Source organism: Aquarana catesbeiana, linkage group LG05 (genome assembly GCF_042186555.1).
Source record: "Aquarana catesbeiana isolate 2022-GZ linkage group LG05, ASM4218655v1, whole genome shotgun sequence".
Lineage (NCBI taxonomy): Eukaryota > Metazoa > Chordata > Amphibia > Anura > Ranidae > Aquarana > Aquarana catesbeiana.
The window spans coordinates 98,065,710-98,137,798 of NC_133328.1; positions in this window are offsets into that span (position 1 = coordinate 98,065,710).

Sequence of the window (72,089 nt, forward strand, 5' to 3'; positions counted from 1 at the left end):
CAACAGCGTCCCCCTTACATCAGAGTGTCCCCAACAGCGTCCCCCTTACATCAGAGTGTCCCCAACAGCGTCCCCCTTACATCAGAGTGTCCCCAACAGCGTCCCCCTTACATCATCAGAGTGTCCCCAACAGCGTCCCCCTTACATCAGAGTGTCCCCAACAGCATCCATCTTACATCAGAGTGTCCCCAACAGCGTCCCCCTTACATCAGAGTGTCCCCAACAGCGTCCCCCTTACATCAGAGTGTCCCAATCAGCAGCTCCCTTCACATCAGAGTCCCCACCAGCAGCTTCCTTCACATCAGAGTCCCCACCAGCAGCCCACTTCATATCACAGTCCCCACCAGCAGCCCACTTCACATAGCAGTCCCCACCAGCAGCTCACTTCACATCAGAGTCCCCACCAGCAGCCCACTTTACATCACAGTGCCCCCAGCAGCCCACTTTACATCACAGTCACCACCAGCAGCCCACTTTACATCACAGTCCCCACCAGCAGCCCACTTCACATCACAGTCCCCACCAGCAGCCCACTTCACATCACAGTCCCCACCAGCAGCCCACTTCACATCGCAGTCCCCATCAGAGAGCCCCCATCAGCAGCCCTTCACATCAGTGTCCTCCCTCTCCTCCCCCTCCCACATGTACTCACTGTTTTGAAGGCAGCTTCTCGTTCCTCTCTCCAGTCATGTGATAACAAGTGATAGGGGAGAGAGGAAGGAAAGTCTGCCGTTGGTCTATCTCCCCCTGCAGGCTGGAGGAAGCATAACGCCTAATGGAAGGAAGCTTCTCCTCCTGACAGGAGTGAAATTGCGACCACTCACTGTCAGAGAGGAGCGGCTCCAGGACTGCACCTCACTGGCCCACTGAGACATCAGCCCACCGGGAATCTCCCGGTAGTCCCTATGGCCAGTACAGGCCTGCCACTGGGATGATGTTTTCATGTTGGTAAACTGTGCCCTTTTTGCTCCATACATAGTGCTCAGTGTTCTGCCTGAACAATTCAACTTTTGTTGCATCAGTCCACAAAACATTTTCCCAGTACAGTTTTAGTTTGCCAAGGTGCTCTTTGCTTGTTCAGTGTTTTTTTTTTTGGGAAGTTGCGGCTTCCTCTGTGGTGTTCTGCCATGTACACCCTACCTGTTCAAAGACATACACATGGTCTTATAAATAGGGATATTTTAGGTACAAAAACCCCAAGATTTTATTTATAAAAAATAAACTAACATAACAAAAAAATAAATAATAAAAACCGTGAAAGAACAGCTATCATTCAACTGTGCAATCACCACACTAATATCAATAAATATACACCTACTAACAGTGAAGCGCTCATTAATAAAATTATCAATTGTGGACTCAAATAAATCATGTGCAGAGAAAAGTAAAAATCGTGAAAACAATCCCATACAGCATCCAACTAGGTTGTAAGTAGAAAAAAACAAAAAAAAAAAACAAAAACGTGTGAACAGTCCCATGTGTCTTCCAATTTAGATCATCAAATTAGATTGTAAGTATCCAGAAAAAAACACCACCATAGTTCATGTGCCACAAGTAAAGGTGAATCTTCTGCAGTATCAGAGATCTTCCACCATGGACTGCCACCACAGAGTCTCACCCACATGCCCAATCAGATGGCAGATCAAAGTAAAAAATAAAAATTTGGAATTAAAAACATTTTTAAAGGGCAGTAACAATATCCACAATAACAACACTACCCATTTTGATAAATATTACATATACAGTGGGGACGGAAAGTATTCAGACCCCCTTAAATTTTTCACTCTTTGTTATATTGCAGCCATTTGCTAAAATTATTTGAGTTAATTTTTTGTCCTCATTAATGTACACACAGCACCCCATATTGACAGAAAAACACAGAATTGTTGACATTTTTGCAGATTCATTAAAAAAAGAAAAACTGAAATATCACATGGTCCTAAGTATTCAGACCCTTTGCTCAGTATTTAGTAGAAGCACCCTTTTTATCTAATACAGTCATGAGTCTTTTTGGGAAAGATTCAACAAGTTTTTCACACCTCGATTTGCAGATTCTCTCCAGTTCTGTCAGGTTGGATGGTAAACGTTGGTGGACAGCCATTTTTAGGTCTCTCCAGAGATGCTCAATTGGGTTTAAGTCAGGGCTCTGGCTGGGCCATTCAAGAACAGTCACAGAGTTGTTGTGAAGCCACTCCTTTGTTATTTTAGCTGTGTGCTTAGGGTCATTGTCTTGTTGGAAGGTAAACCTTTGGCCCAGTCCGAGGTCCTGAGCCCTCTGGGGGAGGTTTTCGTCCAGAATATCCCTATACTTGGCCACATTCATCTTTCCCTCGATTGCAACCAGTCGTCCTGTCCCTGCAGCTGAAAAACAACCCCACAGCATGATGCTGCTACCACCATGCTTCACTGTTGGGATTGTATTGGACAGGTGATGAGCAGTGCCTGGTTTTCTCCACACATACCGCTTAGAATTAAGGCCAAAATGTTCTATCTTGGTCTAATCAGACCAGAGAATCTTATTTCTCACCATCTTGGAGTCCTTCAGGTGTTTTTTAGCAAACTCCACTTTCATGTGTCTTGCACTGAGGAGATGCTTCCGTCTGGCCACTCTGCCATAAAGCCCCGACTGGTGGAGGGCTGTAGTGATGGTTGACTTTCTACAACTTTCTAACATCTCCCGACTGCATCTCTGGAGCTCAGCCACAGTGATCTTTGGGTTCTTCTTTACCTCTCTCACCAAGACTCTTCTCCCCGATAGCTCAGTTTGGCTGGACGGCCAGCTCTAGGAAGGGTTCTGGTCATCCCAAACGTCTTCCATTTAAGGATTATGGAGGCCACTGTGCTCTTAGGAACCTTAAGTGCAGCAGACATTTTTTTGTAACCTTGGCCAGATCTGTGCCTTGCCATAATTCTGTCTCTGAGCTCTTCAGGCAGTTCCTGATTCTCATTTGCTCTGACATGCACTGTGAGCTGTAAGGTCTTATATAGACAGGTGTGTGGCTTTCCTAATCAAGTCCAATCAGTATAATCAAACACAGTTGGACTCAAATGAAGGTGTAGAACCATCTCAAGGATGATCAGAAGAAATGGACAGCACCTGAGTTAAATATATGGGTGTCACAGCAAAGGGTCTGAATACTTAGGACCATGTGATATTTCAGTTTTTCTGTTTTAATAAATCTGCAAAAATGTCAACACTTCTGTGTTTTTCTGTCAATATGGGGTGCTATGTGTACATTAATGAGGAAAAGAATGAACTTAAATGATTTTAGCAAATGGCTGCAATATAACAATGAGTGAAAAATGTAAGGGGGTCTGAATACTTTCCGTCCCCACTGTATATTTGTGTGTGTTTATCAATATGGGCGGTGTTGTTATTGTGGATATCGCTACTGCCCTTTAAAAATGTTTTTAATTTTAAGTTTTTATTTTTTACTTTGATTTGTGTATTTATGTTTTTATTAAAATTGATATTTTCTGTTTTTGCATGTTAGAGATGTAAATAGGAGATCATTGGGAAGCATAGGTTTTTTTGGTTCCTGCAAAGAGATGGCTGAAATTGTATGTCTTTTAGCTATGGCAAGGCTTCGGCAATGTGGCGCTACTGTTTACAAGTTTCCATGGCGAGCCTTTCCCTGTGCTCTACAAGTGTGATGCTGCTGATCCCATCTGTGCCTTTGAGAAAGCCCAAAGGGGCGATACGCATGAGGAAGGTGGGACCTGTGTAATAAAATCACACTGGGAGGGGCCAGGCGCCCTCTTGCTGAGCTGGCAGATCGATCTACACTGTGTATATGCATGCTCTGAACAGAAACTTGTATGTGTCTCTGCGCATTGTGAGTGTTACTCCTTTTTATTATTTTAATAAACGGGTCATTGGCGATACTACACTACACCACTGTAACTTTGCATATATCTCTTTAAGCCTTTTTATGCAAGAGCTGTAGAATTAGGAAATATGACCTCAGTGCTGCTGACCTGTTGCCTATGGGATTAAAGCGCTTTTGACCACTGATTATTTTAAAGGGTCCATCCAATCAAGTGAGGAGACACACTATTGGGCCCTTTGGTGACTCTCTGTGGTGGCAATCCATGGTGGAAGATCTCTGATACTTGGGAAGATTTACCTTTACTTGTGGCAGTTCAATTATATTGGTGTTTTTTCTGTACAATTACAATCTAATTGGGTGATCTAATCTAATTGGATGATATATGGTACTATTCACATGTGTTTTTTATTGTTTTTTTTTACTTGCAACCTAGTTGGATGCTGTATGGAATTGTTTTCACGATTTTTACTTTTATCTGCACGATTTATGATAATTGTGTAATTGTATGATCTTTGTTGTTTATATGCACATTTGAGTCCACAATTGATATTTTTTTTAAGAAGAGCTTCACTGTTAGTAGGTATACATTTATAAATAGGGATGTTTGCCAGTTCCAGTGATGTCTTCAAGCCTTTAGCTGTTATGCCCCGTACACACGGTCGGACATTGATCGGACATTCCGACAACAAAATCCTAGGGTTTTTTCCGACGGATGTTGGCTAAAACTTGTCTTGCATACACACGGTCACACAAAGTTGTCGGAAAATCCGATCGTTCTGAACGCGGTGACGTAAAACACGTACATCGGGACTCTAAACGGGGCAGTAGCCAATAGCTTTTATCTCTTTATTTATTCTGAGCATGCGTGGCACTTTGTGCGTCGGATTTGTGTACACACGATCGGAAATTCCGACAACGGATTTTGTTGTCGGAAAATTTTATAGCAAGCTCTCAAACTTTGTGTGTCGGAAAATCTGATGGAAAATGTGTGATGGAGCCTACACACGGTCAGAATTTCCGACAACAGGGTCCTATCACACATTTTCTGTCGGAAAACCCGACCGTGTGTACGGGGCATTACTAGTGGGTTCTTCTCTACCTCATTGAGTATTCTGCATTGTGCCTTGGGAGTCATCTTGTCTGGGCACCCACTTCTAAGAAGAGTAGCCACAGTATTAAGCTGTCTCCATTTATAAACAATTTGTCTAACTGTTGACTAGTGGATGTCTAAACACTTTGAGGTTGCTTTGTATCCCTTTTCAGCCTTATGCAGATCAACTACTCTTGATCTAATGTCTTCAGAGAGAGCTCCTTTTTGCACGACATGGTTTAAATCAGCTGATGCTTCGTATGAACAGCACCCTTAAAATGAAAATAAAAAGGAATATAGTCACCACATCTAAGGACTGGTAAATTAAGTAAACCTCTGAGCTGGCTTTAGACACTCAAGTATTTATTATTATTATTATTATTATTATTATTATTATTATACAGTATTTATATAGCGCCAACAGTTTACGTAGCGCTTTACAACTTGAGGGTAGACAGTACAATACAATTTGATACAGTAGGAATCAGAGGGCCCTGCTCCTTAGAGCTTACAATCTAAGAGATCACATATTCTTTACAAGCAGTAAATGAGTTTTAGGACTCATGCACATGGAATTTCAAAGACATTTTAACCCCTTTGCGCTGGCGCCTCTCGGCCATTTAAGGGGTTTCAGATGCTGGGAGGTGGGGCAGAGTTTATGATCATATGACCGGTGTGATTGGCTGTCACGGTGATCACATAATCAGAAAGATCTCGATCGCCAGGGCACATGCTCTCGGGACAGCTGTGTCTATAAATTGGTACGCAAATATACGGCCTCTCGGCCACATATTTGTGTACCATTGGCACCTAGGGGTTAAATGCTGAGTGAAATGTTTTACCTGTGCATGCGTTCTTAAAGTATTTGTCAAATGCAAAACGTTTGCATTCAGGAAATGCGTCATAAACACATTTGCAGGTAAACACCAAAGCAAGGAAACCTTAGCATTTACAAGAGTAAAGCTATGTACAGCCATTCACTTGAATGGCAGACATTGAAAATGCCCATGAGTGTCTATGTGTATGTATCCTTAAAGGAAGCCCTCAACAGTCTCTGTAGCTGCCGGACTGTGAAGCAATTCTTCCTCAAAGTTCAAAGAAGCAGCAAAAGCACTGAAGTTGCTCAACTTAGCAGCTCAGCTCCCCCTGTGCCCCTCCTTGGTACCTGTCCTGTGTTTACATTAGAGATCAGAATGTTTTAAGGCTTTCAAGTCACCGCTGGTAGGGAAGCAGTGTGAGCTAAGCTGGCTTGGACAAAGAATTTAATGCTTTCTCTGTCAATTTGAAGAAAGACATTATTGGTTTTCAGTCAAATTTATTTTATATTTTAGGATATATATATATGGCCATGGTCGACCAAAGAAGTTGAGTGCATGTGCTCAGCGTCATATCCAGAGGATGTCTTTGGGAAATAGACGTATGAGTGCTTCCAGCATTGCTGCAGAGGTTGAAGGGGTGTGGGGGCAGCCTGTCAGTGCTCAGACCATACACCACACACTGCATCAAATTGGTCTGCATGGCTATTGTCCCAGAGGACAATAGCTTGGCAAGTCCATCACCTTTACCCCTTAGCTTCTTTAGCAAGGCAGTGGTCATCTTGGAGGTGTGTTTGGGATCGTTATCATGTTGGAATACTGCCCTGAGGCCCAGTACCTGAAGGGAGGGGATCATGCTCTGCTTCAGTATGTCACAATACATGTTGGCATTCATGGTTCCCTCAATGATCTGTAGCTCCCCAGTGTCGGCTGCACTCATGCAGCCCCAGACCATGACACTCCCACCACCATGCTTGACTGTACGCAGGACACACTAGTCTTTGTACTCTGCACCTGGTTGCGGCCACACGCGTTTGACACCATATGAACCAAATAAGTTTATCTTGGTCTCATCAGACCACAGGACATGGTTCCAGTAATCCATGTCCTTAGTCTGCTTGTCTTCAGCAAACCATTTGCGGGCTTTCTTGTGCATCATCTTTAGAAGAGGCTTCCTTCTGGGACAACAGCCATGCAGACCAATTTGATGCAGTGTGCGGTGCATGGTCTGAGCACTGACAGACTGACCCCCCCACCCCTTCAACCTCTGCAACAATGCTGGAAGCACTTATACATCTATTTCACAAAGACAACCTCTGGATATGACACTGAGCAAGTGCACTCAACTTCTTTGGTTGACCATGGTGAGGCCTGTTCTGAGTGGAACCTGTCCTGGTAAACTGCTGTATGGTCTTGGCCACTGTGCTGGAGCTCAGTTTCAGGGTCTTGGCAATTTTCTTATAGCCTAGGCCATCTTTAAGTAGAGCAACAATTCTTTTTTTCAGATCCTCAGAGAGTTCTTTGCCATGAGGTACCATGTTGAACTTCCAGTGACCAGTATGAGAGAGTGAGAGCGATAACACCACATTTAACACACCTGCTCCCCATTTACACATGAGACCTTGTAACACTAATGAGTCACATGACACCGGGGAGGGAAAATGGCTAATTGGGCCCAATTTGGACATTTTCACTTAGAGGTGTACTCACTTTTGTTGCCAGCGGTTTAGACATTAATGGCTGTGTGCTGAGTTATTTTGAGTGGACAGCACTAGGGATAAGCTTCGAGTTCGAGTCGAACTCATGTTCGACTCGAACATCGGCTGTTTGCCGAACAGCGAACAATTTGGGGTGTTCGCGGCAAATTCGAAAGCCGCGGAACACCCTTTAAAAGTCTATGGGAGAAATCAAAAGTGCTAATTTTAAAGGCTTATATGCATGGTATTGTCATAAAAAGTGTTTGGAGACCTGGGTCCTGCCCCAGGGGACATGGATCAATGCAAAAAAAGTTTTAAAAATGGCAGTTTTTTCGGGAGCAGTGATTTTAATAATGTTTTAAGTGAAACAATAAAAGTGTAATATTCCTTTAAATTTCGTACCTGGGAATGTCTATAGTATGCCTGTAAAGGGGCACATGTTTACTGTGTTTGGAACAGTATGACAGCAAAATGACATTTCAAAGGAAAAAAATTCATTTAAAACTACTTGCGGCTATTAATGAATTGCTGGTCCGACAATACACCTAAAAGTTCATTGATAAAACGGCATGGGAATTCCCCACAGGGGAACCCCGAACCAAAATTTAAAAAAAAAATGGCGTGGGGGGTCCCCCTAAATTCCATACCAGGCCCTTCAGGTCTGGTATTGATATTAAGGGGAACCCCGGCCAAAATTTTTAAAAAAAATGGCGTGGGGTCCCCCTCAAAATCTATACCAGACCCTTTAGGTCTGGTATGGATTTTAAGGGGAACCCCGTGCCAAAATTTTTTTAAAAATGGCGTGGGGTCCCCCCAAAAATCCATACCAGACCCTTATTAAAGCACGCAACCTGGCAGGCCACAGGAAAAGAGGGGGGACGAGAGAGCACCCCCCCTGAACCGTACCAGGCCACATGCCCTCAACATGGGGAGGGTTCTTTGGGGTAGCCCCCCAAAGCACCGAAAGGGGGGACAAGGTGCTTTGGGGGGCTACCCCAAAGCACCCTCCCAATGTTGAGGGCATGTGGCCTGGTATGGTTCAGAAGGGGGGGGGCGCTCTCTCGTCCCCCCTCTTTTCCTGCGGCCTGCCAGGTTGCGTGCTCTGATAAGGGTCTGGTATGGATTTTTGGGGGTACCCCACGCCATTTTTTTAAAATTTTGGCACGGGGTTCCCCTTAAAATCCATATTAGACCTGAAGGGACTGGTATAGATTTTGAGGGGGACACCACGCCATTTTTAAAAAAAAATTTGTCCGGGGTTCCCTTAATATCCATACCAGACCTGAAGGGCCTGGTATGGAATTTAGGGGGACCCCCATGCCATTTTTTTAAAAATTTTGGTTCAGGGTTCCCCTGTGGGGAATTCCCATCCTGTTTTTATCAGTGAACTTTTATGTGTATTGTCAGACCGGCAATTTATTGATAGCCACGAGTAGTTTTAAATGACTTTTTTTCCTTTGAAATGTCATTTTGCTGTCAGACTGTTCTAAACACGGGAAACATGCGCCTCTTTACAGACATACTATAGACACCCCCCAGGTACGAAATTTAAAGGAATATTACACTTTTATTGTTTCACTTTAAGCATTATTAAAATCACTGCTACCGAAAAAGCTGTCGTTTTTAAAACTTATTTTTGCATTGATCCATGTCCCCTGGGGCAGGACCCAGGTCCCCAAACACTTTTTATGACAATAACTTGCATATAAGCCTTTAAAATTAGCACTTTTGATTATTCATGTTCGTGTCCCATAGACGTTAACTGTGTTCACGTGTTCGAACAAATTTTTTGCCTGTTCGCATGTTCCGGTGCAAACCGAACAGGGGGGTGTTCGGCTCATCCCTAGACAGCACATTTACACTGTTATACAAGCTGTACAGTCATTACTTTACATTGTAGCAAAGTGTCATTTCTTCAGTGTTGTCACATGAATAGATATAACAAAATATTTTCAAAAATGTCAGGGGTGTACTCACTTTTGTGAGATACTATATATATATATATATATATATATATATATATATATATATTATATATATATATATATATATATATATATATATATATATATATATATATATATATATATATATATATATATATAATATACATATACACACACACACCTTGTATAGCAAAACAACCAGTGAGGTGCATGTCTCTATCCAAGCTGTCCACATTAAGTCCATGGTACTTAACAGTACAAAATGCACAGCAATTTTCACCTGAGGAAGAGCAGGGAAGCTGAACTTTAGTGTATATGTATGGAAAATAAAGAACATATTGAGTAGGGATGAGCCGAACACCCCCCGGTTCGGTTCGCACCAGAACCCGCGAACGGACCGAAAGTTCGCACGAACGTTAGAACCCCATTGACGTCTATGGGACTCGAACGTTCGAAATCAAAAGTGCTCATTTTAAAGGCTAATTTGCATGGTATTGTCCTAAAAAGGGTTTGGGGACCCGGGTCCTACCCCAGGGGACATGTATCAATGCAAAAAAAACTTTTAAAAACGGCCGTTTTTTCGGGAGCAGTGATTTTAATGATGCTTAAAGTAAAAAAAAAAAAGTGAAATATTCCTTTAAATATCGTACCTGGGGGGTGTCTATAGTATGCCTGTAAAGTGACGCGTGTTTCCCATGTTTAGAACAGTCCCTGCACCAAATGTCATTTTTAAAGGAAAAAATCTCATTTAAAACTGCTTGCGGGTTTAATGTCATGTCGGGTCATGGCAATATGGATGAAAATCAGTGAGACAAACGGCATGGGTACCCCCCAGTCCATTACCAGTCCCTTTGGGTCTTGTATGGATATTAAGGGGAACCCCGCACCCAAATTAAAATAAGGAAAGGTGTGGGGCCACCAGGCCCTATATACTCTGAACAGCAGTATACAGGCGGTGCAAACAAGACAGGGACTGTAGGTTTGTTGTTAAGTAGAATCTGTTTGTAATTTTGAACATTTTTAACGTGTTTAGCTCCAGCCAAAAAATCTTTTCTAAGCTTTTTGGAAAACATAGGGAAGGGTTATCACCCCTGTGACATTTGTTTTGCTGTCTTTCCTCCTCTTCAGAAGATTTCACCTCACTTTTTTGTCCCAATGAAAAATGTTTTTTGAAAATTTGGGTTTTTTTGTGGAACAAGGATTGGAAAGCATCAGTGGAAAGGAGAACTTGTTTTCCCATATTAACTCTTACAGGAGAGAATTTCCCTTCCTAGGGGTAGATTTCATCTCACTTCCTGTTGTCTCCTTCCGTTTGCAAGTAGGAGTCGTTTGTAAGTTAGATGTTTGAAAGTAGGGTCCTGCCCTATATACTCAGCAGAAATTTGGGCCTTAGGTGTTGCTGTGGCCACAACACTGTAAGCCCTCACAGGGCCCTGCTGTGAAATATTAGATCAAGAATTGTAATTACATGCCCCTGTTGAACAGGAGCTGAAAAATTAGGCCTTAGGCACTGGTGCTGGTGCCACAACACTGCAACCCCTCACAGACACTCTAGTTGGAACGCAGGAACGAGCCCTGCTGCAAATTATTGCTTCAAAAATTGTAATTACACGCCCCTGTTAGACAGGGGCAGAAAAATTGGGCCTTAGGCACTGGTGCTGGTGCCACAACACTGCAACCCCTCACAGACACTCTAGTTGGAACGCAGGAACGAGCCCTGCTGCAAATTATTGCTTCAAAAATTGTAATTACACGCCCCTGTTAGACAGGGGCAGAAAAATTGGGCCTTAGGCACTGGTGCTGGTGCCACAACACTGCAACCCCTCACAGACACTCTAGTTGGAACGCAGGAACGAGCCCTGCTGCAAAGTATTGCATCAAAAATTGTAATTACACGCCCCTGTTAGACAGGGGCAGAAAAATTGGGCCTTAGGCACTGGTGCTGGTGCCACAACACTGCAACAAGCTATCAGCGTGATGATTGAGGAGGAAGAGGATAATTACTCAGGGATAGTCACTCAGCATCAGCATAGGCAGTCTTTGAAGGGATCTGAGATTTCAAAAAAAATTATTCGGTTACATCAGCATCAGGTGCTTGGTAGCTGGTGGTGATCCAAGACTCATTCATTTTTATGAAGGTCAGCCGATCGACCGAGTCGGTGGACAGACGCACCCTGTGATCGGTTACCACGCCTCCAGCAGCACTGAATGTGCGTTCCGAAAGAACGCTGGATGCAGGACAGGCCAGTAGCTCAATTGCATACTGTGCAAGCTCTGGCCAGTGATCCATCCTCAAGACCCAGTAACCCAGAGGATTTTCGGTGGGAAAGGTGTCCAAGTCTGATCTTGCCCCTAGGTATTCCTGCACCATGTAAAACAGACGCTGGCGATGGTTGCTGGAACCGATCATACCTTGGGGCTGCGGACCAAAAAATTGTCTGAACGCATCGGTCAGACGGCCACCTTCTCCACCGCTCCTTCTTTGACTGACCGAAGCCTCAGCAACACGTTGTCCAGAAACAGGAGTTTGTAACCTCCCAGTCTCTGGGAACGCGTTGCACAGACCTTTCTGCAAGGCCTCCCGAAGATGTTTCATCCTCTGCTCCCTCTGCGATGGCAAGATAAGGTCCGCAACCTTACCCTTGTAACGTGGATCAAGGAGGGTTGCCAGCCAGTATTGGTCCTTCTCCTTGATACCACGAATACGAGGATCCTTACGCAGGCTTTGCAGGATCAGGGAGGCCATGCAGCGTAGGTTTGCTGAGGCATTCGGTCCGGAGTCCTCTGGGTCACTAAGAACGACATGGTCCGCAGCCACCTCCTCCCAGCCACGTACAAGTCCATGTGTTTCTTGGGACTGATCCCTTAAAGACTGCTGCTGATGCTGAGTGCCAGGCTCCACCTCCATACTGACACAATCTTCCTCCTCCTCCTCTTCCTCCTCGTCCTCTTCCTGTGTGATCGGCGGGCACGCAGGAACACTGTCTGGATAAAGGGGGCCTTGAGAGCTAAGGAAGTCCTCCTCTTCCTGCCTCTGTTCTGCCTCAAGTGCCCTGTCCATTATTCCACGCAGCGTGTGCTCCAACAGGTGGACAAGGGGGACAGTGTCACTGATGCATGCACTGTCACTGCTCACCATCCTCGTGGCCTCCTCGAATGGTGACAGGACAGTGCATGCATCCCTGATCATGGCCCACTGGCGTGGGGAAAAAAAACCAAGCTCCCCTGACCCTGTCCTGGTGCCATAGTCGCACAGGTACTCATTTATGGCCCTCTGCTGCGTGTGCAGCCGCTGCAGCATGGCCAACGTTGAGTTCCACCTGGTGGGCATGTCACAGATTAGGCGGTTCTTGGGCAGGTTAAACTCCTTTTGGAGGTCCGTCAGCCGAGCACTGGCATTATATGACCGGCGGAAATGCACACAGACTTTCCTGGCCTGCCTCAGGACATCCTGTAAGCCCGGGTACCTGCCCAAGAACCGCTGCACCACCAAGTTAAGGACGTGAGCCAAACAGGGCACATGGGTCATTTGTCCCTGTCGGAGGGCAGAGAGGAGGTTGGTGCCATTGTCGCAAACCACCATTCCTGCCTTAAGTTGGCGTGGCGTCAACCACCTCTGAACCTGCCCCTGCAGAGCTGACAGAACCTCTGCCCCAGTGTGGCTCCTGTCCCCCAAGCACACCAGCTCAAGCACCGCATGGCATCTTTTGGCCTGCGTACTTGCGTAGCCCCTTGAACGCCTACGGAGCACCGCTGGTTCCGAGGAAGAGGCCATGGAGGAAGAAGAAGAGGAGGGGGTGGAGGAGAGAGGTGTGTCACAATCAGCATTTTGGAGGCGTGGTGGCGGAACAACCTCCAACACTACTGCACCTTGTCCTGCATCCTTCCCAGCTGCCAGCAGAGTCACCCAATGCGCCGTGAAACTTAGGTAACGTCCCTGTCCATGCCTGCTGGACCATGAGTCAGCGGTAATATGCACCTTACCGCTGACCGCCCTGTCCAGCGAGGCATGGACATTGCCTTCCACATGCCGGTAGAGAGCCGGAATCGCCTTCCGTGAGAAAAAGTGGCGTTTGGGTACCTGCCACTGAGGAACCGCACATTCCACAAACTCACGGAAGGGGGCAGAGTCTACCAACTGAAAAGGCAGCAGTTGAAGTGCTAGCAATTTTGCCAAGCTAGCATTCAACCGCTGGGCATGTGGATGGCTGGGAGCAAACTTCTTTCGGCGGTGCAGCAGCTGGGGCAGGGAAATTTGCCTGGTACAATCTGACGTCGGTGTACCAAAAGCAGATTGCCCACAAGTACTTGGCTGTGACACACCTAATTCTACACCTTCATTCCTCTCACTGCAGGTCTCAGAGAGGAGTGAAGGTCTAGTGGGGTTGGAAATCTCAGCTGATGAGGAGCAAGGAGAGATCCTCTTTGTTCTTTGGTGTGGGTCTTTTAGATACGCTTGCCAACGAACTGCATGGCAGGTCAACATATGTCTGGTCAAGCATGTGGTACCCAAGCGGGAGATATTTTGGCCACGCGAGATACGCTTGAGACATATGTTGCAAATAGCAGCGGTGCGATCTGATGCACTCGTCTCAAAAAAGGCCCACACCAAAGAACTTTTTGAATAACGCGCAGAGACTGCAGCGCCCTGCACATGTGGAGCTTTGGGGTGTGATGCAGTCAATGTGCTGCCCTTAGGCTGGCCCCTGGAGGGCATCCTGCCTCGTTGGTGATGTGCTGCCGCCTCCTCCTCCTCCTCCTCCTCCTCCTCCTCCTCCTCCTCCTCCTCCTCCTCTCTCCTATCAGGCACCCACGTTGAGTCAGTGACCTCATCATCCCCTCCCTCCTCATCACTGGAGCAAACCTGGCAGTATGCTGCAGCAGGGGGAGCATGACTGCCAGATTGCTGTCCTTCTTGGGCACCCCCTCTGTCCGCGCTCATGTTACTGCCTTCATCGAGCTCAGTATCGTCATCAGAGCCTTCCAAACGCTGGGCATCCTCCTGGAGCATGTACCCAACACTGTGGTCAAACAGTTCGAGGGAATCCTCATGAGGACATGGTGGAGCTAGGGAAGGAGTCACTGATGACATTGAGCTGAGGGAAGAGGCCGCTGCTTTGCCAGACAAAGCACCCTGGGCATGGGTGAGAGAGGATGAGGAGGATGAGGACGGCTTGGTCATCCACTCGACCAAGTCTTCCGCATGTTGCGGCTCAACATGGCCAGCTGCCGAAAAAAAGGCCAAGCGTGTCCCATGGCCACGTGCTGATGAGGATGCACCGTCTCCACGACCAGCACTAGACACAGAGCCTGCTTGCCCTCTCTTATTGGCTTGTGACTGTCTGCCTCTCCTTCTTGGCCTTCCAGACATACTAATGGCCTGTAGCTGCACTAAGCTGGGATAGAACACCTGTAATTTTCTTCAAGTAGCTTTATATACTGTAACCAGACAAGCCTGCCTGTCAGTAGGAAGATAAGAGGAACGGATCTAGCTGAACACTGTGAGCAGGACGCACTGTACTAAATGTAAATAGTCTAGCTGCCTGACCGTGGTACTAATAGGATCAAATAGAACACCTGTAATTTTCTTCAGGTAGCTTTATATACTGTAACCAGACAAGCCTGCCTGTCATTAGGAAGATAACAGGAACGGATCTAGCTGTACACTGTGAGCAGGACGCACTGTACTAAATGTAAATAGTCTAGCTGCCTGACCGTGGTACTAATAGGATCAAATAGAACACCTGTAATTTTCTTCAGGTAGCTTTATATACTGTAACCAGACAAGCCTGCCTGTCAGTAGGAAGATAACAGGAACGGATCTAGCTGTACACTGTGAGCAGGACGCACTGTACTAAATGTAAATAGTCTAGCTGCCTGACCGTGGTACTAATAGGATCAAATAGAACACCTGTAATTTTCTTCAGGTAGCTTTATATACTGTAACCAGACAAGCCTGCCTGTCAGTAGGAAGATAACAGGAACGGATCTAGCTGTACACTGTGAGCAGGACGCACTGTACTAAATGTAAATAGTCTAGCTGCCTGACCGTGGTACTAATAGGATCAAATAGAACACCTGTAATTTTCTTCAGGTAGCTTTATATACTGTAACCAGACAAGCCTGCCTGTCAGTAGGAAGATAACAGGAACGGATCTAGCTGAACACTGTGAGCAGGACGCACTGTACTAAATGTAAATAGTCTAGCTGCCTGACCGTGGTACTAATAGGATCAAATAGAACACCTGTAATTTTCTTCAGGTAGCTTTATATACTGTAACCAGACAAGCCTGCCGGTCAGTAGGAATTTAACAGGAACGGATCTAGCTGAACACTGTGAGCAGGACGCACTGCATTAAATGTAAATAGTCTAGATAGAAGATAACAGGAACAGATCTAGCTAAACTGAATACAGTGTATATATATATATGCAACACCTGGGATGCATATATATACACAATACACTGTAAGTGCAGCTAACTGACTGACTGTTCTGCCTAATCTATCTAACTCAAATCAAATGACACTGTCTCTCTCTCTCTCTATCTCTCAGCACACCGGAACACACACTACACAGGGCCGCCGTGCAGGCGGCCTTATATAGTGTGGGGTGTGTACTAAATCCCCTGAGCCATAATTGGCCAAAGCCACCCTGGCTTTGGCCAATTACAGCTCTCTCTACTGACAGCGCTGTGATTGGCCAAGCATGCGGGTCATAGTGCATGCTTGGCCAATCATCAGCCAGCAATGCACTGCGATGCCGCAGTGAATTATGGGCCGTGACGCGCCACACGAATTTAGCGCGAACGGCCCATAACGTTCGCAATTCGGCGAACGATCGAACAGCCGATGTTCGAGTCGAACATGGGTTCGACTCGAACACGAAGCTCATCCCTAATATTGAGCAAAAGACTTTGGGGGTGTGGCAACCATTGTGGATTACTATACACATAACATATGGTATATACAGCATGTATACAGTTCATATATGCTGGAAGATTGACTGTTTGTCAACTATGCATTTTACAAATATCGTCGGAACAGACAATTTCCAATTAACAGAGAGAAAGAAAGAGGCTGAACCAATTTTATCCTTGCCCTCCCCTCCCAATCACATCCTAAAAACCTCCTGTATATCCCAAATAATCCAATTTCACTGATAATGTAGTGCTATTGGAACTAATTTTCAATAAATATTGACTTCTAGATGAGCAACAGCTACATTGCGAATGTCCTAAGCACCCTTACATGGCAATAATATCCCAGGTGCATTAAGTCTCAGGTGTGGTTTACGTCCCAGGGTGTAAAAAGGATGGTGCCATGTGCCACTGACTTTAGTGAACTTAAAACAGGAAGAAGTTTATTACACATAGCAATATGGGAAGGAGGGTGATTCACAATATTGACAAAGCATGAATGGTTTCAAACACCAAACTAGGCTCTGATCCCTTCCTAAAGTAGATGTAAACCCTCACATATACCCAGTGAAGTGAACAGCCTCAGATGATACAAAGAGGTTAAACAAATCTCCCTATATCAGTTTTACATGTACTGTATATCTGCTGTCTTCAGCTTTATATATTCTTTAGAAAGTTCAGATCATGTTAGAAAATTTTCTCTTCCTGTTCAGCACTGAAGTGAAGACTTGGCATACAGCCAAGATAGCTGATTGGAGGACAGGCACACACCCCCTCTCCTCATAGGTAGAGACTTTCAGAGCTGATCGTTGAATAGTTCAGCACTCTGCTAATTTATTTATAGCATCCTCCTCAACACAAAACTCAGGTTGCTTTTATCTCAGTTGACAGAGAATTTGTCAGAAGTTATCAGACTGATAACAGAAGAACGAAGCAGGAGACAGCTAAAGGACATAGTGCTTTGAAGAGAGATAATAAAACACTGCAGATATATGTGCCCAGCTTAAATTTCATGAATCGGGTTTGCATCCACTTTAAATCTCTCTACTCTGAAAACGTCTGTGTACATACTAAACGCAGACTGTGCTGGCTGGATAGCCACAGGATTTTGGCGTTTCTACTATCTCAGACCTGTTTTAGGACAGGAAGTGTCTCAAACATTTAACATTTTTCCTGACATGAATAACTAGGCTCCTCAAGCCTGCTAATTGACAAAACCATCAAACATTCATAACACAGTGTGCAACCTCTCTAGCACAACCTGCAGGAAAATGATCACCCCTGATGAGGAACATATAGGCTGACTGCAGCCTCCTGCTTCATAAAGAATCATAACCCATACAAAATTGGAAATTAGCAAAAATACTACATCCCTACAATGACAAAGGGCAAGCTAGGCCTGAAAAAATGGTGGTTATGACTAAGGCCTTATAGGCTGAAACGCATCAACTGTTCTTATTTGCTTTTGGTCACTGTGGCTTGTCAATAAATATTATACTTCTTAAGAGCAATCACCGGAGTGTGGATCATCTTTTCCTCACAGGCCTGGAAAAATACTCCCTCCGATTAAATGGCACTTAATTCAAATGTTGTAGAGCAACAGGGAATAGAACCTTTTCAGGCAGCAGAAGAGGAGGTCATTTAAATAAGCATATTGAGGGAAACCACAAAACTAAATTATTTTCTTAACAGAAAGCCCCTGGCTCTTCAGACCTGAGGAGGACAGTATATAAGATAAATGAGTTTATATGCAGGCATCTCTGGACATCAACATTAACAATCTGCTGACAGTTCACATTAATGGTAAGAACAAATTGCTTTAAAGGAAACCTGCCATACAAAAACAAAATGGAGGAAGCCATTACTAGCCAATCTTCTAAAAAAGCTGGTTGCTTGGTGTTAAGGCTGACCCTCTGATTTCAATATTTTGAGTTGGTGGCCTGGAACGATTTCCTGACCTCCATAACTGCATGAAAGTACTGAAAACACTTGGTCAGTATAACTGCTAAGAAACAGGCATTTCAGAGGATATCAGCAATGATGGCCTCTATATTTCTCTGCTGACAGGTTTACTTTAAACTTCTGTTGTTTTTTTTTTTCCTCTATCCGTGACCCCATTGGGGAGGTTTGTCCTCATTTTAGGGCCCGGTGATGGCTGTACATGAAATGGGAGATGCAGTTGTCACAGGTACAAGAAGGAGAGGACAGCAATAAAAACATTGTTAGAAGTTCTAACCTCTACTCACTCTAATAAAGATTGATGACATTTTACATCACTGTCACAGGTAGTAATACAAACTTGATAGGTGCTCGAACCCTTCCCCACTCTAGCCAAAACAAAATAAGTTTTTCCTGGAGCTGGACTTTGGGAAAGAGTTTAAGTGCTGGAGCATTATACGGAAAGTCAGGTATTCTCTCCAGAAACTGTATAACAGTTTGAACTGATTTAGTATAACTACATGATATGCTTTGTAATGTTTTTCATGCTTTGGAAAATTGTCACAAATATATAGCATTAAAAAGCCATATAATTACTGTAACCCGAAACTACTTGATACAGTATTCCAAGATCCTTAATTTGCAGTCAGTAATCAACCAAATGCATCAGTTGCTCAATGTTGTTCCTTTGCTATTTGAAGGAGAATGTACATGCTGGCCATGTGAATCAGCATTCATTACCGTGATTTGAAAGTAGAATGAACAACTTAGTGTATTTCAGTGCCACTTTAGGGCATTTAGTTGGTTGCTATTTTATCCATCAACCTATAAGAGTGAGAGGACAACAGTAAACATATCTTGAACCAGGTAAACAGGTTATCTACATATATTTTGAATAAATGGCACTTAATTCAAATGTTGTAGAGCAACAGGGAATAGAACCTTTTCTGGCAGCAGAAGAGGAGGTCATTTAAATAAACATATTGAGGGAAACCACAAAACTAAATTATTTTCTTAACAGAAAGCCCCTGGCTCTTCAGACCTGAGGAGGACAGTATATAAGATAAATGAGTTTATATGCAAGCAACTCTGGACATCAACATTAACAATCTGCTGACAGTTCACATTAATGGTAAGAACAAATTGCTTTAAAGGAAACCTGCCATACAAAAACAAAATGGAGGAAGCCATTACTAGCCAATCTTCTAAAAAAGCTGGTTGCTTGGTGTTAAGGCTGACCCTCTGATTTCAATATTTTGAGTTGGTGGCCTGGAACGATTTCCTGACCTCCATAACTGTATGAAAGTACTGAAAACACTTGGTCAGTATAACTGCTAAGAAACAGGCATTTTCAGAGGATGTCAGCAATGACAGCCTCTATATTTCTCTGCTGACAGGTTTACTTTAAACTTCTGTTGTTTTTTTTTTTCTCTGTCCGTGACCCCATTGGGGAGGTTTGTCCTCATTTTAAGGCCCGGTGATGGCTGTACATGAAATAGGAGATGCAGTTGTCACAGGTACAAGAAGGAGAGGACAGCAATAAAAACATTGTTAGAAGTTCTAACCTTTACTCACTCTAATAAAGATTGATGACATTCTACATCACTGTCACAGGTAGTAATACAAACTTGATAGGTGATCGAACCCTTCCCCACTCTAGCCAAAACAAAATAAGTTTTTCCTGGAGCTGGACTTTAGGAAAGAGTTTAAGTGCTGGAGTATTATAAGGAAAGTCAGGTATTTTCTCCAGAAACTGTATAACAGTTTGAACTGATATAGTATAACTACATGATATGCTTTGTAATGTTTTCCATGCTTTGGAAAATTGTCACAAATATATAGCAATAAAAAGCTATATAATTACTGTAACCCGAAACTACTTGATACAGTATTACATGATATTTAATTTGCAGTCAGTAATCAACCAAATGCATCAGTTGCTAAATGTTGTTCCTTTGCTATTTGAAGGAGAATGTACATGCTGGCCATGTGAATCAGCATTCATTACCGTGATTTGAAAGTAGAATGAACAATTTAGAGTATTTCAGTGCTACTTTAGGACATTTAGTTGGTTGCTATTTTATCCAACAACCTATAAGAGTGAGAGGACAACAGTAAACATATCTTGAACCAGGTAAACAGGTTATCTACGTATATTTTGAATAAATTACACAGTTTCTGTTCTTGGAGGGAAACATCAGATTTACTTATATATAGTTAGGGACTTATATTATGGACTTACTTGAAAATTTGCCCAGTAAATACTTTACTGACATTTGCCCAAATGAGGAATTTGCCTGATATTCCACAATTACATTTACTCTACTTCCAATAGAATCAATGTGCACTGAGTGAATGCAGCAACTGGTAAACAGCCATTTAGTTTGCTCTGTAAAAGGTAATAATAGATTTGACCTTGTTGGTGAATATGCTCTCCATGGTGCTGAAACAATGTTTATACCCAGTTTTAGCACCAAAGAGGTCAACTGTTCTTTTATATTGTAAAACAAATTTTAAAAACTGTATGTCCCCCCAAAATAACAGTGGTAGCACAGCACTATAGACACTGATGTAGGAGCCGACTGGGTCATCTTCATTCTCCTTCCTCTGACTGTTCTCATTATGCTTCCTATCGTAAATACACTCATCAGTCTGTACTTTTTTTTCAGTCACTGAAACCCCTTTTCTTTACACTGGCATGACGCTTATTTTGCTCTTGAAATAAGTTGTCTTAATTACAATTTGTGTTTGCCAATATGCTGGTCATGATTGTGTAAAACTAAGCTTTACTTTGTACCATCAATGTACAACAAAAGTAAAAATATAGATATTCACTTGTTTAACCACATCATTACTGCGCTATACCCGAAAGATGGATACAGCGCTGCTCCCAGACCCACCCCTGGGACAAGCATCTGGCACACTCTGTGTCCTTCAGACACAGCTGATCACAGATCGCAGTAAAGGGCCAATCACAGCAGCCCTTTACCATGTGATCAGCTGTGTCCAATCACAGCTGATCATATGTAAACAAGCTTACTGGTTAACGCGCTGTTACAGAGGGAGGAGAGGAGAGCTGGTAACCGGCAAGTGTGACAGAGAACATTTACACAGATAATCAGGGCCCTGATTATCAGTGCAGCCCCATCGATGCCAATCAGTGCCCATCAGTGCAACCTATCAGTGCCCATCTGTGCTGCCTATCAGTGCCCATCAGTGCCACCTATCAGTGCCTCCTCATCAGTGCTGCCTATCAGTGCATATCAGTACCCATCAGTGCCACTTATCAGCGCCCATTGGTGCCACCTATCAGTGCCGCCTATCAGTGCCGCATATCAGTGCTGCCTCATCGGTGCCCATCAGTGCAACCTATCAGTGCGCATCAGTCCAGTCTCATCAGCGCACATAAGTAAAGAAGAAAAAAATACTTATTTGCAAAACTTTGTAACAGAAACAAATTTTTTTCAAACCTTTTATTTTTTATTTAATTTATTTAGCAAAAAATAAAAAGTAAAACCCAGTGGTGATTAAATACCACCAAAAGAAAGCTATATCAGTCTCAAAAAATGATTAAATAATGAAAAAAATGTCATATGGGTACAGTGTTGAGTGATATTATTTTATATATACTGTGATTCTGTACTTGCCAAATATGCTGCAGAAATCTCCCTCCACTGAGTCTGGCTGCATCCATTTAACTATGGGCAGCAGAAGCTGCTCCCTGTTCACTTCCTGGATTTACACAGAGGCACACCTCCAGCTCTGCAGCCCTGCAGCTCTCATTGACCCTTTTATAACTAACCCCCCTCCCTTCCTGACAAACTCTTACGAGAGTGAGAGAGAGCTGTGCATGATGTCATAAGCCTAGGCTTTTTATCAGACAAGAAACAGAAAGTGGGCTGCATGAGGTATTTACTGTCAGAATTTTTTTTTTTTTACTATCCAACTTTTTTTTTTACTATGCATAGCATACTAGCTCATTACGTAATACTCACCTGAGATTGAAGCCCTCGCTGTGGTGCCCGTACACCGATACGGCAGCTGGTATCACTCCCGGGGGTTACTTCCAGGTATCGTGGCTCAGGTGCTGTGACTGGCCAAAGCCACGATGATGTCACTCCCGCGCATGCGCACGGTAATGGCACACTCACTGAAGCAGCAGTACATACGCGCCATTGCTTCAGTTTGTGCCAGTGCGCATGTGCCGATGACGTCGGCACATGCAAATACAGGGGATAGCTCCTAAACCGTGCAGGTTTAGAAGATATCCTGGATAGCTACAGGTAAGTCTTATTATAGGCTTACCTGTAGCGAAAATTGGTCTGTAGGGGTTTACAACCACTTTAAAACAACAAGGGCAGAAGATTTAATAGATTGAAAGTTGAAAAAATGACTTAAGTTCCACTTTAAATGTAAAATGTTCATATTTTGATGAGAAATAACATTTATACAAATGTATTTTATTAATTTATTTAGTGGGAAGATTTTTCCTAAGGGTTTTCACAGGAAACATGGAACTATTTAATACATCAGCTTTCAGTACTGGGAGAAAGGCTCGAAAGTTTTCTAAAAACAGCTCCTGATAATGCCCTACTCTACGTAACCCTCTCATACTAACCCTCTTTGCACATTAAACACTTTGGGGTCCATTTAAAAAGCAGTGGAATATCCATATTGCAGCCACATTGCTGCATAAAAAAAGATCTGCGCATATACTGTATGAAGCACGATGGTGTTGAGATTTATTAGGGTTGTCAGGTGGCCATCTGATGTTTAAGGTGGCCTTAAGAAGACAGCAGGCTATAAACCTGCCAGATGCTTCTCAGAACTGTAATACTGGTTTTCAGTGTGCTAATCTGCACTCCAGACACAATGAAAAGTTTATTTACATACTATACAGTTATAAGAGCGCATGTATCTGATACATTTGTCTCAGGAAAAGATCATGTGATACAGATACAAGTCTCTTTCTCCTCAGTGTAATGGCTTTATAGACATACCCATTTAAGCCATTAGACCAGTCTGTGCTGCAGGCCTTCTTATAGCTGACAGAGTAGCCCAATTCTTACCTACCAGCAGCATCTGCATAGGCCCAAAGTGGCAGACCAATGTAAGTCCTTCCCACCAGTGGCATCAGCACAGACCCAGCATAAATGGTCAAAACCTCATACCTTGGTATGTACTGAACCAGCCTCTGTAAACATGTGACCATACCTCCCAAGGTTCTGAGGTGAGAAAGAGGGACGCTTGTTAGCAAAAATTATGTAGGCAAAGGACTCGCCCCCTGCAATGCTTCCTGTTCCATAAAAGATAATATATTAATGTGCAAAAAATGGTTGAATGATAAAGCTGACTTCCAAGAATTCAACCATTTTGTAAAAGGGGAATGCTCGCTATAAATTAAGTTCAAGGAGCTCTCTTTTATTCAGATTTGACAGATTACATGCTTTGCCAGAGAGAAACACATAGAGCAGCAGCTATGCCTGCCCCCCCTCTGCTGCCCATTCACAGAAGCCTATGTAATTTATGAACATGTTCATATAATACCAAGGCTTCTGTGATTGGGCAGGAGAAGGGGAAGGGCGGGCATAACAGCTGCAGCGACTCTCCTGTTCAAGACGCAGAGTTATAAGCTGACAGATATAAGTAATAGAGCTAAGCCCAGCCAGTGCTGCATTTTGACCTAGGCCACCCAGGCCCAGGCCTAGGGCAGCACTTTGCGGGGGGTGGCGAACAAGCCCCCCGACCCACCTTCCCTAGTCCCTAGTCCTGGCTCCCACGGCCATCTCCCACACAAATGCTTGCTGTAGCAGTACTTGTAAGTAGTATGGTGTATTGGCGATGGCGCCATAAGCAGCCAGTGACTGGCTGCATGTAACTGGTATGGCGGAGCCTAAAGCTCCACCTACCCCCCTCTGTGCAGCTTTTGTTCACTGCATCGTCTCTCTGGCCCGGGCGGGGTCTATCTGATGACAGGAGGAGGAGGAGAGAGAAACACGAGGGGAACCCCCTGGCTAGGACAGCAGGTAAAATTTAGTAAATTACTATTACTTTTGTAATGTGTGTGTGCCAAGCAGCCAATCTGTGCTCAATATGGAAATGAATATACAGGTCATGATATTGCAATAAAGTGATCCATGCTACAAATTCATTGAACAGTCCACCTACAGTGAAAGTTCATGAACTGCAAACTTTGCAGTACATGAACTTTCACTGAAGGTGGACTGTTTAATGAGTTTGCAGCATGGATCACTTTATTACAATATCATGATCTGTATATTAATGAACTTTCACTGAATGTGGACTGTTTAATGAGTTGGCATTGATTTCAGCATGTGCAAAGTGCTCCATGCACGCTGAAACCAATGCTGCACTGATTGCCACTGATTAGGTGGCACTCTTAAGCTGCACTGATAAGGCAGCACTGATATGCTACACTGATGGGCACTGATGAGGCCACACTGATGGCCACTGATGAGGCCACACTGATGGCCACTGATAAGCTGCACTGATGAGGCTGCATTGATGGGCACCGATGAGGCTGCATTGGTGGGCACTGATGAGGCTGCATTGATGGGCAACGGTAAGGCTGCATTGACGGCCACTGGTGAAACTGCATTGATGGGCACTGGTGAGGCTGTGGTGATGGGTACTGGCGAGACTGCACTGATGGGCACTGGTGAGGCTGCATTGATGGGCACTTGTGAGGCTGCATTGATGGGCACTGGTGAGGCTGCATTGATGGGCACTGGTGAAGCTGCATTCATGGGCACTGGGGAGGCTGCATTGATAGATATTGATGAGGCTGCATTGAAGGGCAGTGATGAGGCTACACTTGGTACCCACTTTTAATGTAGAGAGAGGAAGAGGTGGAGCTCTAAGATGAAAAGGTGGAGCCTAAAAAAGAAAGGGGTGTGGTTTACAGATGACAGGGTGGGTCTTAAACTGAAAGGGGCGTGACCTTGACAAGAAGGGGTGGGTCATGTTTCAATTAGGGGTGCATGAGTTTAGTCAGGCCTAGGGCAGCACAAATTCTAAATACACCGCTGCACCTTGCTGGACTTAAAGTGGAGTTCCACCCAAAAGTGGAACTTCCACTCATCAGATTCCTCCCCCCCTCCGGTGACACAGTTGGCACCTTTAAGGGGGGAGGGGGGTACAGATACCTGTATATTACAGGTATCTGTACCCACTTCCGGCGTAGATAGCCGCAGAATCTGCGGTTATTTACGCCACTTCCTGCTCCCTCCCCGCTGCCTGCTGGGAAACACACGGGTCCCAGAGGCAGCAGGGAGCATTCGTATTGCGCGGCGCGACTCGCGCATGCGCAGTAGGGAACCGGGAAGTGAAGCCGCACGGCTTCACTTCCTGATTCCCTTACCGAAGATGGAGGCGGCAGCACCTGAGGACGGAGAGACGCTTCGGCCTCGGGTGCCGACATCGCGGGCGCCCTGGACAGGTAAGTGTCCATGTTTTAAAAGTCAGCAGCTGCAGTATTTGTAGCTGCTGACTTTTAAAAAAAAATTTTTCGGCGGCGCTCCGCTTTAACTCATAGTGTAATTTATTCTTCAAAGGGTTACTAAACCCTTGTTTTTTGTTTTTTAGAATAATAAACATGTCATACTTAACTCCACTGTGCAGTTGGTTTTGCACAGAGTGGCCCCGATCCTCCTCTTCTGGGGTCCGTCAGTGGCACTGGTGGCTCTTCCTCTTCTTGAGTGCCTGTCAGAGAAGCTTTCTCCTTCGGAACACCCATGCGGGCCCGCTCCCATGTACTGCTTCTGCGTCTATTGACTCAGAAAGCAGGACTCGGCCCCGCCCCCGGCGCCTGCGTCATTGGATTTGATTGACAGCAGCGGGAGCCAATAGCTGCACTGCTATCAATCTATCCAATCAGGACACGAAACACCAGCCATAGTGTGTATGCTCATCCCCGGGGCGAGAAAGACAGGGCTCAGGTATGTAAAACAGGGGGTCTGGCAGGCTGCAGCATGAGTGAAGGTTTTTCACCTTAATGCATAATATGCATTAAGGTGAAAAACCACAAGGGTTTACAATCCCTTTAAAAACGAGCTGAATTCCTGGAATTCAGCTTTAAACCCACCAATATTTTATTTTGTATTTATTTTTTTTATACTACAACCTTTTCTTTATACCGGCTTTTCAAAATACCAAATGCAAGGATTTAGATTTAGAAGAATTGAAGTTAGGTCAAAGTTTTAGTGCATTATAAGAAATTTGGTAGCTAAAAAGTACATGTCTATACATCTATACATTACAGTAGATGAAAGAGAAGGACAACTAAGAAGGAAAAGGGCACAGAGGGATTTCATATCATAAAAGGGACAGTGCCTCCAAGTTAGGGACAGTTGGGAGCTGTGAAGGTGGCTACATTTCCTAAGAGAAATAAAGGTAGTTGGCATTTTTCTAATTTGCTAATATACCATCATTGGGGGTCAGGTTACTGGGGAAACTTTAATGTGAGTCTAGAGTTAAGCTTATGGGACATCTGACATTGTTATCCTGGTAAATGGGTGTTTTCATATTTTGTAATCAGTGAAAGACTTATGCCCTGTACACACGGTCGGACATTGATCAGACATTCCGACAACAAAATCCATGGATTTTTTCCGATGGATGTTGGCTCAAACTTATCTTGCATACACACGGTCACACAAAGTTGTCGGAAAATCCGATCGTTATGAACGCGGTGACGTAAAACACGTACGTCGGGACTATAAACGGGCAGTAGCCAATAGCTTTCGTCTCTTAATTTATTCTGAGCATGCGTGGCATTTTATGTGTCGGATTTGTGTACACACAATCGGAATTTCCGACAATGGATTTTGTTGTCGGAAAATTTTATAGCAAGCTCTCAAACTTTGTGTGTCGGAAATTCTGATGGAAAATGTGTGATGAAGCCCACACTCGGTCGAAATTTCCGACAACAAGGTCCTATCACACATTTTCCATCGGAAAATCCTATCGTGTGTACAGGGCATAAGAATAAAGCTGTATGTAGGTTTCCTTGCACTTGTTTTAGCTCTGCACCCATCATTTGACAAGTACTAATCTTTGGTGACATTCTTTGTGCAAGCTCTAGTTCTATAGTTAGTCTGTGTACTGTTTACAGAGATGCCTTTCCCAACGGTTTGAATAATGTGCTCAGAATTTGCATTGGCTTTTGACCTTTTGGAGATCTTTTTAGAATTCTATCCTAACACATTGGTAATTGCAAAATGTTTTACATTCACGGTGCAGGCTTCCCAGAACTTTCTGCAGAATACCAACATCCATCTATTTACCATGTTTCTATTTCATAAACCTGGATGCATGTTTTTTACCCATTAAATTGAAGGACATTATTGACTTCTTAAAATGGAACTAAACATTAATCTTAGAAAACTGGGAGCAGGCAGCTGTTTATTGCAGAAGAGATACAGTATGCAATGTCTCCTATGTAATAAGATAAACTTACCTGCCTGCTCACATGTGAGAGTGATGTCATCCTGTGCCTGCCATTCAGGATGGTCAAAGACCAGCATCCGGAAGAAGCCAGAGGGAAAATGCTGTTGCCAAGAAGCAATTAGACCGTTGAAGCAAAGGTAAATATTGCTGAGATTAGTTCTGCTTTTAGCAGACTTCTCACACAAAAGTTTTATATAAATATTGTTACCTTGGATATGACCTATAAAATTATACCTATGGCCTATATAATTAGTTTTCCTTCAAATATGCTGCTTCCTAGCAGCCTGTATAACTGCTATGCCAGTTAATAAAAAGCAAACAAACAACAACATACATACTGTGAATATGGTTGCTCATAGAGAAACTGAGGACCTCACCACCATATGAGCAGCTGCTTTCCACAATCTGACTTTTCCTTACTCAATGACATCATAGAAGGCAGGGAAAGAAAACCGATCAATTGACAGTGAAGAATAATGATGTTAGACTAGACAACAAAATAGAGAGGATGTTGGCAGACTAATGCATGCCTTTGCTATTCTCTGGTAAGACCTAATTAACATGTACTGTTAAAGAGTTCTTACCTTTAAGTTGCGCAATTTTTTATGTTCCTAAAAAAGGCCACCCTTCTTCCACTAAAAAAAGATACAAAATTTAGCTTTTTACACAGAAGAGAATATTCACAAAATGTACTTGGAGATACAATGAAAGTCGACCACTGAGTTTTCCCTGTACACTTTTGTGAATCTTGCTCCCTGCCTTGACTTAAAGCGGCTATAAATGTCTCATACAAAACACGTCAACCCACAATAAAACTACAGTAGTCACAATGCTTTTTAAAATGCAAATTAAATTGTTTCACAGCATCACTGTAAAGATTTCATGGCACATAAACTGCGAGTATGGCGATAAATCTCTTGACTGTAGGATAACAGATGTAATTAACATGCCCTTCTGCCACCACTAAAAACCCTTACCCCAATAATTCAGACCACACCGATATTGGAGTATAAAAGGCCGTAGCAGCCTATTTTATTTAAACAAATATACCTTAGAATATCAACACTATGGATATAAAACATATCCAACATAAAACAGCAAAACAACAACATCTGTTAAACAACCTGTCTAATTTCTCAAGCGTTGGTCTGAGCAATATCTTCATAATCATCAGTGTCCAATAACAAAAACTTACCCTGCGGTCCCATCAAATTTGTCACATAGGCCTCAAGCCGACAAGCTGGCTCAGAGACTACCAATGACCGCAGAGCCCCATTATCACTTCCCGGTTAACCTCCATTAACCGGGAACCACCATCATGAGCCATATCAACGCTGGCTCCCAAAAAAACTCTTACTTTTTGCCATCTTTTTTCTCTTGCCCAGACCAACGCCCGCCCCTGCCACGACGTATCTGCGACCATCACCTGTAGAAGAAACAATACAATACCCTACATCCTAACAATACTTTACCAATATAAGGGAGGGTGGGCGGGAACTTTCTTCAGGAAAACTGTTACTCCCCCCAGGGCGGGATGAACTTATAAAGACCCTCCTAGTGCCTCCCCCTCGGTTAACTAATATACACTCCCCCTCTGTGTTAACTCCACTGCTGCCACAGTCATGTACTCCCTCCACCTATGCATTACATGCTGTGTTCCGGTCCTTTCTTGACTGTAGGATAACAGATGTAATTAACATGCCCTTCTGCCACCACTAAAAACCCTTACCCCAATAATTCAGACCACACCGATATTGGAGTATAAAAGGCCGTAGCAGCCTATTTTATTTAAACAAATATACCTTAGAATATCAACACTATGGATATAAAACATATCCAACATAAAACAGCAAAACAACAACATCTGTTAAACAACCTGTCTAATTTCTCAAGCGTTGGTCTGAGCAATATCTTCATAATCATCAGTGTCCAATAACAAAAACTTACCCTGCGGTCCCATCAAATTTGTCACATAGGCCTCAAGCCGACAAGCTGGCTCAGAGACTACCAATGACCGCAGAGCCCCATTATCACTTCCCGGTTAACCTCCATTAACCGGGAACCACCATCATGAGCCATATCAACGCTGGCTCCCAAAAAAACTCTTACTTTTTGCCATCTTTTTTCTTTTGCCCAGACCAACGCCCGCCACAGCACACGAGAATAAAACCTTATTCTTGTGTGCCCCTCCACACCCGAAGTGCTCGCTGTATGCCATCTTGTAAACCTAAAGCCCACAAGTCTATACCCACTTCGTTCAAGTGAACCCCATCAGACCTTAAATACCTCCAGGTTTCAAACTCAAGTTCAAGGTGTCTCACCGTTAAACCACCATTATTAATCACAAACTTGCTCACTTCTCTGTTTATTTTTCTCCGTGCCCTGTTCACACCTTCTACCGACCTAGCCATCCTCCATGATGTCTGCGCCACCATGTCGGACCAGACAATCACCATCTTAGGAAAAGCTTCCTTCAACTGCCAAACGTCCTACTTTATGTCCCGTTTAATGTCTACCATGGCCCTAACGCACAAGTCATTGCCGCCTAAATGAATAACTAATACGTCCGGCGGCCTATCTCGTTGTGCATACCGATAAACCTCAGCAACCAACCTTCCCCACAACATGCCGGGGAACCCCAACCACTTGATACATGCCTCCCGTTTGCTGAAACCCAATTGCCTACCCTCAAAAACGTGCATCACCTCTCCGTGCCCCCCAGGACACGTAAGAATGGCCCATGATCCAGACCATCCTCAGCAACGAATCTGAAACAGAAGAAAAGAAAAACAACCGAACAATAAAAAACTCCTATATTCCACCTTCTTTACCACATCCCCATAACAGTGATCCCATAACCGAGATCCCATAACAGAGATCCCATAACAGAGATCCCATAACAGAGATCCCATAACAGAGATCCCATAACAGTGATCCCATAACAGAGATCCCAAAACAGTGATCCCATAACAGAGATCCCAGAACAGTGATCCCATAACAGAGATCCCATAACAGTGATCCCATAACAGAGATCCCAAAACAGTGATCCCATAACAGAGATCCCAGAACAGTGATCCCATAACAGAGATACCATAACAGAGATACCATAACAGTGATCCCATAACAGAGATCCCATAACGGTGCATGCATACCGTTTTTGACTGCTTCCGTAGCTGCTCCTATCCTAAACGAATAGGACGAGAAATCATTCTCATCCAGGCCCAAACCCCGTATGCATTTTGTAAAAACTGCCGCAAATTGAAATCTAGATAAAAATTCACCACTTAAATGTACCAAAAAAGGGGCCCGGTCGTTCTGAACGAACTTTTAAAAAAATTCCCGAACTGCTTCTACCGGGCATAATTGTGATCCCTTCACTGGGTAAACTTGCACCAGTCTTTAGAGTACGCTGCCCATGTAGACCCACTCACCGACTTCCTTATCCATCCCGCGATGAGGCCAATGTCATCCCCCACAGCCATTCGGGACAAGGTACTCCTTGCTGCTCCGCCTCCGGCGCCAACTCCCGAAACCTGTCCCACTGAAAGTGATACAACGCATCAGCTATCCCATTTTCCACCCCTGGTAAGTGTACCGCATGAATGAAAACATTCAACTGCAGACAGCGCAATACTAAGTGTTGCAATAACCTGATCACTGGCGTGGATGATGCCGTAATCCCATTGATAACTTGCACCACCCCCAAATTGTCCCCATGGAAACGCACCTTCAGATCCCTTAATGATGTTCCCCACAGCTCCACTGCCAGCACTACCGGAAACAACTCCAGCAGCACCAGATTCTTCGTGAATCCTGCCTCCACCCATGCTTGGAGCCATGGTCCTGCACTCCATTGTCCCTGAAAAATGCCCCAAAACCTGTGGAACCTGGGGCATCCGTGAATAGTTCCAGGTCAAAGTTGCTGACTGGACCAGACATCCACAGTGCCCTACCGTTAAAAGCTTCCAAAACATATACCACACTCTCAAATCTGCCCTGTGCGTTTCTCTTAATCGCACGAAATGTCACGGTGATTCTATTCCACTCGTGCTAGACGCAAGCCCGCGACTAAACACCCTCCCCATCGGTAATATGCGGCGTGCAAAATTCAGCTTGCCCAATACTGACTGTAGTGTCCTTAACTGCACTTTCTTTAAACCCAAAAGCCCTGCAATTTCTCTATTCAGATCTTCCCGCTTATCGTCCGGCAGCCTGCATTCCATTGCGTCCGAATCTATGACAATGCCCAAAAAAAAACTGGATGACCGTTCACGGTCCCTCCGTCTTATCAGCAGCCAATGGAATGCCAAATCTATCTGCGATGTGCTCCAGCGTGGCTAACAGCACCACACAAATCCTGGAGGCCGCCGGACCTATACAAAGAAAAATCGTCTGGGTGTTGAATAACAGAATTCACCCCCGACACATCCCGCACAACCCATTCCACGATGGAGCTAAAGTGTTCAAATATTGCGCACGATATTGAGCAGCCCATGGGTAAGCTATTGTCCACGTAGAATTCATTGTTCCAATGACAACCTAGTAGCCTAAAACTATCCTGGTGCACCGGCAGTAGTCTGAAAGCAGATTCCACATCCGCTTTCGCCATCAGGGCCCCCTAACCGTAACGACGGACCCATCCCACTGCCGCGTCGAATGAAGTATAGGTCACGGAGCACGCCCCCTGATCTATAGCATCGATCACTGACCCCCCTTTTTGGGAAAGATAGGTGATGAATTAGCCTAAATTTACCTGGTTCCTTTTTTTTTTTTTTTTTTTTTTTTTTTTTTGTACCACCCCCAGCTGCGAGACCAGCAGATCGTCAAACGGCGCCGCTGGAAATGGGCCACCCATCCGCCCCAATGCAACTTCCTTCCTTAGTTTCTCCAAAAAACATCCGGATGTTGCATTGCTGACCGCAAATTGCGTGGAACCGGTGGAATTACCGTCAACTCGCATGGGATCTTAAAGCCAACCGAAAAAACCTACCTCCAACAATTGAGCTGCTGCCCTGTCCGGATACCTACCTAGAAACGGTCGCATCCTTTCCACCTTCACTGGGGTCCTCCCTTTTGTTTGCAGTCTCTCCTGTACGTGCTTTTTCCTGCTTGGAACCTCTGGACCCGGGGTGAGATCCCCCCGCCCTGAACACTCGTGTTTATCCTTACATGCGACTCCAACCTGCATGTCCCGGTGTTGTATAGCCAACAAACCCCTTTTCTATTTCCGACCGAATGTCCCTGGGACGAAGGTCCACCGCCCCCCCTCTGAAAAAACTGATTGGGGGCCCTCACCGTCGTCATCAATTTCATCCAGAGGCTGATGTCCTTGTGATCCCAACGCAGAGCCGGCCTGACCACCCTCCGTTGTCAGAATTGTTCGTCATACCTCAACCATGCTGTTCCCCCATAAACTCTGTACGCCTCACCAAATAGCATCTTGATAACAAAACAGTGCCGAACAATGCTCGGGTTGTTTTTCCCCTATCACACTTGCCATAATCGCAAACGCTTGCAACCAGTTAGCAAACGTTCTAGGGATCAAACGATATCTCCTCTTCTCCTCATCCTCCTTCTTAGAGCCATGCGGCCTAACTCTATCAAGATTAAATTTTTTCAATGGTAGCACTGAAAAAATTTCCACATACTCACCTTTTCACAGTTTTTCACGCACTACTTGTTTTAAGTGCGACCCTAACGGTCCCTCATAGCAAACATAGACCTCGCATTTTGCCGCGTCAGCCAACCTTGTTATGTCCTGCCTGCCAGCTGCCTCCGCTGATTTTTCCGTCCCTTCCGCGGCCCCACTCCCTGTCACCGCTGGGCTGGGCAATGCGACTGCGGCCTGCACCACCGGCCCTCCACTTTTTTCTGCTCCACCTGCAACCCCCGGCGGAACCCATGCCGCCGCCGGGCCCGTGCGACCCTTTTCTGCCGCTTCAAAACGCTGTAAGAGCTCTTTTATGCCTGCCAAGAAAACCCCCTAAGCCAGAGGCCCCCCGTTTGTATCATTCACTCTGCCAGCTTCACTCACACCTGCAACCCCCAGCCCCCCACTACTCGGCAAACCTGCAACAGAAATCATGACATTAGACTCACCAGGCTGCACAGGCGTAGCCTCATCAGCCGGACTTCCGTTCTCCACCGCTGTTGTCCTCCTGGAGGGGGGGGGGGGGGGGCCGCCTCTTCCTCCGACCCGGACCGCTCATCCTCCCCAATGCACTCTCCTTCTTCCTCCTCAGCCGATGAATGTCCACCCGGCCTGGACACCAAGGTTGCCGTGGAAACCGCGGCCGTACACCCCCGCCTCCACGTATCCCATCTGCCTGTCGTTTTTTGCTGTACCTTGCCCGGACCGGTGTTGGGAACCACAGTCCTGCCGTCAGGTACTATCGCTGCTCTACCCGGCCGTCCTCTCTCGCTTGTACTGCGACCCCCTGCCGTGGAACCAGAAGGCCCAGGGATCTCTCCTCGTGCACCGCTGCGCACATCCGACTCCCTGACTCTGGGGGCGGGGCTAACGCTTCTCTCCACTCTGGCTGTGCTAGGCCGCTGCGCCGCTCCCGCTACATCCCGCTGACCGCCATTCGGTCCACCTTCAGTTCTCTCCCGTCCCTCCCGTTCGCTTGCCACTCTATTTGGCGGTGGGCCCGCTGAGGGACCGGAGTGAGTCCCAGGCTGCCGCTGTTCAGGGGAAAACCTCTCTGGGGGCCGCGACCGCCGAGTCCTAGTGTCGCTCGTTACCCCCCTGCTAGATGCAGGCTCTGTTCCCCTCACTGCTTCCTCTAAGGTGTCCTGGAGCCAGGCTGCCCCTCTCACCATTGCTTCTACTCTCATCTGCTCCATCAGGCGCTCCAGGTCAGCCATGCTGCTCTTCAGTGAACTTTCTTCAGGAAAACTGTTACTCCCCCCAGGGCGGGATGAACTTATAAAGACCCTCCTAGTGCCTCCCCCTCGGTTAACTAATATACACTCCCCCTCTGTGTTAACTCCACTGCTGCCACAGTCATGTACTCCCTCCACCTATGCATTACATGCTGTGTTCCGGTCCTTTCTTACTGCTATTAAAGTCACTCCTCTTGTTCGCAGGATAAATTCTTGACCTACCTGTATAATTAGTGTTGAACACAGCTTGGTGCAATAAATATATTACTACATTCTCTCAAGATCCAACTATAGTAGGGAAACACTGCACACTTCTACACTGCCTAGTCTCGTTGATGTATATTATTCATTATTGGTTATTCATGATATGTATGTCTAAACTAAAAAAAAAAGGATTGCCTTTTAAAATATCACATGATATTTCAATTCTGTTTACACTAACCTTCATCAGAATGATAAACCTTTCCAAAGAGAAATATGGGGACTTCCATCGCTAACCCCTCCATTGAACTGGAGCAAGCACGGAGATCAGCAAAGTAAAACGTAAAGCCAGAAATCCTTATCTGCACATGAGTATAATAGCTAGACATCAAGCACTTTCAGAAAGAGAAGTGAGAAATGGAAGCCTTGTTCTGCATGTGTGCTTTCAGAAAAAAGCACCAAAACAGCAGGATATAATAGAAGTCCATGGCAAAGCACACCTAACCCACACTAAAACTGTAGGTACACTGCACTGAACCCACGTCGCTCTGAAAGCTAAGCAGGGCAGTGTGAAGCCGCATTTACAGTGATTATGTCACTTAAAAAATCTGAAAGCTGCTAGCATGCACAATATAATGTCCACACATGGTTGTGCTGTTCTGCACAGGCAAACCCTTGGCAATGACTCTACTGATGGCATGTGCCTACTTCTTTCTATCTCACACACATTACTATTGATTGATTGGGACAGCCCATCAAAAGTGGTCAATGGGATTGTGAAGAGAAGGGGCAAATATAGGTATCTACTAGCAGCTTCCATAAATAAAAAGACAGTCTCTTTTGTCAATTGGGAATTGTGAGCTTCTCATATTTTTCCAATGCTGAACATAAGAAGCTGCCCTGGTCTTCAAAACACAGCAGTTCACCCTGTCACACTTGGCTTACATTAGTCCATAAATACTGTAAGAAACACACTGGCCCTGAAGCCTCGTATACCTGCTTAGATTTTCGAACAACCAAACCTCTGTTTTTTGTGGCATACTAGTCTCATGTCGAAAGTGAAGAGGTTCATCACAATACGAAAATTTTTGTATGACAGAATACCTTGTCAGAAGTGACGTAATGTGTTGAATAGTTTTGTATGTATTCTTCCATTTCTGAGCAAGCATAGTCAATCAACAAATAACAGTGCAAAATATTAAAAAAAAAAAAATACCAAATATCAATATCTGAAAAAACTCTAAGATGTGTGTCCCAAATATCCAAAACTCCCCTGTGGGTGAACGCTCACCTTAAATCTTGACCCTCATCACAAAGGTCAAACACATATCTTTTGTTATGCCAAAATCCAACCAAAATGCTTTAACCATGGACAAAGAGTTGGCGTTCTTCTACAGACATGCCCCGCTTTTATGTACGCAATGGGGTTTATTTACTAAAGCTTAAAAGTCCAAAATCAGGCTCACTTCTGCATAGAAACCAATGAGCTTCCAGGCTTTATTACCAAAACTTAATTGAACAAGCTGGGGTTAGAAGCTCATTGGTTTCTATGCAGAAGTGAGCCTGATTTTGCATTTTCCAGCTTTAGTAAATAAACCCCATTGTGTACTTAAAAGTGGGGTATGCCTGTAATTGCTCTCAATGCATACACATCATTAGCATGATTCCATTAGGCTCATTTAGGTAAATCCAGCAGTATAATACTCAAAAGAGCAGAGAGGCACAGTTCTCACAGCTTACACTATTTTATTCAAAATATTAAAATAACATTCACGTTTGAGAGAGGAAAAACGCGGCTTTCATAGGTGATCAGTAATGGCAGAAAGATCAGTGCTGCCCCGGGGAAGTGCAAAGTAATTAAGATGCATTGTTTTAATCATGCCACCCACTATCCAGCCTGTTATTTCCAGGATCACATAAGTTCCTCCCAACGCGTTTTGTCAATGTGAGGTCATCAGAGGCAACAAATGTTGCATTGACTTTATGATTTTATGTATTATTTTTCACTGTTATTTGTTGGGTGTGTGTGGATATATAATTAAATACAGCCCTTTCATATGCATTTGATTTATGTGGCAGAAAATGTGGCATGTGGTTTTTAGGTTTTTGGCACTACAGGGGTTTGGGGATCTCACCTTACTCTCTCCTGTACAGTCTGTAATTTAATATTACTGTGATCCCCACTGGATACAACATAGGCTTTCTGGAACTGCATCAACGTGTGAACTGCCTACCCCCTCTTACCAGTTTTCAAACTGGATAGGTTTGCATGGTGGTGAATTGGTATTCCAAGCCCAACATTGACTCTGTAAAGTGGAACTAGACTGCAAACCAAAAACACTATTTATTTAATTGATATTATTAATAGCAAATTCACCCACCCATCCATGCTGCCATGCTTTATTTTGCTAAGAAATCACTTTAATAAACACTCTTTAGCATTTTTGTTCATGGTTATCTTGAGTAAGGGCAGATGACTCAAGTAGCCTTTACTTCCAGGAATTCATTTGCCCTTAGCTCAGACTTGTAGGCAAGAGGGTGTGGTTAGCTGAGACTCTTGGAATGTATGACATCATATGCCTAGTTCTGGAAACCAGGAAGTGAAGGAATGTAAAAAAAAATGTAAAACAAGTAAATATGATATACCTTCCTATCTATTTACTGAGACCAGCAGCATAAGGATTAAAAATAGCCAATGTTGATTGAAAGAGTGAAATTCCACTTTAAAGACTAGACCTTTTTTTGCGAGTTCCAATTTAGGTGAACTATTCTGTTCATAACTGACTTGTTTTAAGGTTTAATAGTTATGGAACCTCTCCCTTTAAAGGAGTGCCAGTTTTAATCTGACCTCCAAACATTACATTTTTTAATGACTTTACCATGAATTTGGAGCCTGTTATAAAGCTGCCAATCTGTAGACTAACAGCAATTGTCTGAAAAACCACAAAACAGCAGAATGCTAGTTCTCTTGAAAACGATTGGCTAGGAGTGTCTGCTGCTATCCACTAACATAATTGTCCCCACCCATCATGGGTTCGCAATCGCTGGATTTCTTGACAAGCACAATGCAAACATTTATGCACCCTCATTCGTGTAATAACAGATGGTCTTTACTGTTTGAAATCATATTTAGAATGCTGTATGAATCCTGTAGAAAAATGTAATCGAATAAATGTAAATATATCTGCTTATCATTCCTACAATGCAGGTCTTCTCCTGTTATTATAAATTGATTTTCTGCTTTAATATTTTACACATTAGGAGCCAAAATCCATATTCATTTGTCCTTATGATGAAATGGCACATAAATAAAATCTGTATACGATTTGACCATTAGGGAAGAAACAAATGAGGTAATACATAATAAAAGGCTCATTTATTTTACTGCCTAATTAGGTTAGACCATGCGCTGAATTTGTAGAGCAGGTAATGCATACTTCTATCTCAATGACTTTGTCCAAATCATCAGGATGTGTAATGTGCTGTTATATAGTTACATGCCCAAAATTACCATGCCATTCTGTAACACTAACTTAAGGACCAATAATTTGTTTCCTGTTTGATCAGTTTATTTACGTCAAAGCAGGCTACAGGGTTTCCCTTTGAAAATGCCAGTTGCTTGGCTGTCATGTTGGTCTTGTGGAAGTGTATAAATTCGAAGTTCTGTGTGGTTGCATGCTCATTCTAGGCCTCTGACTCAAGGTACTGAAAAGTTCAATTGAGCAACAAACACTTTTCGGGTCAATCCATACCTCTGTGTTTACTACAACACGATGAAAAACATGAATGTTACTGTACATTGCACAGCAACACACCTCCTCTATTGCAGTGTGGTGCGCTGCAGCATCATTCATTCTAAAGGCGCCGTAATGCCATATACAATACTGTCAAACAATGAAAAAAACTTGTGAGCTCCTATGACACCTAATTGAATTTAACTTGCAGCTACTGACACCTCCCCACTAGGGATGAGCCAAACACCCCCCCCCCCCCCCCGGTTCAGTTTGCACCAGAACCTGCGAACGGACCGAAAGTTCGTGCAAACTTTAAACTTTAGAACCCCATTAAAGTCTATGGGACTCGAATGTTCAAAATCAAAAGTGCTAATTTTAAAGGCTAATATGCAAGTTATTGTCCTAAAAAGGGTTTGGGGACCCGGGTCCTGCCCCAGGGGACATGTATCAATGCAAAAAAAAGTTTAAAAACGTCCGTTTTGTCGGGAGCAGTGATTTTAATGATGCTTAAAGTGAAAAAAAAAAGCGAAATATTCCTTTAAATATCGTACCTGGGGGGTGCCTATAGTATGCCTGTAAAGTGGCGCGTGTTTCCTGTGCTTAGAACAGTCCCTGCACAAAATTACATTTTTAAAGGAATAAAAGTCATTTAAAACTTTAATGCAATGTCGGGTCCCGGCAATTTGGATGAAAATCAGTGAGACAAACGGCATGGGTACAGTCCAGTCCATTACCAGACCCTTTGGGTCTTGTATGGATATCCAAATTAAAAAAAGGAAAGACGTGGGGCCCCGAGGCCCTATATACTCTGAACAGCAGTATACAGGCGGTGCAAACAAGACAGGGACTGTAGGTTTGTTTTTAAGTAGAATCTGTTTGTAATTTTGAACTGGTACATTTTTAAAGTGTAGCTCCAGCCAAAAAATCTATTTTTAAACTTTTTGGAAAACATAGGGAAGGGTTATCACCCCTGTAACATTTGTTTTGCTGTCTGTGCATCTCTTCAGAAGATTTCACCTCGCTTTCTGTCCCAATGACAAATGTTTTTTGAAAATGTTGGGTTTTTAGTGAAACAAGGATTGATGATAAAGCATCAGTGAAGAGGAGACACGTTTTTCCCATATTAACACTTACAGGAGAGAATTTCCCTTCCTAGGGGTAGATTTCATCTCACTTCCTGTTGTCTCCTTCCGTTTGCAAGTAGGAGTCGTTTGTAAGTTGGATGTTTGAAAGTAGGGGCCTGCCCTATATACTCTGCAAAAATTGGGGCCTTAGGTGTTGGTGTTGCCACAACACTGTAAGACCTCACAGTTACTCTTGGTGGGCGCAAGAACGGGCCCTGCTGTCAAATATTAGATCAAGAATTGTAATTACATGCCATTGTTGAACAGTGGTAGAAAAACTGGGCCTTTGGTGGTGGTGGTGCTGGTGACACAACACTGTAAGTCCTCACAGTTACTCTTGGTGGGCGCTGGAACGGGCCCTGCTGTGAAATATTATATCAAAAATTATAATTACATGCACCTGTTGAACAGGGGCAGAAAAATTGGGCCTTTGGTGGTAGTGGTGGTGGTGGTGGTGTTGCCACAACACTGTAAGCCCTCACAGCTACTCTTGGTGGGTGCAGGAATAGGCCCTACTATGAAATATTAGATCAAGAATTGTAATTACATGTCCCTGTTGAACAGGGGCAGAAAAATTGTGCCTTAGGCACTGGTGCCACAACACTGCAACCCCTCACAGATGCTATAGTTGGAGTGCAGGAATGAGCCCTGCTGCAAAGTATTGCATCAAAAATTGTAATTATACGCCCCTGTTAAACAGGGGCAGAAAAATTGCCATGACACTGCAACCCATCACAGATGCTATAGTTGGAGTGCAGGAATGAGCCCTGCTGCAAAGTATTGCATCAAAAATTGTAATTATATGTCCCTATTGAACAGGGGCTGAAAAATTGCGCCTTGGGCACTGGTGCTGGTACCACAACACTGCAACTCCTCACAGATACTATAGTTGGAGCGCAGGAATGAACCCTGCAGCAAAGTATTGGATCAAAAATTGTAATTATACACCCCTGTTAAACAGGGGCTGAAAAATTGGGCCTTGGGCTATAGTTGGAGCGCAGGAATGAGCCCTGCTGCAAAGTATTGCATCAAAAATTGTAATTACATGGCCAAGGCCCAGAAAAATTGAGCCTTGGCCACTGGTGGCGGTGCCCAGAACCAAAAATGTTCTTACAAGCTATCAGTATGAAAATTGAGGAGGAAGAGGATTGGGACTCAGCATAACAGGATAGTCACTCAGCATCAGCATAAGCAGTCTTGAAGGGATCTCACATTAAAAAAAAAATCAATGGGTTACATCAGCATCAGGTGCTTGGTAGCTGGTGTTCCAAGACTGATTCATTTTTATGAAGGTCAGCCGATCGACCGATTCGGTGGACAGGTGCACCCTGTGATCAGTTACAAAGCCTCCAGCAGCACTGAATGTGCGTTCTGAAAGAACGCTGGATGCAGGACAGGCCAGTAGCTCAATTGCATACTGTGCAAGCTCTGGCCAGTGATCCATCCTCAAGACCCAGTAACCCAGAGGATTTTCGGTGGGAAAGGTGTCCAAGTCTGATCTTGCCCCTAGGTAATCCTGCACCATTTGAATCAAATGCTGGTGATGGTTGCCGAAACCAATCAGACCTTGGGGCTGAGGACTAAAAAATTGTCCGAACGCATCGGTCAGTCGGCCACCTTCTCCACTGCTCCTTCTGTGAATGACTGAAGCCTCAGCAACACGTTTTTCAAGAGGACCAGGAAATTGTAACCTCCCAGGCTCTTGAAACGCTTTGCACAAACCTTTCTGCAAGACCTCCCGAAGATGTTTCATCCTCTGCTCCCTCTGCAGCGGCATAATAAGGTCCGCAACCTTTCCCTTGTAACGTGGATCAAGCAGGGTTGCCAGCCAGTAATCATCCCTCCCCTTGATACCATGAATACGAGGATCCTTTCGCCGGCTTTGCAGGATCAGGGAGGCCATGCAGCATAGGTTTGCTGAGGCATTTGGTCCAGAGTCCTCTGGGTCACTAAGGATGACATGATCCGCAGCCACCTTCTCCCAGCCACGTACAAGTTCATGGGTTTCTTCAGACTGTAAATGATCCCTTGAAGACTGCTGCTGATGCTGAGTGCCAGGCTCCACCTCCATGCTGACACAATCCTCCTCCTCCTCGTCCTCTTCCTGTGTGATCGGCAGGCACACAGGAACACTGTCTGGATAAAGGGGGCCTTGAGAGGTAAGGAAGTCCTCCTCTATTCTGCCTCAAGTGTCCTGTCCATTATTCCACACAGCGTGTGCTCCAACAGGTGGACATAAGGACAGTGTCACTGATGCATGCACTGTCATTGCTCACCATCCTCGTGGCCTCCTCAAATGGTGGCAGGACAGTGCATGCATCCCTGATCATAGCCCACTGGCATGGTGAAAAAAAAAACAAGGTCCCCTGACCCTGTCCTGGTGCCATAGTCGCATAGGTACTCATTGATGGCCCTCTGCTGCGTGTGCAGCCACTGCAGCATGGCCAACGTTGAGTTCCGCCTGGTGGGCATGTCACAGATTAGGCGGTTCTTGGGCAGGTTAAATTCCTTTTGGAGGTCAGCCAGTCGAGCACTGGCATTATATGACCTGCGGAAATGCACACAGACTTTCCTGGCCTGCCTCAGGACATCCTGTAAGCCCGGGTACCTGCCCAAGAACCGCTGCACCACCAAGTTAAGGACATGAGCCAAACAGGGCACATGGGTCAGTTGTGCCTGTCGGAGGGTGGAGAGGAGGTTGGTGCCATTGTCGCAAACCACCATACCTGCCTTAAGCTGGCATGGCGTCGACCACCTCTGAATCTGCTTCTGCAGAGCTGACAGAATCTCTACCCCAGTGTGGCTCCTGTCCCCCAAGCACACCAGCTCAAGCACCGCATGGCATCTTTTTGCCTGCATGCTTGCGTAGCCCCTTGAACACCTACGGAACACGGCTGGTTCCGAGGACAAATCAGAACAGGAAGAGGCCATGGAGGAAGAAGAAGAGGAGGGGGTGGAGGAGAGAGGTGTGGCAGAATCACCACTAGAAGAATTTTGGAGGCATGGTGGTGGAACAACCTCCAACATTACTGCACCCTGTCCTGCATCCTTCCCAGCTGCCAGAAAAGTCACCCAGTGCACAGTGAAAGATAGGTAATGTCCCTGTCCATGCCTGCTGGACCATGAGTCAGCGGTAATATGCACCTTATCGCTGACCGCCCTGTCCAGCGAGGCCAAGACATTGCCTTCCACATGCCGGTAGAGAGCTGGAATCGCCTTCCGTGAGAAAAAGTGGCGTTTGGGAACCTGCCACTGAGGAACTGCACATTCCACAAACTCACGGAAGGGGGCAGAGTCTACCAACTGAAAAGGCAGCAGTTGAAATGCTAGCAATTTAGCCAAGCTAGCATTCAACCGCTGGGCATGTGGATGGCTGGGAGTGAACTTCTTTCGGCGGTGCAGCAGCTGGGGCAGGGAAATTTGCCTGGTGCCAATCTGACGTTGGTGTACCGATAGCAGATTGCCCGCAAATACTTGGCTGTGACACACCTAATTCTACACCTTCATTCCTCTCAGTGCAGGTTTCAGAGAGGACTGAAGGTATAGTGGGGTTGGAGATCCCAGCTGATGAGGAGCAAGGAGAGGTCCACTTTGTTCTTTGGTGTGGGTCTTTTAGGTACGCTTGCCAACGAACTGCATGGCAGGTCGATATATGTCTGGTCAAGCATGTGGTCCCAAGCGGGTGATGTTTTGGGCACACGAGATACGCTTGAGACATGTGTTGCAAATAGCAGCAGTGGGATCTGATGCACTCATCTCAAAAAAAGGCCCACACCAAAGAACTTTTGGAATAACATGCAGAGACAGCAGTGCCCTGCACATGTGGAGCTCTGCGGTGTGATGCAGTCGGTGTGCTGCCCTTAAGCTGGCCCCTGGAGGGCATCCTGCCTCATTGGAGATGTACCTCCTCCTCGCTCCTTTCAGGCACCCACATGAAGTCAGTGACCTCATCATCCCCTCCCTCTCCATCACTGGAGCAAAGCTGGCAGTATGCTGCAGCTGGGGGAACATGACTGCCAGATTGCTGTCCTTCTTGGGCACCCCCTCTCTCTGGGGTCATGTTACTGCTTTCCTCTAGCTGGGTACCATCATCGGAGCCTTCAAAATGCTGGGCATCCTCCTGGGGCATGTACCCAACACTGTGACCAAACAGTTCGGGGGACTCCTTAGGAGGACATGGTGGGGCTAGGGAAGGAGTGACTGATGCCAATGAACTGAGGGAAGAGGCCGCATTGGCACCTGCTTTGCCAGACAAAGTACTCTGAGCCTGGGTGAGAGAGGATTAGGAGGATGAGGACGGCTTGGTCATCCACTCTACCAAGTCTTCTGCATGTTGCGGCTCAACACGGCCATCTGCCGAAAAAAAGGACAAGCGTGTCCCGCGGCCATGTGCTGATGAGAATGCACCGTCTCCATGACCAGCACTGTTGCCTCTAGACACAGAGCCTGCTTGCCCTCTTTTATTGGCTTATGACTGTCTGCCTCTCCTTGTTGGCCTTCCAGACATACTAATGGCCTGCAGTGAGATGTAGCTGCACAAAGCTGGGATGTATATATATACTGATACTGCAGCTAGCAGAATCAACTGCCTGCCTGTAGTATTATTAGTATGAGAACACCAGCAATTGTCTTCAGGTAGCTTTAGGTGCACACTATGCAGAGGACACAGTACACTAACTGTAAATACTGCAGCTGCCTGCCTGTGGTATTAATAGGATCAGAACAACAGCAATTGTCTTCAGGTAGCTTTAGGTGCACACTGTGCAGAGGACGCAGTACACTAACTGTAAATACTGCAGCTGCCTGCCTGTGGTACTAATAGGATCAGAAGAACACCACCAATTTTCTTCAGGTAGCTTTAGGTACACACTGTGCAGAGGACACAGTAAACTAACTGTAAATACTGTAGCTGCCTGCCTGTGGTATTAATAGGATCAGAACAACAGCAATTGTCTTCAGGTAGCTTTAGGTGCACACTGTACAGAGGACACAGTACACTAACTGTAAATACTGCATCTGCCTGCCTGTGGTAGTAGCCTCCCTAACGGTATTCCCGAGTGTGGCTCGGGGTTAAATTTCAGCACCATTAGCGGTAACCCCGAGCCACACTCGGGAATACATCTCAGGATCCTTGTGCAGGTTATTTACCTTGTCCCCAGGATCCTGTGATGTCCCCCCACGGTGTGCCTACGGTACTAATAGGATCAGAAGAACACCATCAATTTTCTTCAGGTAGCTTTAGGTGCACACTGTGCAGAGGACACACTACACTAACTGTTAATACTGCAGCTGCCTGTGGTACTAATAGGATCAGAAGAACACCACCAATTTTCTTCAGGTAGCTTTAGGTGCACACTGTGCAGAGGACACACTACACTAACTGTAAATACTGCAGCTGCCTGTGGTACTAATAGGATTAGAAGAACACCACCAATTTTCTTCAAGTACCTTTAGGTGCACACTGTGCAGAGGACGCACTACACTAACTGTAAATACTGCAGCTGCCTGCGGTACTAATAGGATCAGAAGAACACCAACAATTTTCTTCAGGTAACTTTATATATGTATATATACAACACCTAGGATGCATATATATACACAATACACTGTAAGTGCAGCTAACTGACTCATCTCCCTACTCTATCTAACTTAAATCAAATGACACTGTCTCCCTGTCTATCTCTCCGCCGCCGCCACTGCCGCAACACACTAAACAAGGCCATCGTGCAGGTGGCCTTATATAGTGTGGGGCGTGTACTAAACCCCCTGAGCCATAATTAGGCTTTGGCCAATTACGGCTCTCTGTGCAGACGGCGCTGTGATTGGCCAAGCATGCGGGTCGTAGTGCATGCTTGGCCAATCATCAACCAGCAATGCACTGTGATGCCGCAGTGAATTATGGGCCATAACGCACCATTCGAATTTGGCGCGAACACCCCAAAATATTCGAAATTCGACAAATGGTTGAACATGCGATGTTCGGGTCGAACATGGGTTCAACTCGAATTCGAAGCTCATCCCTACTCCCCACACACCCTCATACAAGCATGATACAAGCAAAATTGATAATAAAATGGTGTAACGCTTATTTTTCTTATAACCATAAAAATATTATGTAAAATATATCAAATGTGAATATATCAAAACTTCATAAAGTGATGCAATAAAAAATATGTTAACAAACCAAACAATAAAGTCTCTTAAACTCAAGCCCTGTGTGATTTCTTTGTCCAAATGTTCTTATTCCATAAAGACTAAAGCCTCGTACACACGGATTTTCATCTGGGAATTCTGTGATGACAGACTGTTTGCCTAAAATCCGACCGTTAGTACATCACTACGTTCGTGTTTGTTGGCCGACAACTGTGTGCAGTTTGTATGCAAGACAAGTTCACGGCACACGCCCTTCAGACAAAAGTCTGGCGCTTTGTCTCTGGAAAATCCGATCGTGTGTACGAGGCTTAAAGCCTCGTACACACGATCGGATTTTCATCCGGGAATTGTGTGATGACAAACTGTTTGCCTAAAATCCGACCATTAGTACGCTCCATCAGACAATTGTTGGACAACTTTCCACCGACAAATGTTGGTTAGCAGGCTAGTAAATTTTTTTACGGTCTGTTGTCAGATTTTCCTATTGTGTGTACACAAGTCCATCACACAAAAGTCCAAAGTACAAACACGCATGCTCGGAAGCAAGGACGAGCCAGAAGCCGTCGGTCTTGTAAACTAGCATTCGTAATGGAGAATTAACATTTGTGATGCGGCAAATTATGAAATCTAGAAATGCAGCGCACAATTCTCTTCTTCTTTAATGTGATAATAATAAAGCTGCTATATATGGTATTAACCTGTGCATTGCAAGCCAACCTTGCTGATCAACCATTGTGTGTTTAGCTTTCATGTGCTACTTGCTGTGTCTACTACGTCTGATTTCAATTAACGATCTTGGCCTGTTCTCGACTATCCCTGTCTGCTTGTGACCCTGACCTTTGGCGCATTCTATGTTTATCCTTGTTTGCTAGTCACCCCGACCTTTGACTTATCCCTTTACTATCCTTGTTGTTCCAGCCTGTTGCTTCCTTCCTTTTTCTCCTGTAAGTTCACTGTGAGCGTGAGCTGTGAGACCCTGAGGCCGCGACCTGGAGCCAGACTGCAGCACAGTCCATCCTCACCACTAGAGGCTCTAGTGAACACCTGCTGGCTCTTAGACTCCACGCCCTGTGGAATCTATGCTTTAGCTCCCAGTGGGATCTGTGTTGGTGCTCCAGTGGACCTGCTTCCTGAACCTCCCAGAGTTCAATCTGCAGTAGTCAGTCCTAGAGTCCACTACCTTAGCAGTACACTCCTGACTCCTAGGGAGTCACCTGGACACAGAGACAGGGCAGCTCCCCGTACAGGTCAATGAACTAGGGCAAAAAATCTGGTGAGGTAAATTTATCCATCATGATATGATGCCTGCAAGACAGAACACAAGACAAAATATCATGTCTGGTTTAACTCATAAGCTGCTGCCAATCTAGGCCAAAAATATAAGCACTATAGGCCACTAACCACCTATGCCCAAATGTCCAATTGTCCCTTAGTTTTCTGGCTCCTTTCGCGTGTTGGCAATAGCGATCATTTGTCCTCCACTCCAAGATCTTTCCTACGGCCATTCAATCGACCATACGTTATGGCTTTATATACACTGCGTGTCACGTACCTGGTGGGAGTCTGACATGACAAGGTCGGCCTCCCTTGTATCTCCGACCCAAGCCCCACTGAAGGTGGAACAGATGGTGGCTAGGGATAGGAGGAACACGAGTGCCTGGAGGTGTTGCTTGCAGAACTTGCGGTTGAGGATGTAGACAAGATGACTCAGGCTGGACAGCAGGCAGATAGCTGAGATGAAGCTCAGTAGGTCAGCTGATGTTAAAGATGTTGAAAAGGCAGAGTCAGGGAAAGCCGGGATCAGCAACGGGTTTGTTTCAGCTTTCGCGTAAAGACGGTGTTTGCGGAGCTGACTCAACACCTTTTTCACATGGGTTTGATGTGTTTCAATGGTTTCAGAAAATATAAGAATGTCATCTAGGTAAACAATGACAAATAGATCCAGAATGTCCCGGAAAACATCATTCACTAGATGCTGAAAAGCGGCTGGGGCATTGCAGAGTCCGAATGGCATGACTAAATATTCAAAATGGCCAAAGCGTGTGCGGAAGGCCATTTTCCATTCATCTCCCTCTCTGATTTGAACCAAATTATATGCTCCTCTTAAGTTGAGCTTGAAAAACATCCGTGCCCCCCTCAATCTTTGGAAGAGCTCCGGAATCCGGGGAAGGGGATACCAGTTCTTCACTGCAACTTTATTAAGGTCCCGATAGTCAACACAGGGTCCCAAGGAGTGGTCTTTTTTCTCCATGAAGAAAATACCGGCACCTGCAGGAGACGTGGAGGGCCGAATGAACTGTTTTTCCAGACTTTCATCAATGTAAGTACATAGAGCTTCTAGTACAGGTTCAGAGAGAGGATAAATTTGCCCAAACAGAATCTCGGCCCCCGGTAAAAGTTCAATAGGACAATCATACGTCATATGCGGTGGAAGAGTGTCTGTACCCTTCTTATGAAACACATCCAGGTATTCATGGTAAGCGGCAGGGATTCATTTTAAAGTCTCTGGGTCAGGCTGTAGACTCAGGAGAGGGGTGGTGTTGGCCGTATTTCCAAGAAAGCAGTGTCTCAAGCAGTAGTCGGAAGAGAAGGAGATGTCTCCTGTAAGCCAGTTTATGTGTGGATTGTGGGCTTTCAACCACGGAATGCCAAGAATGACAGGAAACATAGATGACATTATGGCGTCCGGCCAGAGGAGTTTGACAGAAGATAGGTGCGGTATATTGAGTAACTGGCCCTGATTTAATGCCAGAGCCGTCAGCCAGGTGGACATGAAATCCTTGCTTTTTGGCACACATGGGTAGCTGATGTAGAGAAACAAATGTGGAATCCACAAAACAGCTACAGGACCCAGAGTCTATAATAGCTGGTACTGAAACTGTCCTTCCAGAGTACTGAAGCTCCACTAAGAGGGAGACATGTGACTGACCTTTTCCAGGAAGATATATCATATGAGGCGGATGAGAAGAAGATCTGTTGGGTCTTATCGGGCAAGTCCATATAAAGTGGCCAGCTTCCCCGCAATAGAGGCATAGATTGGTTTGCTGCCGTCAGAGGCACTCAACAGGAGAGAGAGGAGGCCTTCAAAAACTCTTATGGTGAATCTTAAGCAGTTCCTGAGTGCAACAGATGGAGGTGCAGTAACGTTAGACTTAGAAGCCACAGCAGGGGCTCTTTGAAGTTTTTTCAGATTGTCTTTCCAGTAAACGTCGGTCAATCTGGATGGTTGAGTTGATCAGGTCCTCCAGGGATGTTGGCACACCCACTCTGGCGAGCTCGTCCTTTAAGATATCAGAAAGTCCCAAGCGAAACTGGTGACGGAGTGCGGAGTGATTCCATTGGGTATCAGCAATCAGAACATGAAAATCAGTTACATAGTCCTCAATAGGCCTTGGGCCTTGTAGTAATTTGCGAAGCTTGGACTCAGCAGTCTGATGATAGAAGGTATCAGCGTATAACTGGGCCATGGCTGCAAAAAATGAATCAGTGGCTGTCAGAACAGGGTCATGTTGTTCCCAAAGATGGTGGGCCCAGGAAAGCGGTTAGTTAGATAACAGGGTAATGATGAACCCCACCTTGATGTCCTCAGAAGCAAAGGTCCGGGGTAGCAGAGAAAAATACAGTTCGCAGGAATTCCGGAAGGTGCAGAATTTTCCACGGTCTCCAGACTGTAATAGACACTCTGGGTTCCGGAGGGGGAGTGGCCTCAGGGAGTAGCCTGAGCTCAGTTTGAACAGAGGAATGTGTGACTGAAGGAGAATCATAGGCCAGAGCAACATTCGTCTTGTCCGAGAGTCGCTCTTCCATGCGACTTAGATTCTCCTGTAATCCCTGCACTGTATATGTTAGTGCAGAGATAGAACTGAAAATGTCCTCTGGTGGGGAGGCCTCCCTTTCAGACCATCTATCCATCTGTGGCTGACTGGTACTGTCACGTACCTGGTAGGAGTCTGACATGACGAGGTCGGTCTTCCTTGTATCTCTGACACAAGCCCCACTGAAGGTGGAACAGATGATGGCTAGGGATAGGAGGAACACGAGTGCCTGGAAGTGTTGCTTGCAGAACAAGGCATTAGGCAGGAGCAGAGTCAGTTGGAAGCCGGAATCAGGAACCAGTAGTCACAGAGTAACAGAGTCTAAAGGCAGCGTCAGGGAAAGCCGGGATCAGCAATGGGTATCAAGCAGATTCAAACAGGGTACAGAGGATCAGGACACAGCTAAAGACCAGTCAGCACTTGTTTTGAGTTAGAGTACCCTTTAAATAGGTCGTCTTGTGTGAACTGGAATGAGAGGCATGCTCCCGCGTGCGGACGCAGTCCGCTGCATGTGCAAATGCTCCCTAGCTCCTCTGGAAGCCCGCTGTTGTCTGTGTGTGCACACCTGCGCACGAGTGCGGGCCAGGCGCAAACTAACAGTTCTCTTACACTGTGCATGCATTAAACTCTGCTCTCAGTGCGTCATGACGCTGGGGCGTGACCTTCTCTCTTCTGCATGCGACACACATGGCGGAACATTCGGGAGGGACAACAAGGCAGATTTGGCAGGTTTCCAGGCAGCCCCTGGAAACGATGGTGTAGCTCATAGGAGGCACAAAGCAACCCCCATGAGCAAGGATGAGATGGTGAAGATGGTGCGCATCCTCGAGAAGCACTACTAGAACTGCAAGCTGCGCAATTATGAAAGCCCCAACAGCTGAAAGGATGGCATTTTGGAGAAGGTCATCACCATTTTGCAGGGATGCACCAAAAAATGAGGCAACAGTCAAGCCAACAGATGGGGCAAAGGGAGGCTACCCTCGCTCGGACCCCAACAGGGGTGGCAACAAGGCCATCTTCCCACCAAAAACATAAGTGACAACCTCAAACACACTCATTTAGCCATGCCATGTTGGCACTTGTCCAGCGTTTGCCCTCTGTAAAATTACATCACCTTCCCTTTTCTATGCATTTTCACTGCAAAAAAAACAGTGCAGCATGGTGGAGTCTACTAGTCAGGAGCAAACATTGTCATCAGACCAAGTGCAAGGTTGGTCAACTAATGTAGCAAAATGGATGCTAGAAACAGATGGGACTAGGGGTGGATTAATGAATGGTGTGTTGTTTCTTTTTAGAGGAAAGTGAGTGTGGTCATATCAGCCAGGATGTGGGTTTGGAGGCATGGGATCTGACTCCTGGACCCAGCACAGACCTGTCCGCTGTGGACGTCAAATCCCCTGACGCAAGTCGTACTTTGGGCCAAAGCGACCCCGAAGAGGAAGCAAGTATTCAGGAGCCTCTTGTTTTCGCAAGTAAGTATTCTTGGAATCTGGCTTCAAATGTGTCTACATGTCGAGTGTTTAGCTGAACAAACCAAACACCCACTATACACATTAGCAAAGTATGTAGTGCCTTAACATTAGCATGGAGAAGGAAGAGGTGGAAGGAGCTGTCATTTTTTTGTAGGTACCCGAGTCTTGGAGACCCAGGCACCAGGGCCAAGATTACTGAGTGTAGGTGTCAGAAAGGCAAGCAGGTTGCAAGCAACAATAGACTGGGTAGGTAAGTATTTCTTGAATTTGATTAGTAACTTGACTATAACTCACTATATAGGGCCTCAGCCCCTTGACCATGGTTACCTTAATCCTTTTTTGTCTTCTTAATAGGTCATGATCTTTCAAGATGCACAATTGGCCGAATGAGTGCAGATATGGTGCATTGTTTGAAGGAGCTGAAGCAAATATAGGAGGCTGCCACTGCTTTACAGTGAAGAATCAGAGATTTTGTAGACATGCTTGCCAAATTCTAATTTCCTCTTGCCTGTTCGCATCTTGAGGAGGAGAGTTGGTTAACACTGCCCTAACTAATGTGAATTGTAATTTTTCGGTGTTTTGAAGAATATAAAACCCAAAATTTGAAGGTGCTCCCAAATTGTGCCTTAACATTCTTATTTCCCTCATGATCCCATGCCTAAAATGTATTTATTTCCATACATCTAGTTTGACAAAAGCCACAAAACACACAGTGTGTCAACATGTGCTATCTACCATCACTGGGTATCAATGGATGCGTTTTGGGGGTACAACCCCTTCCTCATAACTAAAGAAGCTCAGAGGAAGGTGTTGCACCCATTGATACCCCGTGATGGGAGCTAGCACAAGTTGACACACTGTGTGTTTTGTAGGTTTTGAAAAAAAGTTTCAAAACCTACACACAATTGCAGCATGGGATCATAAGGGTAATTTAATTGTTATTCCTCTATGTGTGCGTGGCTTCAAATTTTGGCTTTTAAAGGGGTGAGATCACCCAATATGAGGAAGGCAACATCCACACAGTATTGGGATACTAATATCTCATTTGGCCTTCACTTTACCAAAATGGAACTTTGTAAGTTCCTGAGTTTGTGATGTGTATCTAATGTTTTTGAACATGCCTGTTTAGCCCCAAAAAAGGGGAAATAATGCAAAACATAAAAGTTATACACCAACATGTTGTTATGTTTTAAAACCTTAAAACACACATGTGAATGTGCTTTGAGTAAATTGGTTTTTATTAAACAATGCGTGGCTTATTATTTCAAAGCTCAATACCAGTGTATTTGTTAAGTAGTTGTAGTTACAGTGAGAATGTGCTCTTAAAATGTGGCCAACTCCTGCAATTTTTAGTCCTCAAAAAAATTATAAGAGTTGAAAAGGCATAATGTTTTTGAACTTCATGCATTAGATCAATTAAGAACAAAACATTGTTTGTGTGTAGCAGACCCACAACACACCATAATAATTAGCTGAAGAAGATATTGTCACCTCATATATGAAATAAGGTATATTTGCATTATTGGAGCAAGTGGCCAAAATACATTTGTGAACATATTAGACAGATAAGAAACACAGACAACAGTATTTCAAATTAAATAGTAGTTTATGAAATATATTATTCATGATCAGCTACAATTTGCTGACAATCTCTTGCATTTTGGGAGGGAAATCCAGCATGGGCATTTTCGAGAGATGTCATCACACCCACAGACGGCCAAGCTGCAGCCTCTTCAGCTGGGCCTGCCACTACAGGGTCTGCATCAGTTGGCACTGTGGCAAGGTAGCTGCTAGCATTCCTCTGTAAAAAATGATGGAGCATACAGCAGCACAATACAACATGGTTGATTTTGTATAGCGCCAGCTTAATTGGGGTTAAAAACAGCCTGAAACAACTGGACAGGATGCCAAAGGCGTTTTCAACCACCCTTCTGGCACGAGAGAGCCTGTAGTTAAATATTCTCTGCTCTGGGGTGAGGTTCCTCATAGGAAATGGCTTTATAAGATGTTCCCCCAGAGCAAAGGCCTCATCTGCAACAAATACAAAATTGAGGCCCTCAACATTCCCCTCAGTAGGTGGCAAGTTTTAGGTGCCATTCTGGAGCCGCTTGTAGAACTCTGTCTGCATAATGACTCCTCGGGTTGCGGCCAGTTGCGGCCATTCTTCCCAACATCCAGATACAGGAACTCATATGCTGTAAAAGCCCTTATAATTAAAATAATATGAGCTTGAGTTGGGCGGTGGGATAATACAGACATGTTTTCCATCAATAGCACCACCACAGTTGGGAAAATCTCAGTGGTGTTGTAACTGGGCTGCAACGTCCTGCCATTGCTGTGATTTCAGGGAAACTATGGATTAAAAAAGAAAATAAAAATTACTACTTCTGCACATAACATTGCAAGCAGATTTAACACAAACATGGTTAGCCAACATAGGGAGAAACCTTAAATAAGTATTTAAAGACAAAAAGGTAAGGTCAACTTATCGGATTCATCTCCCCCTCTGGTGGCACATTATCAAAATTTTCAGGTGGGGGGAGGAAATGGGTAGATGTTTTGGACAGGTAACCCTCTCCACCTCCATGAGATCTGTTTGCATAAATAATCTGGGATACTTTAGCCAGCCCCTCCTTACTTACACTATTGGCAGCCCAGTGGACAGGTAAGAAGTGTCATAATCTAAATATATTGATACACACTGTCCAAATTGCAGCACATTTGGACATTCTGAAAATACATATCCATATAATAGGAGACAAAAACTGTCTACGTTTGTCGGTAATCAGGCAGGCCCTTGCACTACATGGTTGGGTGAATTTTTACAGAAATATGACCACAAAAGAGGGATTATGTCTATGGGTTTGCCAAAGTCAGCAGTTAGAGTATTTGTATCTGTTGACTCAGCATTTTTGGGGGGAGGGAGGGTTACAAATGAGTTTGGGCCCCAAAATATGGCCTCTTGTACCCTGCCTGAATTGGAGGACAATAACATTTGGACACATTTTAGGGGGTGTTTAGGGTAAGCACAAAATGTAGCTCACAAAATACATTGTTAAATTACTAGGCTAGATGTGTATGGGCCCAGTTTAGCATGCCGGGGAGGTTAGTGAAGGAAAGTATGCATGTAGGCCAAAAAAGGAGCAGAGAAAGCTTACAGCATGCATGAGGACAAAGAGGACATTCACAGCATATTACAATAATGTTAATTATGGAATCAAGAAATTAATATAATACATTAGCAAACATTAAATACTTAGAATGTGATGTTAAAGGCAAAAACTTACCCGAATATAGTCCTTCTGCAGGACCTGAAAAATGGCTGAGCGGGTGTCTGGAATAATGGGTCCCAGAGCCTGGGGGTAAACCTGAGGTCCTGGAGACTTCTCCTCGTCGCCATGTACCACAAGGTGGCTATGAGCCTTTGCTCAGGAGTGATGGCAATCTGCTTGCATGTGTCCTGCTTCTTTTTTTTATAATCAAAATTTTTTATTTATTTTCTGTTATACTTTTCACAATTCACAATTATACATCCTTAATTTCATACTTTACAATAACTACACAAGGTTAACATATTAGACATTGACGAGAGACAAACTGGTAATGCCGTTCTCTTACAACTGACCTTATCCCCTCCCCAAAAAAAAAAAAAAAAAAGCCCCACCCAACCCAATTCCCTTCCCTTAAAAGCGCTGTCTGTCTCAACCCCCTCCCCAACCCGACATGTGTTCGGCAACCAAATATTTCCTGTGACTGATGAAATTCCCAATGATTGTGCGTATCAATCTGTATATCCAATTCCTCAGTGACACTCCCAACGCCTACAAACCAACACATTAAACAAACCCAAACCACACGTAAAACACAAAAAAAAAAAAAAAAAGAATAAATAAAAAAAATTAAATTATCAAAGTGGCCCAATTAAACCTAAAATGAAAACCTTCTCCTACCTCCATGTGTTACCAAACCCCCTATAATGTAAGAGGCCACTAACGGCCATATTAGATATAACATCTATAATAAATAAATAAATAAATAAATAAATAAATAAATAAATAAAAAAAAAAACACCGCCCCATACACACCCTGTGATTATTATTAATTATTCCATAATTGTGTAGATTGGTCATTCATGGCCTAATTCCTCACTTCTAAAAAAAAAAAAAAAAAAAAGGCAAAATATTAAATTATTAAAGTAGTCCAATTAAACCTAAAATGAGATCCTTCTCCTACCTCCCTGTGTTACCAAACCCCCTATAATGTAAGAGGCCACTGACGGCCATATTAAGATATAACATCTATCAAAAAAAAATAGTAAAAAGAATTAAGTTAATAAGAAAAACAAATATGTGACTAATGTAGTTCCCAATGATTGTGTGTTTCAGTCTTCATATCCCCTTCCTTAGTGACATTCCCTACACCAAGCGCCTACAAACCAACACATTAAACAAACCCTAACAACATGTGACAGAAGAGAAGATAAGAAAAAAAAAAAAAAAAAAGGTGTTATATCCTACTTATACATAAACAGACTTCACAACCCACTATTCCCCGCTTTCGAGTATCAAACTCTCTACGAATCGGCTTACCGCCTCCCTCTCCCCTTTCACCAGGTCAGATATCTCGTTATAGGGGTAAAAGGGACGGGGAGAAGGAAGGAGACAGCAGTCAAAAAAAAAAAAAAATAAGAAAAAAAAAATATTTTCTTTTCCTCCCCGGCTAAACCCATATTTGACTATTCCAGGGTCTTTATATGGCCGTAGCTCCCTTCACCTTCTCGTTTCATGTTTCCTTCTTAATCTATCCCCTGTACACAGTGTATCCAGCCTGCCCATATGTCCTCAAATTCCCCTTTTTTATCTTTTACTACATGAATCCATCTTTCCGCTTCCATTGTCCGGTTGACCTCCCTTTTCCAATCTTCTAATGTTGGGCAGGCGGTCTGCTTCCAGAATCTCGAAATTAATATTTTGGCTGCATTTAATAAATGTGATGTAATGCTCCTCCTATAGGCCTTAATTGGGCCAGTTGTTCCATGAAATAGGAAGTCCAGAGGTGCACACTCTATAGGTCTAGGGGCTAACCTCTCGATCCATGGTGCAACTGCTTCCCAAAATTCTTTAATCCTGGGGCATTCCCACCACAAGTGAAGAAATGTACCCCTTTGCTCACACGCTCTCCAGCACCGGGCATCTGCTGTTGGATATATCCTATTTAATCTTGCTGGTGTCCTATACCACCTTGTCAGAAATTTATAGGCCATTTCCTGAGCATACGAGCTTATGGACGTTAAATAAGTTGATTCGATCATTTTTTTAATTTGTTCATCTGACAATACTTTATTTAGTTCTCTTTCTCATTCCCTGATAAAGTATGGGATTATTTTCTTTTGGGTACTAAGTATCAGGCTATACATCTGGGACAACATATGTCTACTTTCCCCCAGGTGTACGCACTGGCTCTCAAACCTGGTTATTGAATTTAATGGTCTTAGAAGGGGTTTCATGTTTTAAAAAAAAACGTATCATTTGGTTATATCTCCATCCTGATATGGATATATTCCCTAGTGCTGTGACCAGCTCTGAATAAGTTGCTAAGGTCCCCCATGGGGCAAACTTGCCACAGGTGACATCTCCGTCCCTCCCCCATGCCCCCAGGAATCCTCCTCCCTCCCCCAGTGGGAACCATGGGAAGCCCTCCAGTGGAGCTAAGGGGGACACCCGGGGGGCGTACTCTCCTGTTCTATTCAGGTTATCCCATGTTGTCAGAGCATTCCAAGTCAGGGGGGACGTCCATTTCTAAAGTCCTCTTTCCGTGCTGGGAATCCAGGGAGCTCCTGCCAGGTTCCTCCCTGCTATAGCTTTCTCTAGTGGGACCCACATTTTACTAGGGGAATCATGACACCAATTCAGGATATGGACCAGCGACATTGCCTTATAGTATATTAATATATCAGGCAGACCCAATCCTCCTTCTGCCTTACTTCTACGCAGGATGTCATATGTCAACCTTGGTCTTTTATTATTCCAGACAAATGCTATAAAAGCCTTCCGTATCTGTTTGAAAAAGATTCCTGGTAATTTAATCGGAACTGTATATAACATATAAATAATTCTAGGTAGTATACACATCTTAATGGCACTCACTCTTCCAAACCATGTTAAATATTGTCCTGTCCATTTCTTTAAGTCCTCCTTTAACCCAGCTATTAGGGGAGTATAGTTAAGATCGTATAACATTTTTTGATCTGAGGTGACATGAACCCCTAAGTAAAACAGTGAATCTTTCTTCCACACAAAGGGGTATTCCCTCTTCAACACCTTTGCCATCTCTTTAGGGACATGACTGGGAAGAAGTATTGATTTTTCATAACTGATTTTGAAATTAGATAGGATACCGTATCTACTTACTTCCTGCATGAGAGACACTAAGGAAGTCTGAGGTGCTGAGAGGTAGAACAGCAGATCATCAGCATAGGCTGATACCTTATGCTCCACGTCCCCCACACCTATTCCCAATATCTCCCCATTGCCTCTAATCTTACAAAGAAATGGTTCTAATATTATAGCGAATATTAACGGGGAGAGTGGGCACCCTTACCTTGTTCCGTTTCGTATGTTGAGATAGTCTGAGATTGTAACGTTCACTTTAACTCTTGCTCTTGGATCTGCGTACAGGGCCATTATCCATCCCATCATATGGTCACCTAGACCCACTCCCTTCAGAACTTCCTTCATAAAGCCCCAGTTCACCCTATCGAAGGCTTTTTCTGCGTCCATCGATAGTACGATCTTTGGGGCTTTCTCTGGGCCATGTTGTATCCAGTGGAGCAGGTGAAGTGCCCGGATGGTATTATCCCTTGCCTCACGTCCTTTTACAAAACCTGTCTGATCCGGATGCACTAAATCCCCTATATGTTCTTGCAGTCTCATAGCTAAGATTTTAGCAAGCAGTTTAGTGTCTGAGTTGAGCAGAGAAATAGGCCTATAGTTGGCGCAATACTGAGGGTCTTTCCCATCCTTGGGGATTATAGTTATGTACGCCACCAGGGCTTCTGGGGGCAGTGGATTAACTGCCTTAATTGAGTTAAAATAGTTACATAGCGGTTTTATCAACTCCGAAGAGAATTTTTTGTAGTAAACATTTGTCAGGCTGTCCAGGCCAGGACTTTTCCCCGCTGGCAGGGCCGCTATTGCTCCGCTCAACTCATTTACCGTAATTGGATGGTCCATTTCTGCTTTAATCATCTCAGATAGGGTCGGCATAGATGATTCCCTAATATATTCTCGTATTTCCTCCCTTCTTTGGTCTTCTTTATTTCCTAATTGGGCTGTCTCCGGTATCTGAATATTATATAGGGTCTCGTAGAATTTATTAAATTCTTTCGCTATGGCCTGTGTTTCTACTACTTTCCTGTTGTGGATTAGTATGTTATGGACATGTCTAGAATCTTGTTGCTTTTTAAGTTGTTTGGCCAATAGTCTCCCACATTTGTTACCTTGCTCATAGAACCTATGGGCAAAAGTGTCCTGCTTCTTAATATAGGGGGTCAACAATGCCAAGAGTTGGTGAAAGCAGGGGTCCGTCATCCGGAGATCATCCAGATTATTCTCCTGAAGCTCCCACAGCAAAGGAATATGACATAATTGGTCACGATTAAGCAACCAATTTTTGGTCCAAGAAATCCTCCTCCTCCTGTTCCTGGACTGGACTTGGGTCAAAGCAATAACCACAAGCCCAACAATAACACGTTCTCTCCTCCGATTCAGCAACATGGCTGGTTGACGAATGGCCGTTCAGAAACGGACTGTGAAAAGCATGAACTGAAAAGTGCAAATCAACACTCACCAAACTTCTACTAACACGAAATTAGCAGAACCTATGTCTCAGGTGGACGGAGACAGCCTTAGACATGTGCAGCTACAGGATTATTGGAGGAGACATCCTCCTCCTTCCACCCTCACAGAATTTCCAAACCCCCAAGGACGAACGCAGGCTGCAGCTCCCCCCACACAGCTTTGGAGACAGGTACACCTGACAGATCCACACCACCTATAAAAGGAAAACATATTTCTGCTATACCCCATAGAACGCTTGGATGTGGACTGGTATGGAGCTAAGGAAAATTAACTATTCATCACAGGTTATATCTCCCAACTAGCCACTCCTCCTTATGTATACATGTTGGTCTACCGGTTTACACAGACTGTGCTCCTGTTCTCAAGGCTCTGATGAAGAGGTTATCCTCGAAATGCATCAGCCTAATTTAAATACTTGCCTTCACATGGGCATATCTCACCTTTAACCTTTTAGTGCATATTTTGTAACCTACTCTTACGAAACATAGTATTTATATGTATTACCTACGTGTTTGTAATCCATTGTACATGAATAAACTGTGTGTTTTTGATGTAAGCATTTGATCACGCGCCCTCCATCCACCTTCTCCCACACAGTCTTCTCCAGACCACCCCTGGTCAGTTGAGGCAGCGGGACATGCATTACCATCTTCTCCAGTTTTTTTCACTCTAAACAGTACTACTAATTTACACCAAAAATGCCTTCATGAGCGCAGGAGTAATTCGTTTTAGGGCCAGGACACCCTTAGGTAGATGCAAACATAATTAGCAGACTCCGAGACTTCTATAGGTAGACAGCTATACATGTGAAGGTCTCCAGCCGGACACCACTTCTGTATAGGTAGGACCGCCGTCTCCTATGGCAACAATCTTGTAGCTGTTACTAACAGTAAAGGCATTCAACTATCTGCAATATGAACTCTTTACCCCACACTCACTCACTGTGGGTCTTCACTCAACAAGCTCCCAGTCTCTCTCACTAGACTTCAGATCCACTAGCCACTGGATCCCCTGAGCTTTTCTTTCACTGTAGCACTCAGTATCTTCCTCAAGCATAAAACACAAGTGGAAAAGCGCCTCTGGGTGCAGTAGTTTGAACAACCGGCTTTAATCTCATAAAAAATACACTCACCTTTTAGATGAAAGTGATAAACATGGTATACATGTGTCGAGATGACGCTTCCAAGGGCTGTGCCATGTACATCTATGCTGCTAGGGGCTCTTCCGACAGGTGGATTCACCGGCTCCGGAAGGCAGCCTCAGAACGAGGCTTGAAGCGTGTGATGCAGCTGGCTCTGAAGGGTGTCGTCATCAAATGTGAACGCATTTCGCGTGCATGCGCACTTGGATGTAGTTACAAGTCGCGCTCCTTTCTCAACCGACATCATTGAACATCATTGTTCAAACTACTGCACCCAGAGGCGCCTCTTCACTTGTGTTTTCTCCTCAGCCCTTGGAATATGGTTTCTATCCTATTGATGGCAGCCCTGCTTGCACTTATTGGACGGCTTCTCCACTTCCCCTAGTGTCATCATACAGACTGTTGTCAGTATATAACAGATGGACTTATCAGCTCTATCATAGAACTATTAGAGAACATTTATTTTTATAGACTTGCATTGAGAGATATACGATTACTGAGTTGTTGCGCCTATACTTGTTATTATTTCCTCAAGCGTCATCCCCACTTCACTGCTGGGTCCCTGGCTTGGCGCTCACAGATACTCTTCAAGCTTCACCCCTGCTGACACATTAGGTCCTTGGCTTGGCACTCCATAAGCATCACCTCTGCTGTCTTGCTGGGTCCCTGACTTAGCACTTGCTGAAGTTTTCCCACTTTTTCACCATCCCCGGATGGCGAGAAGTCTGCTCTGGTACTGGCCTCAGCTTACTCACAATGGTCTCCGGTAGCAAGGTGGATGGTCCCTTATTGACGACAGCTTTCCATCGACCTCCGTCCATGACTGGTTACCCGGCCAATGGAACCGCTACTTCTGGTTGGACTACAAGCCCGCAGTCCCAACCCTATGCTGCTTCCTGCTTTGGATAAGCCCTCAGACAGCCTAGCAGCCAGATGCCCCTGGGGTAGGCCTTTCTGAACCTAGCAGGCCGGGGCAATACAACACACGTCTGCCCAGACAGCCATCCAGGTGGCACAGACCCCCGATCATCTGACTTCACCCGAAATAAATAGGTTCTCCCAGCAGGCCTGGGGACCCAAGAAAATCCCTACCCATTGGCTGAGACACCCCATTCATTCCTAATCTGTCCTTGCAATGCCCTTGTCTTATCTAATGTCACCAGATACCTGGCCATCTAGCGACAGAAGAGAGAAGGTTAGCAATTCCAGAATTAGGGCGAAATCCTTCTGACAATTGGCCAAGGCAACTATTATTTGGCAAATAAATTTAATAGCAACCCTACCTAAATATCAGGGTGCTATACTAATCATCGTGCTTATACTGATTGTCTTCATAGATGTGCTGTCACCACCTTACATACTATGTACGGTCAAATGTGTCCCTTGTAGGACAAATAATGGGCACCCAGACTCTTCAGACGATTCTCACATGCATTCAGCTCTCAGTTGGAATAATCCTCATCCTTATTTGTTTTATGGCACTTTAACTTTAAGGCAATCTTCTCCTATCCTCCTACACTCAGCCACATGGAAGGAGAAACTCAGAATAGTGTATTGTTGTTTAAAACTTATAATTTTTCATACACATCCAAATGAATACTACTCACATTTTTCAAAATACTGAGGCAGAATATTGCCTCAATATATTATGAGTCCTTCAGCCCTTTAACCACAATGGGCTCCATTCAATAAAACAGATTGCATGCGGCATTTAGGTGTCCAGTCACATTTTCCCTAAATATCGCATGAGATCCTGAAACTGTTAATTCACTATACCGTTTGGTAAATACCGCTTAAAAAGGCATTAAAGTCAATTCACAGAATGAAATAACTACAGTATATACTCAAGTATAAGTCGTTCCGAGTATAAGCCGAGGCCCTAATTTTACCACAAAAAAATGGGAAAAACTTATTGACCCGAGTATAAGATGAGGGTGAGAAATGCAAAGCTACTGTAAGTGGAAAAGAGGGTCAACAATGCCCATTTGCAGCATCACTGTGCCCATTTGCATGCCTCACTGTGCCCATTTGCAGCCATAGGTCCCCTGAACTTCAAACTCGGTAGTTAAAGGTTCCTAGATGCCCCCTAGCTGCAGCCAAAATTTTGGGTCTCTGAACCCAAAGGGTCCCGAAATTACATTGCTGCAGATGGACACAGTTGACCGAATATGGGGCCCCGTATCTCGGGGCCACTTAGGGCTAAGAACCCCAAATTTGGTGTGCAAACCCAGTGGAACTAGCACCATAACATTTCCAAAGCTTGGGTTTCTAGCACTAAGTGGCCCCGAGATACAGGGCCCCAAAATCAGTTCAGAAAATGTCAAGCACTTTTCTGCAGCAGAGAATGACATTTTCCGAACCGGTTTTGGGGCCCCGTATCTCAGGGCCACTTGGAGCTAGGAACCCCAGCCCCAAATTTGGGGTTCCTAGCACCAAGTGGCCCTGAGATACGGGGCCCCAAAGTCGGTTCAGAAAATGAAATTTTTTTGCTGCAGAAAAAGTGCTTGACTCCAGTATAAGTCAAGGGGGGCACTTTCAGCACAAAAAAATGTGCTGAAAAACTCGACTTATACTCGAGTATATACGGTAATTAAATGTATGCAGTAATTAAGTAATAGTCCCGACATGCAGTATTTACGGAAAGTACAAATATAATAGGCAACTTTGAGTAGTGTTTGCTTTTTTGGATCAGTTCTTTCAACAGTAATGCATAGAAACCTAAATATGGAAATCTGGAAATCATTGGGGTTAATTTACTTAAAGTACAATTAAGGGAAAGACTTTTTTTCATTGTATGCTTTCACATTGTATGATGTTTATATGTACAGTTTTTGTTTTTGTTTTCTTTTTCATGTGATACTAATTGTGCATCTTTGTTATATGCAGATTTTACATGTTTTTTATTAAAGATTATATTTTATTCATTATTTGAGTGGGTGGTCTGTCAAAGTCCCATCTGAGGGGGATACCTTCTTTGTTCCCATTCACAAAGTGGTATTTTCCTCTTTAGAATTTGCAGTAAAATAGCTCATAGCGTTTTTTACATTTTTTTTGCAATTCACAAAAAACGAACGATGAAGTGGGGTAAGTCTTCTGGTTGTCAAGTGCTTAATACAAAAGGAAAAAGGTGACTATAAAACCAGTCAAAGGGAAGCTGTGTTCACAGGACACATGTGGTGTATCAAAAACAAGTTCAATTCAGTAAATATAAAATATCTTTAAAAATTTAAAATATTGAATGAAAATAGTATAAAAAAAATACACACATATATAAATACTCTTCTCCCACCAATTAAAAAAAAAAAACATTGTCTTTTTTATTGGTGGAAAAAGGGTATTTATACACAGTATGTGTGTAATTTTTGATACTATTTTCCCTGGTAACCGCTGGAGGAACCCTAGGCTTCCGCGGAACCCTGGTTGAAAACCCTGACTTAAAGTCATTGTTGCTGTGATATTTGTCAAAGTCATTGCTATATCCTTGTCTGTAGGTCTGTATTTTCTTATTAGAGAATAGCCATTGTCATTCTCTGATATTGTTAAAATTGTCACTGTGATATCCATTTGTCAAAACTTTAAATTTATAACACCCCTCTCCTAATAGCTCAAGTTCCACACCATTGTACATTCATAATCCCATTCAGTCTTGCGAATATTTGAGCCAAAGAAATCTCTAAAAATATGTGTGAATAAGTAAAGTATTTTCACTACATATGATATATGTTCTCACGAGCTATTATACTATTGTGATATGCATGAACATTGTATTATGTTTAGTGTGACTGGGCGGTTTGCAGCAAATGATGGATATGTTTGTATATATACAATAATCTGGTGAAATGACCAGAGAATATAGATATATTTCACTACATGTAATGGGGTGGGTTTACTAAAGGAACAAAGACTGAGGAATTTGCAAGTATAGTTACTCCAGACCATAGTAACTGAGGGGGATCTGTGCTGCTGAAGTGAAACTTTACTTCATGTAGTAAGCTCTGGAGAAACTTGCAAATTACACAGTCTATTTGCCTTAAAGCAGAACTATAGACACAACTTTTTTTTTCATTTTGGATAGAGTAAGGGAGGGTTATAACCCCATATTTCCATATTTAGGTTTCTATGCAATACTGTGAAAAAAAGGCAGAGACTACTCAAAATTGGCTTTTATAGTTTTAAATTCCTTAAATACCACATGTCTGGACCACTACTTAATTACCCCATGCATTTATAATAAATAATAATAATAATAAACGTTATTTTTATAGCGCCTTTAAAGATGGCTTCTCAAAGCGCTTTGCAGAAAATACACAGGATAACATAAAGGAAAAAGTGACAATTAAGTGAAAGCTTGTCTATAGAAAAACATTTTTAGATTTAATTTGAATGAGTTTGGAGAAGATGGCTCTCTGACATACTTAGGAAGGGAATACCAGAGTTATGGAGCATAGCAGGAGAAGGCTCTATCCTCCATTAAGTGTAGGTGAGTAGGGGGACACACAGTAATCCAGCATTTAAGGAATGAAGGTTACGAGGGGGGAGTACATTGAAAAAAGTTTAGAGAGATAATAGGGTGCCAAGCCATGAAGATCTTTGTAGGTGAGCCAGAGGATCCTAAAGTCTATGCAAAACCTGATGGGTAGCCAGTGCAAGTACTCCAGGATAAGGGTAATATGATCACATGTACCAGACCTAGTCAGGACTCTGGCTGCAGAATTTTGAACATATTGAAATACTAAATAGTGGATTTAGGTATACCAGCAAGTAGAGCATTGCAGTAGTCAAGTTGGGAGAACACAAATGTATGGATCAGCTTTTCAACTACCGTGTATGATATCATAGGATGCAGCCGAGCACTGTTTCTCAAGTCGAAAAAAGATTTTCTGACAACATTTCGTACATGTGGCTCAAAGGTTAAACTAGCATCAACTATCACCCCTAGATTTTTCAATTTAGATGGAAGCTCAAGTACAATGTCATCTATAGATAAGCTATGAGGACTGGCCTTAAGTAATTGATGGGGGGTCCCAAAAAGCATGACTTCAGTCTTATCACGGTTTAATTTAAGGAAATTATGGGCCATCCAAGTTTTAATATTACAAATACAGTTAGATAAGAGAGAAGCAGCCAAAGTAGAATCCGGTTTAGTGTGGATTTATATCTGAGTGTCATCAGCATAGAAGTGATAATTGAGCCCATGTGATCTAAGCAGTTGGCCAAGTGGAAACATAAAACGTAAACGTAAATGTTAAAAAGTAAGGGACCCAAGATTGAGTCCTGAGGAACACTGTACTTGACTGGACCAACTTCAGACTGGACTCCACCAAGAGAAATAAAGTGACAGCGATCAATGAGATATGACTTAATCCATTTCAGAGCCAATTCTGAGACTCCAAATATGGTTTCAAGGCAAGAGAGTAAAATTTTGTGGTATAAAGTATCAAAGGCAGAAGTAAGATCCAGTAGAATAGAATGGAATAGTTAGTAACTCGTAATCAGAAGCTAAAAGAAGGTCGTTAGTGACTTTGACCAAGGCGGTTTCTGTGCTGTACAGTTGCCAAAAACCAGATTGGAGGGGTTCAAATAGATTATTTAAAGTTAGGTGATTATATAACTGAGATATTATAGTCCGCTCAAGGATCTTGGCAAGGAAGGGTAAGTTAGATATTGGGCGAAAGTTGTTTCAATTGTCCAGAGCCATGTTGGGCTTTTTTGGTACCAGGGTGATAGTGGCAGTTTTGGGGATTGTCGGTACAAAACCGGTGGTAAGGGAGTCATTTAGGCTACTTTCACACTGGGGCGGGCAGGCGTCGGCAGTAAAGCGCTGCTAAAAATAGCGCTTTTAATAAAAAAAGTAGACGCATTTCACACAAATGTTAGCGCTTAGTCATTACCTGTTGGAACTAGTCACCACAATCACCTATATACTGCTCTAATGTGTCAGGTTACAGGTGAACTAACCAATTAAAATTAGTACTCTGCTGGTGTAACAAAGAAAACCCGGCTAGAATACATGGTACTTACACTCAAATCTGATGTAAAGAGGTTGGTCAAGATCCACTGCCAAAGAAGAGCTAGCACCTGACTAGTGTGTGTGGGGATTGACCAGAGACTCACTCACCTGAAGTGGCTTTTCTTGTTTCATTAAAATAACACAGTGCCGTATATCAAAAAATGGCCTGGTCATAAAGGGAGTAAATCTTCTGGAGGTCAAGTGGTTATAGAAGCATCGTACCACTTGCCTCCTATCCATTTAGATTCAGCCTTCTCAGAGATGTCAATCTGGGGAGAAGCTAATCGGGGTGATGGAAACGCAAAGGGTGTGTGACTAAATTAATTAAAATGATTTGCTTGACTATAAAAAATAGGAATTTGGAGGAGACTGAGAGCAATAGAAGGTATACATACTTTAATAAAATGTCCTTTTTTAAACCAATGCATAGTGTAATTTAACTTGCCAGTCTCTGTATTGCTCCAGCTCTAGATTACATGATCTAAATATGACATACAATTACGTAGTTTGTTGTACCCTTGCTCACCTCAGTGATAGTTACATAGGTAGGCCAAAAAAAGATGTGCCCCCATTTACTGTGGTTAAAGTGCATGTATAGCCAACACTCTTTTTTTCTAGTTCTAGATAGAGTAGGGAAGGCTTAGAATTCTTGCCAAATTTTGACTGCTGCCCCAGCTAGTAGGATTGACCCTTTGAGGAACATTTTCACTGACTCAAGAAAAGACTGGAAAGGACTGGAAATCCAGATTTTGTTTTAAACTGTCTAGGAGTGAAATTCTTCAAACTTTCTTTTGCATCTGCAGGACAGGAAGTGAGGAAAAATCTACCCAACAGGACACAGGCATCAAGAAATAAACTAACCAGGGATTTACCATTCTCTAAAAAAAAACAAAAAAAAAACAAGGATATGCAAAACACTTCAACAAATGAATAATGCTCTTTTATGCAAGTTCCACTTTCTTCTCAACATCTCCTGTGCCCCCTTTATTTCTACAGTCCTCTTGCTGAATTAGACACAGATGGCCAGAGGTGGCCAGAAAAAAATGAACCAAAATAATTACATCGTAAAACTACTGTGTAACTTCCTCCTTTGTTACTACTGTATTATCCTTCTGCAGTATGGACAGGAATAAACGAATTATTCATTAGCCACTTCAATAACGCCGTACATGTACATACGACATAGTATTGAAGTGGTTATATCGGGATCATGGTTGAGGCTATACCCATGATCCCAGTATAATTTTTTAGAGTACATGATTCTCTACACAGTAAAAGTAATCCTATAGCTATAGAGCCACTGGATTACTTTTACAGGCGGCAAAAGGGGTCCTTCCCCCCACTGTCACCTTTACCGGACTCTCCTGTCCGATCGGGTAGCCTGATAGGGGAGCAACCGATAGCATTGGCTTCCCCAGGCACAGTGAGAGGAACTGATGTTGTTCCTTCCACTGTGTGACATCAGAAACCGGAAACAACAAGAATTTCTTCACTTCCAGTTTCTTTGTTTATAAGCCATTGCCAACTTGTGAAGCAGCAGATCAAACCAAGATCCGTAGAGGAAGGAAAAGGAGAGAGCTGGGGTCTAATAGACCCCAGCTCTCTCCATAAGGAGGACCTGTCATGGCCCATGCTATCACATGGGATGTTATGGTAGCAAAAAACTGTAAAAAAAAACATTATGGGTACATGTAAAAAAATAAAAACTGTAAATAATTACTGTAAATAAAATAATTAATAATAAAATATATTTTTTTAAATGCCCCCACCTTACTGTGCTCACGTGCAAAGGCAAACACAAGGTGGGTCGTGCGTGCATTTGTAAACAGCTATCGTACAACAAATGTGAGATATAAGAATTAACATCAGAACGAGAGCAATGATTTTAGTGTCAGACCTCCTGGGTAACTCTAAACTGATAACCTGAAAAGGCTTTTAAAGTATCACCTATGGATAATTTAACATACAGTGCCATTGCCATTGCCATTGCCAGTCCATGTGAACGCAAAATTTTAAAACATGACATGTTTGGTATCTATTTACTTTGTGTAACATCATCTTTTACCAAAATATTGAATATTGTATTGTGTTTGTGTATTTTAAAGTGTATTTTTACCCCAAAAAAATTGCGTTTGAAAAACCGCTGTGTAACTAGAGTGTGACATAAACAATTGCAACAACCATTTTATTATCTAGGTCCTCTGCTTGAAAAAATATATAATGTTGGAAGGGTTATAATTAATTTCTAGCAAAAAAATGCAGATTTTTACACATATGACAGGATTCTCAGAATTGGCCGGTAGGCAAGTGGTGAAGGCAGAAGTACAGCATCTTTAAGGAGACCATCTTGCAATGCCCATCTATGAAGTGTCTCCAGTTCCATCTTAGCTGGGTTTGAATCAATCCTGGAGGACAGAAAGTCAAGTTAGGTAGGGTGAAAATAAGGAGACTTGGCTACTGGTTGATTGTGGTCAGCTATGGCAGGGTTCCAATTGGGTGAGACCTCAGAGAAACAAAGAGACTGCTCATTGCGCAGTACTTTGCCTCAGAGACAACAAACTTTCTCCAATGAGAGGGTGAGAGGTGTGATTTGGAAGCCTGGTATGATCGGGAAGCTCTAGAGATCACCCCCATCGCTTGTAAGGAAGGAAAATAGGGACTGTCTCAGCAGGATTAAAAGAAAGATCAAGAAAAGGAAGGGGAAGGGTGACGGCCACAGTTTGCTGCTCCTGTCAGCCAATGTCTCCACCCCCCGACGGGGAAAAGAAAGGGACTATTACGGTACTCAGTGTAGGTATGCAGTAGAAATAAAAGGTAAAAAGGGGAAATAACAAGTTTTATAAAAGTTCACTTTTAATAGAAACAGTATTTTAAAAAGTTACAATACCGCATACAATTGCGATTGGAAAAAACAACGGCATTACATATAACCATAAAAAAGAGGGGGGGGGGAGGAATACCACAGAATTGGACCAGTGGATTCCACACAATTTTGATGGTAGATATGTATACAGTTTAATTTCTCGACCGGTTTCGCGGTTATCACCACTTCTTCAGGAGAGCCATATCTACAATGTGACATAAAGTAGTTGTAACATATACAGACATCTCAACAAGTACAAATAACAATATTGTTAATGCAGCAGAGTTATTAATGATACAACAAACCATTCCATACAAAATATAAACAATAAGGACAAGCTCACCCATTCAGGGATTCTCTGTGGGTATGCAAGACCCCATGAAATTCCCCCCCGCGGCGGACGCAGGGGATGACAAACAGCCTCTGATGAATAAATTTTGAATTAATGAATTGTACAAGTCGCCAGACTATGATATCCAGGAGAAAGGTGGGGTGTATAGGTGCCAGTAACATGTGAGACTGCTATCAGCAGTCACGGCTTTTTGGTAAGAAAGCTACCTCACATTTGGGTGTTGACCTGAACACACATTTGATTTGCTTTGGGAAGATTGGTGTCACAGCTTTTTCTCCTGCAATTCATCTTTCTTCCTCGAGGCTAATTTATATGGACTTTCTCATTGATCACTATGGGACGTTGCTTTAGTTTTCTTTTTTCTTTTTTGAACATTTTTTCTTTTTTCTTTTTTTAATTAAATAACTTTTGGTTTCACTTACCATTATCTTACTGTTTATTGTATTTATCACTTCTTCTTTGATTATTCAAATATTTTTATGATATCACAATTATTTTTATATCAATGTTAGCGGTGCACTCACTTTGTTATTTATCTTATTTAAAGTATTTTAGTATTGAACTTTAGGTGCTGGCTGCTTTACATTTACAAAATTTCTTGTAATTTTCACTTCAGTTGCTGATTATTATCTAGCACAGCGTTAGCCTTAGGGCTGTTTTTTTCGAATAAATTATTTGCAGTAGATCAAGATGTGTTGGTAAGTGCTAGGGGAGTGAAGTTTGTCATCTTCAGGTGTACAAAAAATGACAAAAATTCGGCAGCTTCTCTAGGGGTAGTGCTACATAAGGAAAGTTATAATAGTTTGTATATCTTGAGGTTTTGAGTTGATCCCTCTACCCACTCTGACCTAGGCACTGGTCCTAATGTGCTGTTTTGGAAATACATTTTTTTTCCACAATTAAAAAAAAAAAAAATACATTGCAGATTTACAGTAACTTTATTCAGAAACCAACCATATAGGGGTGCTTAGGAGTTAAAACAAGCTGCCACTTTTTTCCTGCACAATTTTAATTAAAGCAATGGGCTCTAAATTATTTTCTTTCTAAAAGTGTTCGGCAGCTGCATATTACACAAACTGCAACAGGCAAAAGACAAATATAAGCCCAAACATAAAACAATTGTTCAAGTCATATGTTTGAGCCATTGAAGAACATGATTAAACCAACTTGAAGGTACAGGAAGCATGTCATTCTCTTCCGAACAACTTAATAAGCATTCTGTTCACTGAAACACAAAGTGATACCTTACCTTATGTTGTGTGATTTACAATCACAATATGTTCTGTACAAACAGAATAATCAATGCTTTTAATGGCCGCAACAATACCGAGAAGCTGTAAGAAAATATTCACAGACAGCGGGACTGTCATTCTGAATGAAGGTTCCATATACTGAATTAACAGGTTACCGATGAGAAGAAATTACATCAAACTTCCATTCCTATAAAAATCCCATCTTAATGAAGTGCAGCTCTATACCACCATGCTTCTGTTTTCTTGTATATGTAGCACTAACTCTCCGTGGAGCTGCTGGTTTAAAGCGGGCTGTTACCATCACCTTCGTTACCTCTATTTCACCAGAACCGGGTCTAGTGTCCCGTTGAGTTTAATTCCAGACAATGTAGGCACCGGACACTTGAGTATCTTTTCCAATGCTTTAATAAAAGTAAATAGAAGGAAGTAGCAGGAAAGCGGTAGAAGGAGAGTTGCAGGGAAGTTCAAATACCTTTTCTTGGTGTAGTATTAGGAATTGAGAGCTTGCAGATGAATGTACTCTCTCTTTATAGTTGAATCTTTGCCCGCCTGGATAGGTTTCTCTCACTAACCTAGCAGCCAGTACGCAGCACGAACAAAAGTCTCTGCCACAGACTTGATTGGAACAAAACCCATACGATCCTCTGCCACAGGATGTAATGGTTTACGATGAATAGCAAACACAGCACTAGAACCTTTAAGCCGACCCTGCAGTACTATGCGGTAAGATTACTTTAGGATGCGTCCTCCAACTGAGTCACCAGGCCCCTCTTCAGACCAGCTCTCTGCATGATCCTTCCATGACGGGTCCTCCCCTGGGATCTTCTCAGTTGTTCAGCTTCTTCTCATAGGACAGACAGCTCAGGACCATTCCTCTGCCGCTGTGGTAGGCCCCAGACAGGCTTCTGGGCCCACCCACAGGCTGCAGTGACGTGGGCCTCCCGGACGGAGGGCCACGAGGTAGTACTCCTAGCACATACCTGTCAGCCAGGAGGGCCAGCAGGTGGAACGAAACGAACCCTAAAACATGGCGTCTGTCCCATAAATACCCTCTCCCAGAATGCAACTCAGAGGACCACCTCCACCGAGTTATCTCCAGGACAGAGGAGCACTCATACACTTCAGCGTGTTGCCTTTCCAACACCGATCCATGGCGACAACGACACCCACAGGCACAGTGTGAAACTACATGCAACTCAGCCAAGCTGGAACAGAGGTAAATCTGACTATGTATGAACAGATAAGCCACTAAATTTACCTATAAGCAGTAGATTGAAAATCTTCCAGCGCTACATATATATATGATAAAAATTTATGAAGAACTCTAGAAATAAAACATTTCTATTATTTGTGTAGCACCCTCCTAGATAGGTGCTAGGTTAGGTAAATTTAGTTAGTAGCTCTACTGTGATCAGTTGAGCTGCTTGTGATTATTTTGGTCTGTTCTGTGTCTCACTGGTTGCAGAATTGACTTCTTCCCCCTGCCTTCTGAAGGGTTCTGGGAAGTAGTAGGTTGGGAGAGTCAA